We start from the raw sequence: 72,089 nt of genomic DNA on the forward strand, positions 1-72,089 counted from the left end.
AACACCAGCGAAACACCAGCTTTGGTTCACTGCAGTTTTATGGAGAAATTACTCAGCAATGGTGTTCACTTATGAATTTACACATGGTTTGTCTTAAAGTATATTAAAAACACCACATAAACAAAAGCTTGATTGCATAGGCCTGGCTATTTTGGGGAAGCAAATTTCCACAGAAATGTAAACATTCCGCAACACATTCTACAAATATCCAGGTACAAATAAACTGAACAAATTTTTCAATAATGAGCTCAGTTTTATGAAACTTGTGCATTTGTCTTTCGGTCCTTAAAGCTTTGTCTAGTTCTTAAGGTTTCATTTCCGTGCTTTTAGATAGATGGTGAGAAATATTTAAATATTGAAAATATCGAAACGTTCTATTTGTTTACCTGGATATCTATCTAAATACACTGCAGGACTTTTACTGTGGCCAGTAACTTATGAAGCATAAAACTGAGCTGAATGGACAGGGAGGACAACAGGTTTTTATTTTATTTTTTTAGCACAAACAGAATGCCATAATTTCTGGAAATCCTCCCATAAATGACAGAAATAGGCATTATAAAGAACATACACCAACAAATAGGCCTACTAATTTATTTTAAGTAAATGACTGTTACGACATGGACAAATGTAGTACAACGCTTTATCCTAAAACATAGGCAATGACTACAAGGACAAATGTAGGTACAAGAACAAAGCAGTCGACTCCTTTTTGGCACAAATGGAACCTCATAAACGGAAAGTCCCCACCATAAAAAACAAACAGAAAAACAAACATGTGTGTTGCACATAGGCCTACTTTAAGGCCCAGATGATTCACATTTCAGTAGGCTACTACGTGTATTTGCTCAGCAATTATCCCTTTAATTTATCCCTAGAATTTTACTACAATACTACATTTAAATAATCTAAAATCACATATCAATCCAGATATGGTTATTTATCCTGCTGTCCCATGTCCCTGTAAAGGATCTCTTATAAAGGAGCACCACATTCCAGAATGCAGGAAGTTCCTCTTTCAGTTTCCTCTGGTCTTGGTGGCATGTCAAGGTCACAAGTATGCTATTTCATCACCTAATGTTTAAACTTTTTCCAGCCTTATTTCCTGAGAGTGAAACAATCCTATTATCATACGCTTGTGACAAAGTCACTGCCAGACCTTGTGACATTAACATGGCATACATTACACACTTAAAGGGGACCTATAATGCAAAATTCTCTTTTATATTGTTTTTGAACATATTTAGTTTCCGCAGTGTGTGTTCACAGCCACCTTATTTTGGTAAAAATCCATCCACTCTGTTTTATTTTTATTTTCTCCATAAATCTAAAACAGAGTCTCAAAAAAGAACAGTTGTTCTCCAATGTGATGTCACAATGTAACAAGCCCCGCCCACGACTGGTGACAGATTCTGCCCTATTAGCTTAGCTCCTCCCCTGAGTGAGCTGTCCACAGTCCGTCATGTTTATTTCTTCGCCAGAGACTTAACAGCAGCATTCAAGTAAGAAATGTATTCTTATTATAGCTACTAAAGTTATTCAATCAAGGGCAGTGAGTGATTTTCTGTTTTTCTTTTGTTTCCTATTACTACATTTCAGCAGTTCATTTGCATTTAAAGAAACATGCACAAAAACAAAAAATTTATGTATAACAAACGCAGTCATGGCGCAGCAAAAGTGAAATTGATGTGGAAAGCAGAGATGGAGGATCAGCTTGTTGATAATTCCAACAACAAAATCATTCCAAACACTATCATCGCATTTTTTTCCTGCATATCGTTCGGCATGCTTATTCTGAAGTCTCGCGAGATTTTGCGAGATTTCCTGTGTTCACAGTCGAGACTCTGGTTGAAAATCTGTTCGTGTGTTGTGTGCTGTCTTTGTCACATCATGGCACACCACACATTATAGGAGCAAAACGGTTAAATCTAGGATTTTTTGTCCTCATGTTTGTGGTCTATCACATTTTGAAAATCTTATAAGATGTAAAAAATCATTTGGTGTGTACCCAGCATTACACTCAAAAATGGGCATTTACAACATGGTATGATAAATGATCTGTGGGATATTTTGAGCTGAAACTTCACAGACACATTCTGGGGACACCTGAGCCTTATATTACATCTTGTAAAAAGGGGCATAATAGGTCCTCTTTAAACATTTTGATATACGTTATTTAGAATATTTTTTTAAAGTTGTCTGGCAAATATTTACAGTATGTCAGATGTAGATGATGATTTTGACATTAATCAAAATTTTGACATTAATCACTCTCCAGCTCAGATGTAAAGTAACATGAGTCTTCCATTTTCCCATAGTACATCTCTCGGTTGGGGTCTGTTCCTGTGGTTCTTCTGTCCGTCAATGGAGTGCTAGAACATGCCAGCACACTGGGAGAACTTCGACATGTGTGGAGGACGACGACACGCTCACTGTGTTTGTTCTCAGTGTGGAGTTTTGGATCTGCCGATATTTCTACTTTTTCATCATCACAGAAGCCAGCCAAGGGAGCTCTTATTGGTTTCTGTGGACTGTAACAGGAAAATACATGTTTTTGAGTTTTATGCAGTTTAAAGTTGTATATAGTTGGTGCTATTTAAAAAAAGTGTTACACATCAAAAAATAAATTGTATTTTTGACGTACACTCAAATGAGATGTTCTTCTATAAAAAAAAATAGGATAGCTACATGGTGCGGGTCACACCCTCAATGTATTTCGCCATGTTGAAATGTTACGTCATTCACAAGGGTTGAATGATTTGAAGGAGAAAAATCCTGTTTTGACGGACAGGTAAGGGAATTAATTATTGTGTAGACCGCTCTCTAAAACTTATATACGAGTAATTTACATAACTGACAAGCATGTTGAACCACATTGATGGCAGCACATGGTCTAAAACCATTGTGGTATAATTAGAGGCTTTTGAGTTGTAAAGTTGTACCCTTGTCTCTTTAAGATATTATGATCACAGAGCATAATTACATTCCCTGGAAGAGGTAAGATTGTCTAAGATTCAATTACCCAGCCGCTTAACCCAGTTACAGAGTGAGTGAATTTAGGCTAAATAAGTCTTGACGGGCCCTCAGAAAACACAAACACAGACTCTAGTGTGATGACAGAAAGAGAAGGAAGAGTTCATTGAGTTGACTGGATGAATGAGGGTTGTGGAGAGATAATTTACAATACAGTAACCTTTCGCTCTAAAGTCACCATGAAATCAAAATTGACATTTATTTATTTTATTTTTTACAGGATGTTGCAATGTTTAATATAAATGATTTATCCATGCACATCATTATTTAAAAAAAAATGCACATGTCCTCAATCTATAATCGAAAACATTAACCTCCCCTCTCCATCGAAACGATATTTTCAGAGGGTGGGACTAAATATATTCCACAAATGATATTCAGATTTGCATCCATTTAGACTTAGTTAACAATGCCCAGCTTCAAATGTTCCAGTCAATTCTTGAGGACAAAATCAAGTCCTTTCCTCATACCTTACGAGCTTTATAGAGGCATTATTGCCAATAAATATTTTGTCTTTTCTAGAAGATAAATTGACTAGAGAATCACAGAAAATAGACTTGTTTTCTTGAATTAAGTTTAAGATTCCCAATTAAAAATGCATACTTTAAAATACATAATTTGCCAGTGTAGTGAAACTTATTTTTTTTTTATTGTTATAATATACTAATTATAATCTAAGTATGTATAGAATCTTATTTCAAGATATATTCCCTGAAAAGTCTTAAAGGGATAGACACCCAACAATTAAAATTCCAAACCCATAAGACTTTCATTCATTTTTGAAACACAAATGAAGATATTATTGATGAAATCAGAGATTTCGGTCCCTCCATTGACAGCTGCACAACTACCACTTTGACGCTTCAGAAAGTTTATAAAGAGATCATAAAACTAATATGAATTGAGCGGTTTAGTTAATTTTTTTTAAGAGACACAATCGCTTTATATGATGAACAACAGATTCAATTAAGGTTTTTATTCACATATAAACATTGATCGTAACACGAGAATGAACCTCACTGGTTCTTGCGGAAGCTCAAACGTGCTGCGTAACGAGAGAATAAACCTCATTGGTTCTGGCTTAAACTATTTACAAACAAGACACGTACCAAATTGAAGACGAAAACTGAATCTAGGGAGACTATATACACAGACAAATGAGGAGACTGAGTGACAACAGCTGCACACAGTGAGTGATGATGTCTGTGATGAGGATGACAGGGAACAGGTGAAACCGATTAACAATGAAACACATAGTGTACAAACACAGAAGGCAAAACAAAGTCCAAGACAGGTGTAATGTGACAGACAGGAGGGTGAGTGATTAATGACAGAATTGAACTTTTTGGGTAAACCATCCCTTTAATATCCTATGCAATTTATCTAAAATATTTGTTTGTGTTGTCTGTAAAGAGATCTTACTCTAACCTTTTTTCATCAGAGCTTTCAGCACTCAAGTCCAGTTTTTCAGCCCCACAGAGCTCTTCCTTCTCTGCCAGTATAACAGTCACCTGTTGGACATCGGAAACACTCTAATGTAACGCACTCTGTCAAATTATATGCACATTATAATCAAAGTAAATGCTAAGAACATAAAATCCATATATTACCAAACATTGGGAACAGCCAACTTTCCTTACCCTGGGGTAACACTGACACACCGACCAGACCGTCCCCATGCCCACCATTATCACTCCCATAGCACAGAATGTGGCGAACACCTGTGGTTCCTCTACGGAAATCATGAACATACCCAATGCCACAAACGCCATCCCAAGAACAATAAGCCCATAGCGATATGGCTTGTTCTCTGCCATAGAAGAAGCGTAGAGTTCCAGCAGTGGCTAACTAAGTTAACAGAAGAAAGTACCGGTGAGAGTGTGGAGCTTTATGATTGTGTTCCCATAGAGGTGAAGGACAGACTGAGAGGACAGGAGTGACTGACGGGACGCAGGGCAAGTGGAGAACCAAGATACAGATCATTGAACCTGTAATGGGTCTTAGTCAGGTGACCTTCCCCCAGGTAAAGGTTGCATTGACATAAGCAATCTTACTACATTCCTTTCCAGAATATTAACGAAATATGGTAGAAGTCATATTAACGCTAGAAGATATAAGTACATACAAAAACATTTAGTTTGATAATATTATTGGTTACCAAATACAAATCAACAATAGAGTTTTTGTGTCATATGGTGTATTGGTATATATATATGCACATGTCATAGCCAGGAAATACACAAAGACAATTATATGTAACTGACAAAACATCACAGAAAATTTTAGACTTATGCAGCATTATGTGATAATAGTAATAATAAAACACACACAAAACAGATAATAGTTTCTGGTAGGCCTGTTAAAGTGACAGTGAATGTGACATTCAGGAAAGAGAGAGAGCACATTTCTTCAATCCTATACAACATAAAGTAAGCCCACCAAAAATAAGATTATATACATTGGGAAATTTCTAAAAACATGTTCTGGTCATTAAGAAAAATCAAGGCACAATTCAAAATTTGGTTCAGCTTATTGATAAAGAGGTACTCAACTTAGCATATTTTACAATCTAGACTGATTTTATATTTGGGGTCCCAAAGTCCTTAGTAATACACACCACCATTCAAAAGTTTGTGATGAGTAATTTTTTTTTTTTTAAGAAAGTAACTAATTTATTCAACAAGGGTGCATTAAACTGATCAAAATACTAAAGACATTAACATTTACTTTATTCATTAAATAATCGTGAAAAAAAAAATGTATCACGGTTTCCAGAATAATATTAAGTAGGTACTTTCATAGTGCGTTTTCAGCTGTTTTCAGCATTGATAATAATGATAAATGTTTCTTGAGCAGCAAATCAGCATATTAGAATGATTTCTGAAGGATCATGTGACACTGAATACTGGAGTAATGAAGCTGAAAATTCAGCTTTCCCATCACTGAAATAGGTTACATTTTAAAATATATTCAAGTAGAAAATGGTTATTTTAAAATAAATGCAGCATTGGTGAGCATTAAAAAACATTTAAAAATCGTACAAACCCAAAACTGGAATGGTAGTGTATGTGTAATATTAAATAATACAATTATTTTTAAATTGATCTCATATGTCCCCTTCAAATTATTTCAAGTTCATTCCCTTTAAGTTAACCCTATTCAAAAACCCATTAGAGACTGATATTATTGACAATCTTCTCCCTTTTTTACCATAAAGTAGGAATGAACATTTCATTACTTTGACTGATATTCTAGTAATACAGTTTCTGTTTTTGACCCCAGTAAAAACACAATGTAGAGAAATACAAAGTCAAATTAGAAAATCATCAACCTTCAATGGCAAGTAGTTAGTAGGAACTATTTAGTAGGTTAGTAAGTAGTAGTAATAACTTCTGTAATGGCCTCGAGGTCCCTCAGACCCCAAACTGAACATGAGAATGAAATAAACTTTATAACTTTTATACTGTGATTTACTGTCAGTTAATTTAAGTACATTTTCTATTTCTATCTTCCATTTTGGTATCCACATACATAGCTATGAAAAAGTAAAAGAAAAGAAAGAAATAATAGGGATGCACAAAATCTGAAGTCATTATTACCAGTTATCAGCCATAAAAAAGATTATCATCGGCCATTGTTACTGTAAGATAAGAAAGATTGTTTTCTCCCCGTTTTAAAAGCAGTGTTCCACTGTTTATGACATTTTGTGTCAGTGAGGACTTTGGTTTTAGGACTTTTGCCATATCAGTGCATCCCTCAGAAATAGGAAACTAGCATGTTCAGTCAAGCTACATGTAACAAATAGCAATAATATAAGTCCATAGCATTAGTACAAAATTGAGAAACTGAAGTGTCTTGTTACTCAAGGCACTTCATAATCAGAATAGATTAGAGATAGAAATAGAGCTGCACGATATATCTGTTATCTGTAGATATTACTTATGTTATCTTATTTATCAACCAATATTATGTATTCACTTGTGAACTTGTTTCCCTTTTCGATTTAGATTACTTTTGCTGTCTGCATCGAACAATATCTTAAAGCGATAGAGGTATAAAAAAATAACCCTTTAAGTGCATCATCTCTAGTCGAGTGCATGCAGAGCTGTGTCTTCATGCATAAAAAATAAGTAACATTACTTTTTGCCATTCAAATGAAAACGTATCCTTCTTCCATACTGCACTGTTTTGATGCCTTCATGCGGTTGTAGAGTTTAAAAGTATTTAGCTCTTAGTGAGGTTGTTTTTTTTTTTTTTTTTTCGGTTTTGATTTCTGTAGTTATAGTTGGTTCAAAGCTGTAGTGGTCTTCATAACAGTCTCATAGGATGGCGGCGGCTCCATTTGCCAGGGAGGGGGTGTTGCAGGTTGGATCTGTGGACTGGCGACTGAGGTGGGAGGCACTTGGACTGTAATGGACTGATCCTCTGCCGTAGCCCTCCGGATCCGATCCAGCCTCCTGGGGAAAGGGAAGAACAGAATACCTGTATCACATTATAGTTGGAGTATATAGCTTAATTAATATACTGCAAAGGCCCCGATGTACTCACAGCGAAGTTCTTTTTTATTCTTTGCTAAAAAAAGAAGGGGTTAAGTTTTAAATACCTTTGTAGTGGCGTTTAGATAAATATGTGCTAGACACTTTCCTCTCAATACCATAATAAACGCAACAAAAAATTACAGCGGTAAGAAAACTGTAGTTAAAAGTCCCCCGTAGTCAATAATTGTATCCCTTAAAAATCACCAAAATGACATATTTAAACGTTTTTTCCTTGAAAAAAATAAAAATCTTCATGCCTTAAAATAGCTTGAATGTAACTCTACACCCTTGCCTCATTTAGTATATGCGGTTCTTTTAATATTGAAATTAGTCCCGCCTCCACTCACTCACACCAGCTCAGAGATCCACTCGTTGACGATCACTCCTTGACCTGATTGGTTAAAAACAGGAAAAAGCAGCGATTTCAAACTGCGTTTTTGAGACCGTAAGTAGAAAATACTCAGCAGTGGTGTTGACTTGTGTATTTGTTCCTGGTTTATCTTAAAGCATATTTAAAAACACATATGTAGACATATAAACAACATTAAAAGCTTGATTTTAATCACAGGGGTGTAACGAATAGACTAAATCCAAAATGCTCTAGGCATCATAAAACCTGCCCCCTCACCCCTGTTGTTATCGGCCCTCAAACCAGTTCTCTTCAAAGGCTGTTATCACCTCTGTTCTCCTGAACGATCTCAGCAAGAGACTGTTTCTGCAATCCTCAAAAGATAGCACAGCAGACCAGACGACACTAGCCATTTGGTTAAAGACTATAGAGATAAACTTCCAATACACAAGGACACTTACTCCATTCTTACCCACAAACTTTCCCAAATGATTATAGTATTTCTCCTGTGTTTTATGCATGTCCCTATGTTTTATTATGATTCTTTAGTTATGTTAGAGTAACTTCAAATGTTGATATCCAAAGATGATGTATCACTGCTTTAATGTCTTCAAATCCCCTTTCTTGGTATCAAAAGAATCCTCTTTTGATTTTATAAGCAATGGTATACAACATGTTATGATAAATTACACAAAAGTATGGTAAAATTTCATAATGCAAAGACTGCACAAATTCTCCATGCCACCATGAACATGCAAATAAGGACTTTCTCCAGGTCATCTTAGATTGGTCACCTCAACAAATGGGTGTGAACTGAGAGGACCTTTAAGAGTATCTGATTAGTTCAGATCTTTGCTCTCTTTGAGACAACAACCTCCTGTCTTCTTCCGGCAACTTCATCTTCAAGTTAACTTCTTTGGATTCAACATGGGACCAAGTTAATTTCTTTGGATTCAACGTGGACCACCCCAAGAACCCAAACGAACGCTTCAGCGCACTCCTGGCGAAATCATCAAGAATCTCAAGAATCTCCTGCATCTGGACTTTTTCAGCAACCAAAGCCAATGCAAGTACCCGTTCGCAGCCTTTAGATGCGTTTCTAAGTTATTGTGCCCCTTCAAGGTGACCCTGATTCTCTGATGTTTCTCGTAGGTTGTGGTTAACTGATTGTAATCTTGCCATTCTCTTTTCTTCTGTCATTCTCTTTCTTCACTTTTCTTTACTGTCTTGATTCTGTATACAATCTTTGCTTAGTTTAGTTGTGTGTGTAGCCTACCCTAGTTTCATTTATTAAACCATTATATCGACGCTTTATTGTCTCTGTGTTTGCCACATATCGAAGTCACTTGAACATCTTGATCTAGCGATACCTATATTACCCTGCTAGTACTTTATTTACTTTAGCTGGAAAAGGTTATTCTTTCTTGGCCAGGAAGAAAATACATTTCCTAGAATTAATAATTGATTATGCTTTCTGTTCATTGGATGAACTGATTTAATTGTACTATTAATTCTGCTACAGTCAATTCTAAAAATAATTAAAATATTTATGATTAGGCCTATTTATAATCCGTTAAAATGAATTATAAATCTATATTTTGAGCTAATTTGGTACAGGGGGACTTTAAGAAAGCATCTGATACTTTATACAATTGATTGCTTTAAAGTAGGGCTGCATGATTAAAACGATTTGGCTTAGTGCGATTATGAAATCGCAAAGGCTGCGATTTATTTTTATATTTTTTATGCGCAGCTTGTCATTGATGTACGGCTCTGTAAACGCTGCTCCACCTGAAAGCATTGTGAGTTTGAGTCGCTTATAACGTGCATTTGAAAAAGCAAAGCTCAAACACCTTTCCAAACATGAGAAGCATTTATGAACCTCTTGTCCAACAAAACACAACATTTAATCAGAGGTGGAAAGAGTACTGAAAATTTGTACTCAAGTACAAGTACCGTTACATTGCTGAAATAATACTCAATTACAAGTAAAAGTACTGGTGTCAAAAAAATACTTAAGTAAAAGTACAAATTACTCTTCTCAAAAACTACTCGGAGTACTAGTTACTTTTTAGCTGGCGATAGTTAATGTAGGCCTATTACCAATAAATATTCAATCAAATCATAGATTTATGTAGAAAATAGCTACTTTTAACACGTTTTTATCTTGTTGTCGAAGGACATTAATTAGTGGTCACGATACTGGAATTTCTAACTTCAATATGACACCTTGAAATATGTCAGTATTCAGTAGGCCTAGCCTATAATTTTTAATACCATCGGGAAAACTACCACATAGGGGAGAGTGGGGTAAAATGAGCCAGTGGGTAAGTTGACCCACCCCCTGTTTCTAGGCAACTATGCACATTTGGTGTCATGGGACCATACATTTTGAAGGACTCCATCATTTATATATTGCTGTGAAGAGGAGAAGCACATGGGACAAGAGGAAAGTTGTCTTTTCCACAAAAACACCTTTTTTGCTTGTTAAAGTAAATTTTCTGCATTTCAGGTATATTAGCCATTGTGTCAAAGCAAATCAGATCTAGGTCTAAAGTTGTGCATGGTACATGTTGGTGATTTGTCAACATTTAAAACCATGTGAATCATTAAGCTAAAGGTTATCCTGAATTGCTAAGCTACGCCGTTTTTACCAAAATGGTGGCTATGGGGCAAAGTGAGCCAGATGATGTGGGGTAAATTGAACCAGTGATTCAACCTTTTTGAAATGGAGAAAATCGACTGAAATGTGTTTAAATAAAATGTCTTTTTATAAGCAACATATTAAACTGCAATTAACATTTATATGCCCTAATATTTCATAAAAACAATACAGTCGGCCGAAATATGAAAGACAATATTTTGTTGACTAGTTTTGGATAAATTATAAAGTCTTTTAAAATAGACTACTGCCACATCAAATATGCTTTTGTTTAGCAATTTCTGGTCATATATATATATATATCTATATATATATATATATATATATATATATATATATACGCACAGTATTTTTTATTTATTTTTTTGTCAAAAATAAAGTCATCAACTAAGATTACTTTTAAGGTTACTATAGTATTTGTTCCAATGTAGGCTATATTCAAATAAATGAATACATATAGTAAAATGTAGGCCTATAATTTATTTTTTACAAAGAAAGAGTACACTTGAAATATTGTTGAAATTGTAATTGTTGTTGTAATTGTAATCTTTTTAATAAAATAGCAAAACATATATTTACAAAGAAGATGTAAGCTAAATCTTAAAAGGTCAATATAAGCCTTCTTTTTAAATTATTTGTATTGTGCTTTATATTAGTAACACATTTGGGGAGAAGATTTTGTTGTTTTAATAACAACGCATAAACATTATTCTCTCAAAAATACAAACATGTACATACATGTTGCTCACATAATAAGATAGCCCTGTTTTGTGCTAAATAGTGCATTTACACCTTTGCCATTAATATGTGTATAAGCAACTGAAAAAAGCACAAATGTCAGGGCCCCAAAAACACCTCAGACCCCAGAGGGTTAACATTGTTTAGAAAGGTAAGTGTGTTATTAAATTTTTATTTTAAAGAGGCAAGTTTTTTTATTATTATGCTTGCATAAAAAGTGAAAGATAGGATGGTCAATTTACCCCCAGATGGCTCAATTTACCCACTGACTGGGATCAACTTACCCCTGACCTGGGGTAAGTTGAGCCGCATGAACACTTTTTTTTCTGAGGTCATATTTTCAAGGCTCTTTGTCATAGGTGCATTTTTTAATTTTCAGTTTATAGGCAACATCCCAAATTAACAGTGGATGTCTTCATTGTACCTCTGTCTCAATTTCCCTTGCCTTGAGATCCACATAAGTAAAAACTGGCTCATCTTACCCCACTCTCCCCTACTAAATATTTGAATATCTACATTTTTGTCCATCCATTTTGTCAAGGCAATCATTATTTTCAAGCATCGAAAAGCACAACACTCATTGTAACAGTAATCTATTTGAATTGAAAAATTTAATTCAAGTCTTCTGAAGAGACACGTCCACTTGGTGAGATTTTAATTTAGGCTTTTGTTTACATATTTAAACATTGATCAATAACCATTACAATAATCTAACTTGAATATTTACTCACTCAGTGTATTTGTCTTTACAATAGGGTAACGTTAACTGTTGCAATAGCTCACACACAGCACAAGGAAGCTTGAATTTAATTCTGAATTTAATTTTGAATTCAAGCTGAATTTAATTTGCAAAAAAGACTAGATTTTACATAACTTTTGACAACGTTTAATTCAAGAGCATGGAGAGATTGGAGCTGGACGTCATTTGAGTCTGCAGTGAGAACCACTTGGAGAGATTCGCGAATCGCGATTGCACATGATATGACACTAGAGCGCACACTCAATATCCGAGTCCAGTTCATTCGTATATTTGAGAGCTCGCGTCCAGTTTTCTGCGATTACATGAATGTGCCCTTGCGTTATAATATTGCACTCGTGACATTTGCCATTAAAATATGCCATAGAAACTTGCAGGTATAAATAAAATTATGCGTAATAGGCCTACCTGCAATCCCACGCTGAGAGGAGGCGGGAGAGTCAAACTCGCTGTCGTTGAGATGAGAGAATGAGAACGCGCTGCTGGTATCGTATCAGTGTATAGGCCAAAATGAGTATTGACAGATATTTCAGTATTCATATGTATCAAAATATAGATATTTTGACAATACTACTATGTAGATTGTTGTTTCTCCAAACTTTCAGTCCAGCCATTAATCACTCTGAGCTCCTCGCCTCCTTCACTATGATCAGCTCTTCAAAACCTGCTGCGACTGCGGCGGCTTTAATTCAGTCCAAATATCAGGGGTTTTATTGGTCCGTTTACGATCGAATATTTTTATTGGCCAATTCAAATTGTACTCAGTAACGAAATGTGATTTTACAAGTAGCGAAGTAGATTAGGGGAGAGTGGGGTGATTTGTGCCAGGGGGGGAAGTAGTTCTAGTTCCACCCTTGTTTCTGGAAAACCATAGAAGAAATTGGTCATGTGACCACATAATTTTGAAAAGCAATCACTTTTACTCGTCCTCCAAAGAAGAGAGACACATGGCATGAGAGTTAAGCATATTTTAGTGCAAAAAACTGTTTTTTCCCTTTCAAAGTAGAATTTCTATGATTAATTTTTTTTTATTGTAGTGTAAACAATTATAGACAAGTTTGAAAACATTTCACACGTTTTAGTGCTTTAGTAGGCTACACAATGAGTCTATACAGTTAGCATGATGTTAGCTCTTAACTGCTGGATCATGCCAGTTTTTCAAACTTGTGGGTCCGGGGTGATTTGTGCCAAAGGGCCTGGGTTAAGTTGTGCCAGATCCAGACCACCTAGACCTACATACTCACAGGGGATAATCTTGAGAAGTGAGGAGATGGGCATGCCTCATCATTGTTTTACTTGGGCCTGCCTGTTATTTGTTTAATTTAGCTAACACTAATTTCAGTTTTGAGTTTGCACTATGTTATTAAAGAGAAGTTTTATTCCGTTTTTAAGTGGCCTATGTCACAATAGGATGTTTAGAAATTAGCCTAGTCACTTTATTCTTATGTTACATAATTGACAGACAGCGCTATGTCAACAGGCATCTATTGTCAAAGCCTTTTTGCCTGAAATGATTCACAAATATAATATATTGTGTTGCTATGGTGCTCTAAATGGTTGCTAGGGCGTAGCATGATAGCTTCACAATGTTCCTGAGAGACTTATTGGTCGTCTGAGTAAAATGAGCCCGCCCCCTTGTCTCTATGACACTGTGATGCAGAGTTATGTTCAATACAAAATCCCTATGCAATTGACCATTGTAGGAAAAAAAAAAACGCATGCTATGGTATTCCAGGGTGACAATATCTAAATAAACCTTAAATTAGTAATTTTGTATTGAATTTATCTTGCTTTCATATAGCAGTATGGTTCATAACATTAAAATGTTGTTTTACTTCAGAAATCACTGGCACAATTTACCCCCAATGTATTCCCACAAAGGCACAACTTCCCCCGCACCAGGGGACCACTTTTTTTCCAAGAGCTATATTTCTGAAACAATTTATTTCAGATCCAAAGTTATTGTTCTCAGGGATGCACCACATCCTGAAATATATGGACATCCTTAAGTTGAAGGCATTACTGCCATGGCCTCACTTTAAAGTCACTGAGTAAAAACTGGCACAACTCACCCCACTCTCCCCTACTTGGTTTAATATGTACTTGAGTACAAGTAAAATTACAGATTTAAAAATATACTCAAAAAAGTACAAGTACCCAAAAAAACTACTTAATTACAGTAACGTGAGTAGTTGTAATTAGTTACTTCCACCTCTGCATTTAATAACATGTTTTTCACTACCAACTCAATTCATAACGACAGTTGAATATTTGACAACATCCTTCTGTGAGATGATGTGGCTTCTTACACAGAATAAGGCACACAACATATTTCATAGTATTTTATACAGTGATAAAGGCTAAGTCGATTAGCATTGAAGTGTAAATATACTTTATCATCATGAAAATACCCGAGGAGGCTTGAAGAACTCAGATATATTGTCACAGTCGTGTGTTTATTAGTCATGTCTAATCAATCAAAGCGTTTCAATCTTCTGTTTATTCAGCTACAGATAGTAAGAAGCCCATAGGGATTTCCTAGAATAATGTGCGTTATCTACTTCTGCGGGGCATATTTGGAGTTTCTGCATGAGAGCGCCCTCTGGCTTTCACTGACAAGCTTTGCATAAAATAATTGCCAAATCGCGTGCGGTTTAACTTCGATTAATCGTGCAGCCCTACTTTAAGGCAAGCAGCTTTACAGTATTAAGTTTGAAAAACAGTGTCATTGCACTTTTAATTAGAATTACAACTAAGTTCTACTATAAAGCACCTTTCCAGTGTGTTCATGTTTTTACTCGCGTCTGACCTTGAAGGACTGAACAGAAGAAATGACTCGGAGATGATTTCCACATCAAAGAAGGCGGAGCCTCGGAGCCACACCTTCTCTATGTAATCACCGCAGAAAATTCGCTTTGGCAAGTGGTTTCGAATTCCAAACGAAGTTCATTTTGACCTGATTTTTGTTTGTAATGACGTCACAACAGTTCGTTCTTCGATTTAACTTAAAGGGTTAGTTCACCCAAAAAGGAAAATTCTGTGAGTAATTACTCACCCTCATGTTGTTCCAACCCCGTAAGACTTTTGTTCATCTTTGGAACACAAATTAAGATATTTTTGATGAAATCTGAGAGCTGTCTGACTCCTTCACAGGCTACTAGGCAATTTCGGAAAAGTTAGTAAAAACATTGTTAAAATAGTCCAAGTGACTACAGTGGCTCAACTTTAAGTTTATCAAGCGACTAGAATACTTTTTGTGCGCAAAAATAACGACTTTATTCAACTATTCATTTTCTTCCATGTGGGCCTCTAACGTAAATTCACAAGCTCCATGACGCATGCGCGAGAACTGAGAAGATGACGCAGATGGGTCTTGATGAAGTGTTTAAAATGGTTCTAAAGTGTGCATTTCCTGGATGCCCGAATCGTGAGAAACCAACGAGAAAACGTAAATGTGCCTTACCAATGCCAAAAAAATGAATGGCTTACCTTTCACACTTTCCCATCAAATGATTGTGAGTGTCATCATCTCAGTTCTCACGCATGCGTCATGGTGCTCTCGTGAACTCACGTCAGAGGCCCACACAGAAGAAAATGAATGAATAAAGTTGTTATTTTTGTTTGTTTTTTTGCGCACAAAAAGTATTCTCGTTGCTTGATAAATTTAAGGTTGAGCCACTGTAGTCACTTGGACTATTTTAACAATGTTTTTATTAACTTTTCTGGACCGGCAGAATGAAACTGCCTAGCAGCCTATGAAGGAGTCAGACAGCGCTCAGATTTTATCAAAAATATCTTAATTTGTGTTCCGAAGATGAACAAAAGTCTTACAGGGTTGGAACAACATGAGGGTGAGTAATTACTTACAGAATTTTCTTTTTTGGGTGAACTAGCCTAACCCTTTAAAGGAGAACTCCGGTCAATTTTAACATTGAGCTCATTTTTTTATACATTGGAGTGCTGTCAATACAGAGAACAACGACAAAAATCGGTGTTGCCTACACCGAGTTATTCTATTTTTAAAATTTGCACCCTGTTGACTTCAATGGGGCAAGTACTAAACCTGCTTTTAGCCTCTTAACATCCTTGATGTGTCATTACAAGTGCACAGAAAATGTGAGTGATTCCAGAGTGAACACGAGTGAATCTGACTGCAGTAGACGTGAAAGATATGTATAAAAATTATGTTATTTAAGCCAGCGCAAATACCTGTGTTTACATCCTGTTTTCGGTTGAAGTCCAAAGTAGTCGATTGTCGAGTTCACGCGCGTGATCATAGGTAACTAAACCCATAGATATCACATAAAGGCTAGATGTCTCGTCCGCGCTGCTGGCCAATGGAGCTCGACATCCGCACACGGCGGCCATCTTACGACAGGGTGCTCGCTCACTCATAACATGGTGCATGTACTTTTAAATAACCATAACTTGCTCAATTTTCAACCGATTTTCAAACGGTTTGGTTTGTTATAAACGTCAGAGATGTAGCTATTATACTGCATACATATGAATAATTATGTTCAAAATGTTTAAGCATTCAGAATTATAGCCACGTTAATAACGTTTGTAAGAAACCAAACCGTTTGTAAATCCGTCCAGATTTCAGCGAGATAAGAGGATTTGTGTGCGTGCTGCTCACTCACCTTAATTCACAGAGCCCTGTCCTAAGATGGCCGCCGGTGATGCCGGAAGTGACTCCGCCTTAAGACATCTAGCCTTTATATGATATCTATGACTAAACCTATGCGCGTGAACTCGGCAATCGACTACTTTGGGCTTCAACCGAAAAACAGGATGTAAACAGGTATTTGCGCTGGCTTAAATAACATCATTTTTATACATATCTTTCACATCTACTGCAGTCAGATTCACTCGTGTTCACTCTGAAGGAATCACTCACATTTTCTGTGCACTTGTAATGACACATCAAGGATGTTAAGAGGCTAAAAGCAGGTTTAGTACTTGCCCCATTGAAGTCAACAGGGTGCAAATTTTAAAAATAGAATAACTCGGTGTAGGCAACACCGATTTTTGTCGTTGTTCTCTGTATTGACAGCACTCCAAATGTACAAAAAAATTAGCTCAATGTTAAAATTGACCGGAGTTCTCCTTTAAGTTACATCGGGGCTTTAATTAGCAAATAATCTGGACATTTATGTTAAAGCATTATGGAAAGAACATTCATTTCAGAAGGAAACCAAATAATCTGAAATCACCTAGTTTGTGCTTGCAATTCTTTTTTTTTCTTTTTTTTTTTTAAGTGAATCCAACTTTTAAGTTTAAACCAAAGACTGAGTGTTTACCATCATTATCTTAAAACTACTGTACTTCAGATGCCAAAAAGGGGGAGACCCCAAGGCACTTATTTGATGGCTTCAGCATGTTGCAAGAAACAAAAATCTCTTCCTCTCGAGCCCTCCCTCCTACTTGTTTCTGGGCTAGTGTACAATGTTGACTGCTTTCTGTTAACATCTGTAGTCCTGATCATGCGGTCAGAATGAACCGCTCTGCTCCCTTTGATTCTCCTATCTTCCACAGCATGATTCTCCAAACAAAAAAAAAACATAAATAGATTTAAATATAAACTGAGATCATAATTAAGTACCAGCAACTTACTAGTTTGTAAATGGCAATGGGTCCTTTCTTTCTCTTGTTCTCTCTCTCTCTTGTTCTCTCTCTCTCTCTTTCCCTCAGACATGGAACACTGAAAGAATTTGGCGGCTAGCAGCTGTTCAGTCTTCACTTGGTCTGTAAACATTACCTTGCCTTAACATTTTCTCTCAGTTTCTCCATTAATTACATTGTGATTGCATTTTGTTAAGCGTTGAAAAAGGTTTCTTGACAAAAGGGAGTCAGTTTAAACACTTAAACTAATTACTGTTATTCACAACGATATTACATAGAAAACACTGTTGTGCTAATGGGAACCACAGAATGACACCCAAAGAAATTTTAATTAAAGCTTAAGTATGCAATTTCTGCATTACTAGAGTCACCAAACAAATTGCATAAATGCTCAACAAACAATGAGGAATGTTTTTTTTTTTTTTTTTACAAGTATGATAAAGGCATGTTGGATATATGGTTCCTCGCTCTTGCTATAAGAGGAAAATGTAAACCTTGCCTACATCCTGCAATGAAAATAAATGTAAGACATGAGTTAGTTTATGGACAGGATGCAGACCCATCATTTCTACCATCTAACTGTGCCAGACTGTTTCACTGTTTTCACTGCTGACCTACTTCTATAATCAGAACATTTGTTACTTCTGCTTAACTTTGGCTTTCAAACTAAGAGTGGGCCGAGAAGAGACAGAGGACCGTCTTAGTTTGAATATTTTTTTATCAACTGAAAGCCAGAGAAATTCTGAGTGTATACAAAAACCCCAATCAGATTATTATTTTTCAGCATTCTTGTGTTTCACAACTTCCCAATATATGTTTTATGCCAAACGTCACATGACCAAACAGGAAAACATGTCTCAGTGCATCCGTTTGTTGGAGAAAGTGTTAACGGCAGTACGAACTGGCACGGATATCTATGGACCTTTCTAAGGTAATCAACTAACCTAGCTAGTTCTTTTTATTGTTGCCGTTTTATTCTATTTAAATATGTAAATGTTAGTGAGAAGACAAAAAAATAAAAAAGATTTTTTAGATATCAATCTGCATTTTCGATGGATCGGTTATGCTCATCTTTGCTCGCTCCTTTGAATGTATCTTGAGTAAAACGTCTCTATATTTAACAAAGAACATAAAAAAGACCTGAACCGGAAGCGATGCATCCTGTTTTACAGGATATGGAAGTTTGTTGCACATAACCCCTGTGATGGATTTTTAATGAATAATAGAGTCTTTTAAACTAACCATGATTCCAACAATAATAACACATAAACTTTACTTCCCCTTTTAAGGCTAACATCCTAACACTTTGAAACACGTTGTACTAAAACGTTCTGCTTTTTGTCTATTTGCGTAATGGCAAATTATCTAGTGCTGACCATAACAATATCAAAAATATACTGTCTCTCTTGTCTCATGACATATTGAGTAATCAACAGAACTCTTAACCCTTTACTTGTGTTTTGTTATGCTCTGAGATATTTTTACTTAGGCCACTAACAGAGAGGCTTGCTTCACCAATGGATATTAATAGAAGGTGACATGTTAAAGTCATGAGTTAGGCACGATGTACTATTTTATGTGGCTGAGATTCTCTGAGAATTGCTCGAGAACTGTGATTAAAGCATTTAAAGGACATTTGCTGAAGTTTGTCTGTCATTTATGCTGCGTGGCAAGTCAGTTAGAAGACCCAGATAAACTAAACGTTGTAGACGTTAGAGGACGTCGATTGTAGGCGAGACCCAGATAGACTAAACGTCGACTGAAGACGTTCGGGGACGTCGATTGTAGATGTTAGGTCAGGTGAGAAAATAGAGAAAAATCTACCACACCCCCATTATTGCAAAAAAACAAAATCTGAACACTTTAGCAAGCACTCTAATGATGTCATTTCCTGTTATGTTTTTTTTTTTTTTTTGCATGTTGCGAAAAATTTACTAAAAATTAATTAGCATATATATATAAGTCTTCATTATGACATAAGGACAGCTGTACCACCCTGACATTGTTGATTTTTTGCTTTCGAAAAATATCCAAATTTGAATTGTAATTCAGGTATTAAAAACATGCTCATCACAGCAGTCAAGTCATTGTACATATGCATTTTTTAATGTTTTTAATAAATTGAAAGATACAACAAAAAATGAGTGCTATGAAATTGATCCTTGTGGGTTCCAGAATCTCTCAAAACCTCTGATTATTTATGTTCTGATTTTGGTATTTTCCATTTATAAAACATAAGACTGGACTACACTTCAACATTTGCACATATTTTTGTGCCAATTTCCAGTCTGCACGAGGCAATGCTAGCTGTCAAAAGTCAGAGGTAGTAGGCAGACATTAAAATCTGTTCCGATTTTAAAGGTCATGTAGTGTATTCCAGCCTTGAGCCTCTCTGTTTATATTGTATCTATTCACAGAGCTCCGGAAACTTGATTTGACAATTACATACTCCATGACACTCATCTAGTTTGTATACATATGCCACAGCTTTGGCTAAACCCTTGTTTCTCTTTAATTTCACTCATCAATTAGCCTCATAACGATATCCTATTTGTGTGTGATATTGGTGTAAAATTTGCGTCTTACCTCTGCACCGCAATGGCTTGATGGTGGGTGTAACGGGTGCCCGTTCGCGGGTGTAGAAGGAAGTGACCTGCTACACCTGGCACAGCTACATCATGACTGGATTTGATAACCATGCAGAAGGCACGGATGAGGATCAAGAGGCCGAGACACACTATGGCCACGCCAATGAGAACACTGTAAAACTGCATGGTAATAAAGAGCACTATGCCTGTAATCACAACCAAGATCCCCAATGAAACTTGCCATCTGTGCTGGAAGGACATGCTGCTCCTTCTGGCTATGCCATCACTAGTACACTCATTGTCTTCTGCCCTTGTGACACAGTGCATGTGTGTATGAGAGTTTTAGTATTAGCTTCAAGTCGTGTTGCACAAAAAGTACAGCACAAAAGTCAGTCCAGCCCTGGTGTCAGTTCATATCCTTGAAAATCCAAGAAAGAGATTGCAGACCATCCTACACAGAGCAGAAAAAAAGAGTGAACATTACACTACATGCATCACAGATAGAAACTATGTAACCTACATTGAATTAATTGTATTTTTATAGACAGTACAATGTAAAAAAAAAAAAAAAATGTTTTCTGTTTCCTGTTTTTTTTTTTTTTCAGCTAACCAACAATGTGCTTCATGTGGTAACATCTGCTGTTCAGAAGTCAAAAATATATTTTCAAATGACAGAATAAAATTTACTTCATTAGTAAGACTACAAAAAAAATTCCCTGTAAGGGTTAAAGTAAAAAAAAAACGATCCTTTTTAGTTGCATTTTACAACTTCTATCAAATGAACACATGATCAACCATATCTTATCCAAACAAGAGGTAAATATAATTGAAATGTCATTACAATTATTAATATTGTGACTATTTTCTTTCTTTCTTTTTTTTCAGTCTAATGTGTAACAAAAAAATCAGAACTACTGAGTTTTTCCTGTTTTATCGTCGTCATTAAAATATACAGCCTACCTTGTCGTGTTGACGCAGTCCGGCGTGCGTTTGTTTTGACCGTGAAGTTGAAAATCAGTGGATGAGTGTAAGGTTTCTTCTAATGAACTGTCTTCAACATCTGTCTGCACGTCCTGAGTCTGACTCCTGAATAAGCGTCCAGCTCTGCTTGTCATTATACTCAACGAGGATAATCATTTCCACCGAGCTCTTCACTTTACCACGGAAATCGCGACTCAGCCAGTCATTTCCTTAAAGAATGCTTAATGGAAAATCTAATTCTTCCCACAGTCATCGCTGTCGGTAGATATGCCATCTGTTTGAGTCTCTGCGGTCATTTAAACGTGAAAAGGAAGTGGCAGAGTTTATGGGCGGAGGTTGATGCCACTAGGAGCGTTGTCCGATTCGTGAATCGTTCTTTTAATTTGAATCTTTTTAATGATTTGGGTGAGCCGGGTCAATAAACCGGTTCATGAACGGATAAGAGAGAGAGATCCGAAATCGCCCCCTTACTCAATCACGTTAGTCCACTAATAATGTTCACTTGAAGGAGTGAATGAAAACGGATGAGCGAATTTGGACAGCCGTTGAGCTAGACACTGTAGACACTCTGTAGCTCTAGACACTCGCAGTGCAACGTGGGATAGAATGAGTGAGTGCACTCAGTTACATCCACTGTTTCGGACACCACTGCAGATGTCTGTCCCTTCAATTAATGCCCTATTCGGGGGTATATGGGGGCGATTTTGGATTCAGCCAAGAACTCAAAGAAATCTGATTAGGTTTGTATTGGCAGAATTAGGCTATAAAATCGAATTATTTATGTTGTCTGAATTTTACTCACACAGTTTAAATGGGTATTTATACAGTATATGAAATAAGGTGTTCATTCGAAAAGGTTTTGTCAGGCAACACTCCACGCCATGACGTACAAGAATCGCTGAATCTATATAGAACCGTTTTTAAATGAACTGTTCGAAAGAACCGAGTCGCGGAGTGAGTCTGACTTCCCATCACTTGTCAATAAGGAAATTATCCAGTCCTGGCTGGGCGTGGAAGAGCCGGGTCTCTCGTGTGACTCACGTTCAGAGATTTCTCATACAGCTTTATTAAAAACACACACACACACACACACACACACACACACACACATACACACACACACAGGGGGAAAAAACCTCAATAAAACAGCTGAATTCCGTCATTACATGCTGATTTATAGTAACTTGCTATTAGATCATGTTTTTTTTTTTTTTTTTTTTTTTTTTTATATGTATCTGTTTGAGTGAAATTAACATTTTGCAGCATTCTCTTCATTTTTTCCAGCGCTGTTTAGAGAGGGACACACCTTTGGTCAGATCAGATAAAACTATATGACAAAGAACCGGCAACACCCCTCTCAAAAATAGCTTCAGCATAGACATATGTATAAAATGTAAAGCTTTAAAGTTTGGCATTGTCACATACACTCATTCTCAGTTTCATTATCATGGACTTTTAGTTTGTTTCCCTGCGTTTCCTGTTTCCTTTTGTTCTATTTTCCCGCCACTTGTTTGTCTCCTTGGTTACCGTCATTATGAGTTCTGTTTCAATTTTGGATGGAGGGACAGTTTTTATGTTTCAGAGTGGCAGAGACCTGGAGTGACATCTGCTATCTTGCCACCTGCTACAACGTCTGTCTATTGGAGGGATTTTGGTGTGGTCTGGACGAAGATCTCTGCTTCGTCATGCCCCGCGGCGATCTCTGCTGGACCCTAGAAGCTTAGATCAACTTCGCACTGTGGACGAATGGATCCGTGCTCACATTGGGCGAAGCGCAGGATAACAGCAGTCTCGTCCAGCCACACCTCACAGATGTCCTGCAGCCAGAGCCCAGCCCACCACCACCCTCAACCAAGGAGATTTCGTTTGAGGCCCCCGCAGATGGAGAGCTTCAGCCTGCCGCGATGTGTAAGCCAGACCCCTTTAAAGATAGGACAGCGCCGACCATTGCCCCGGAGCCGGAGCCCCAGAGTGAGACCAGGGGTGTGAGCCAGCAACATCTGTAGCAGAAGGAATTTTGGTGGAATTGGACACTGTGGATCGGCTGATAAACTGGGACACTGAGATACTGCCTCCCACCCTGAATCATTTGTCTGTTCTTCATCATCGTGATTTCAAGACCGCAATGAATGGACTGTGAAATATCTGTATGTTCGTCATCACTGTTTCATTTACCTTATTGATCCAATCCAGCTTCCCTCTTTCACCCTCACCTCAGAGCTCAGCCAGTCCTCCAGCTCCACCTCTGCTGGATGCCTGCCGCCCTTCGCCTTCCCCGGGAATGCCTCAGGTTGAGCAACCACCATTAGCGCCTGAGGCTCCGCCTCCGGCCTCTGATCCCTTCGCTCCACCTCGACCCGTTGGCTTCGCCTTGGCTCCTCCCACCCTCGGCTCCACCAGAGACCCTCGACCTTGCGGCCCCACCGGGTTCCCTCGTCAATACATCAATCCTTTTTCCAAAACGTGTTTGTCTTAGTGTTTATATATTTTTGATCTGTCAGGATGGTTTTTGTGGTAAATTACATGTACAATTGTGTACTTGCCCATGCATGTCTTGTCATATCTTTAAATAGAGAAAAGTTGATCCAGCTTCTTTGATGCATAGTTTTTGTATTGTATTGTATCAAGTATTGGCATGGATTACTTGTCACAACAAGTGAGAAAGGTTGACATGGAGAATGATAAATCTCAAACCTCTGGGGAATCACCCATTTAAAAAAAAACCAGGAGTGTCTGCTGGCAAAACAAGAACATGACAGAGCTCGTGATAAAAAAAGAATCAACAATGGCTTGCTTTTTCGGACATGGCAAGAACTGAGGGATTTGAAATGTTGTAAAAGCAACAGGGAGATGGTGTTTTTATAACTCAACAGGTGAGAAAGGTATTTTATTGAACAGATAAATTGTCATATGTATCTCTCTAACATAGTTCATTGTATAGCATTATCTATGTGAAGGGTCATTTTATTATGGCATTCTTCAGCTAGTCAGCTTGAGATCCTTTCCACACGTTTACACCTCTTGGCCTGGTAATAAATGATTTATGAGCAGAAGGATAACCATATTCATCTGCAGAGCCGAAGCGTATTGTATATTTATCCGTTTAAATTTTACACTGTACATACAAAGATGGTAAGATCAACAAGAACATTACCTGTTATGTAAAATAATCTGCACTGCATGACAATATGCAAAAGTTTGTAATCATATACTGTTTAATTTTCAATCATACCACATCTGAAAAAGAAACTGGGTCTAGTTTGTCCTTTAAAAAAAAAAAAAAGTACAGCATTTCTAAAAAAAAAGTCTTGCATGCACACAAAACTGATGTAAACAGCCTTCTGTAGATTTTTCATTGCAGTTCAAAGGAAACGCACAGTAAAAATGCATAAGGTAGAGAATACCCAGAAGTGCCTTTGTTAAAAGATGAAAATCATTATAATGGGTGAGTCAGAGGAAGTAGTGGCCGTGAATGTCATGTTTTATAGTGTTCCAAACAATATTAACAGAGCATTAGTTCATCATTAAACTCAGTAATGCTGTGTGGTTTTCTCGGCAGAGATCTGCTGCCATTATCAGGCACCACAATGTGTGCCTTATGCATAAACCATCACTCTGGCCAGATCTCTAAAGTGATCTGATCATCTGACCATGCGATTTTTGAGTCTGTGAAAATTGCGTGCTTATACAGGCTATACCATGAAAATATTCTATTGACTAAACACAATAATTTGCCTGGAGAGTCTAAAAAATGAATAAATATACAAACAAAACATTTTCTCTTTTCAAAAAAAATCATCCACATCACTGCCAGAAAGCAATTCGGATGCCAAGTGCACTGGCTAGTTAAAAGGAAGTACTCTATATACTTTTAAATTTTGAATATTTTGAATTGTGTATAAGTGTGATGTTTTGTGAATATTACTATTGAATGGATTTATGGCTATGAACTTGTTTTATTATTTATGTGAATGTGTGTGTGTATATATATATATATATATATATATATATATATATATATATATATATGTGTGTGTGTGTATATATATATATATATATCGTTTTTATGTTCAAATGTTTTTTATATAATTTTTTTCAAACAAAACGGAGTCTAGCTCGACCCTCCCTCCTCCTCATCCCGTCCCCTCCCCCTCCGTTCCGTGCTTCCTAAAACAGTCATGAACAAGTCGAAGGCTTCTCTGATGTAAATTCGTTCCTTCTCCTTTTCCCTATTCTTTGCTATTTGTTCATCGGAACGTCATCTCTTTGGTTGTGTGTCGGCCATATCAAAATTCAAGAGAATATAATTCTAACGTTAGTCGTTGTCGTTGTCTAGGACATCTCTCCTCTAGCTAACTTCCCTCTTCATGCCTCTCTCTCCTCCACTCTCCACAACCCCCTTCATGTGCATGCACACTAACCCCCCAACCCCCACTCCCAAATCATTCTTGTCGGTTATTGGCTGGAACACTGTTTGTTATGTTTCGTGGTCCAGGCTGGGCCAGTTTTTTGAGCCTGGGCTGTCTACAGAGACCATGTTTTTTTACAGTGTGTTCAGGGGAATGGCAGCTAGCGGATAGTGAGGAGATGTTTGCAAAAAAAAAATTCAGCCTAAAAAACATGTGACATCGCCTAGAGCACCTTTAACACAAACTATATATATATATATATATATATATATATATATATATATATATATATATATATATATATATATATATATATATATATATATATATATATTAGTGCTGTCAAATCGATTAATCGCATCTAACAAAAGTTTTTGTTTATATATGTGCGTATATATGATTATATTTATACATAAATTATATATATATATGTGTGTGTGTGTGTGTGTGTATATATATATATATATATATATACACACACACACAAGCACACTCACACACAGACACATATTCATATATAAAATACACATAGATGCGGTTAATCGCAATTAATCTATTTGACAGCACTAATACAGTATATATATATATATATATATATATATATATATGTATACACACGAATATGATGATATACTGTATAGCACTTTATGTTGCCATCTTGTGGTTCACAGACTGTGGCAGACTGAATAAGCATCCATATGTAGAAGCTATTTTTTTAAGTATAAGTTGTGCTTCAAACATTCAGGCATTAGGATATTTTCTAAAATGTGAGTGATCAGTTATTGAAAGAGTGGGAGACAGAAGGCCTACCTAAAATTAAAGCCACATCACTTGTAAAATGCATTACATTATGTTTAATGAGAGATAAACCACATATTTCCAATAGCTTACGTATAGATTTTATATTTATAATGCATTTAATTTGAGAAAAGGCTGTTAGGTTCAGATGAAAACCATCTCAAGAGGCCCAAAACACCCCCTCTGTGAGCTGTGGATTGTTAATGCCTGTTTCATAGCTTCATCAACACTTGTTTGTGAATATTTTAGGGTGGGTAATCAGCTCCTCAGTTGGGGTCTCAAGGGATGAACAGATGTCACACTTCGAAACTGATCTCCCGTGAGCGTCCAAACAGAGGTTCAGTGAGCAGCTGTGTGTCTGAGTAGCTGCGCCTCAGGTGTGTGGAGCTCCTAGTGGTCTTGATGGCCACCTCATAAGGCGGAGGAGGTTCCATGTCCCAGTGGGGAGGCCGACCTCGACTGGTAGGGCTGAAGCAGGCTGGCTCCATGGGGGGATAGTCCAAATCATCACCATATACACATCGCCTTTGCACAGTCCTTCAAAATACAATCGCACATTATTATTAATACGTTCATACTGCAATATATATATATATATATATATATATATATATATATATATATATATATATATATATATTACTCTGGACCTGGATAACTGGGACCTAAATGAAAGGTTTTATACAGTTTATCAACACTAGAGGGCCTTTCAGTATCAGATAACAGCGCAGAGGAGCAGCAGCATTCTAAGACTTCTCATCTAAGTGATTTTTAATGACATCTGAGGGTGGGGGAGAGGGGGGATAGAAAGAGATATGGCTCAAATCTGGATGGATAAGGGTTATGGGTGGAAAAGTAAAAGTATCTGCATGTTTTGTGTTAAAAGGTTTGTTAGAGGAAGTATGAGAGATTAGCTTTCTGGGTGTTGGAATAAGAACAATAATACAACACACACACACCCACAGCCTATAAGAATTAGGATATTATTCACGAAATGTGTAACAATGTAGTTTCTTTCAATTTGCAATTTTATACGAGTAACACTTTATTTTAAAGTGTCCTTGTTACAGAGGTTACATGTATTTACTAATAGCAATAACTATGAATAAGGCATAATTACATGCAACTAAACCAAACCCTAATCCTACCCTAACCCTACACTACATATAGTTAATTAATATTATTCAGTACTTAAATGTATAATTACACTGTAACAACAAGGGCACATTAAAAAAGTGTAACCTTTATAATTTACTTTGTAACACAAAAAAGCTGCATTAAAATGGACAAGAGTTTATGTGAGAGCACAATTACGGATACTTAATAATACAAAACGTTTTTTTTGTGTGTTTTTTTAGTGTTTTTTTTTTTTTTTTTTTACGAAGTGTTAGGCTACTGAGAAAATCTGTCTTCTTTTTTTTTTTGACTGAGAGTTTGGGGGTTCCTGAAACTGCAAAGGTTGATAATAAGTTAACGCACTTTTCGATGGAACCTTCTATATGAATCATAAATTGCTCAGACTGATTTTATCTTCTGCGTTGATTTCATTTTATCAAACATAAGTTTATGATCATTTATGATGCGTTTCTCCACACTTACCCGTGCAGAAAGACGGACTGGGATTCGGGGATGTGGTTTCCGGCCGGTGGGGTGAACATGACTTGACTGTAGTCGTGGCTGTACTCTTCATTATAAGGCACCGGGGTTCTCTTGCCGTTCATAGCCCAGAAAAGTCCTAAAATGAGCATCACCGCCCCGAGCACCACACAGCACATGCTGAACGCCTGCAGTCGACTTTGATTAGAAGTTAGAAAAGCGGTGGAGCCACCGGTGACTATTAAAAATACTCCAATAAAAATAGCGCCATGATGTAGTGAAGGCATAATGTAAGTTCATATCATTGATCTATCTGGAATGGTCCGCGCGCATCTTAAGCTTCAGGGTGATATCGAGACTCCAGGGTGAACCGTTCTGCATTGGTTCAATTCTAAAGGAAATAGTTTCATATTACCCGCTGTCTTGATTTAATCACTTGTAGCTAAACTAAAAAGGACATAAAATGCATTATAGAAATGTAACATCGCCTGCACTCGATGGAGTTGCCGTTCACGCGCATCAGGTTTAGTCCATGCTGTCAAATGAGCGCAGCTGCTTTGCTGTCAAACTCCTCTGTCATTATAAGAGCATCATTAGAGTTCATGCCCCACCCAAGAGCCGTCTGTAGGCCAGATGCTTATTGGCATGAATGTCAAATTATGATTCCCCAACAAGAAGTCATGTAGATCCGAGCTATTTGTTGTAGGCTACGTGGCGACCTTAAACATTTTTTGAAATAGATTTGTCTCGTATATAAACAGGTTTAAATGAAAATTCAGTTGATAAATAGGCTACATTCGTTGTAGTCTATATCAATGTGAATCGTTCGTTTGCCGGTTAACCCTTCATGAGATGCTCAATCATGACGTCAGTTTATAGGTCCACTAATTATTTAGAAATAAATTGCTCTGAAATATCATGAGCTTTTAGATTGTTCTTATAGGGTTTGTGTGTATATGTATACTAGGCTATATACAGTACTGTATACAGTACTATATGCAGTACTACATACAGTATACAGTATATGTGTGTGTGTGTGTGTGTGTGTGTGTGTGTGTGTGTGTGTGTGCTATATACAGTATACACACTGTATACTGTATATAGTACTATATACAGTATATACATATACATATATATAGGATACATACCCCCCCCCCACACACACACACACATATATATATATATATATATATATATATATATATATATATATATATATATATATATATATATATATATATATATATATATATATATATGATAATATATTGATATTGATAATAATCATAAATGTTTCTTGAGCATCAAATCATCCTATTAGAATGATTTCTGAAGGATCATGTGACACTGAAGACTGGAGTAATGATGCTGAAAACTCAGCTTTGATCACAGGAATAAATTACACTTTACTGTATATTCACATAGAAAACAGCTGTTTTAAATTGGAATAATATTTCACAATATTACTGTTTTTGTTTGTATTTTTAATCAAATAAATGCAGCCTTGGTGAGATACTTCTTTTAAAAACATTAAAAATCTTACTATATATATATATATATATATATATATATATATATATATATATATATATATATATATATATATATTATAAATGCTATAGGCTATACAGTATACACACACATAGCCTATATAGCCTACCTATGTAAACAGTAATATTGTGAAATATTATTAAAAATTAAAAATTATGGTTTTCTATTTTCATATACTTTCAAATATAATTAATTTCTGTGATGCAAAGCTGAATTTTCAGCATCATTACTCCAGTCTTCGGTGTCACACGATCAGAAATCATTCTAATATGATGATAATAATATTTCACAATATAACTTTTTTTTTTTTATCAAATAAATGCAGGCGTGATGAGCAGAAGAATCTTCTTTCAAACACATTAAAAGTAGGCTAATGTTTCCTGTATATTAGCTAGTGGTTCCTTTTTGTTTATATTTTGCGAAACATAAATGTTCTAGGAACGTGTCTTTTAGGTTTTATTTTTTTACAATAATTAAAAAAATGTTCTCAGAACGTTCAAGTAGCCTAATGTTAATGTTAACCATGGACCTTATTTTACTTATAAGTTAGAAATCGCTAAAAACCACCTTGCTGTGCTAAACCTGGAAAAGAATTCGATAATAGCACATTTGAACCACATTTAAAATGTTATCATTAAAAAATATCAGGAGATAAGCTCAGCATGTCAGACATGTGCCTGTAACTGTACTCTGGTCACCTCATTTCTCATTGCTGCATGATAATGAATGAACTCATCGCACCGAGTCAATGGTGTGACGGCGATTCTTTTTTGTGATTGGCTGAAGAGACGATACGAAACCACTGGCATCATCTGATTTGACGCTCTACTGACCAATCACCGCATGCTGGGGGCGGTGCTCAGACCACCTGGAAAATACATGCAAAATATAAAGACAAATCGTAAGCATGCAAGTAGTGAGAAAGGTCGCATAACGAATACAAGTCGAATGAAATGACAGTTTATTAGACCGCGTTAATGCATGTGTTTTTATGTTCGTCCGTTGTAAATACAAATAAAAACATTTACCAAAGGAAAGTCAAGATACAAGCTCCATGCTCTCTTAAACTCCTTTGAAATTAGGCGACTCGTGATTTAAAAAGCTGTCGGAATGGATCCGTTGTTATATTTGGGTGGGTTTGTTGTTTTGTTTTTATTATGGATTAAAGTAAAGGGCTTGGAGTACGTGATAATACACCAGAGATGGATCTTTGTTTGTCTCTTTCTCCTCCCCTTATCCGTCATCTTTGATGTGTACTATTACCTGCGCGCGTGGATCATCTTCAAGATGTGCTCAGCGCCCAAACAGCACGACCAGCGAGTCAGAGACATCCAGAGACAGGTAACGCCAAAACCTCAGCTTATTCATAGAGCCTGGGATTTTTATACTGTACTTTCATGTAGTATTTCATATATTATACTTCAATACTGCACTTAAGAAAATCAGGATCTGATTGCATTTTTCTGTTCAATATTTATTCAGTAGGCTAGCCTACATCAGTGAGATTGATCATGCATTCTGCATTAAAATTCGAAATTCATGTAAAGCCTAATACTAATGAATATGCATGAAAAACATGAAATGTGCCTTATCTATTAAGCGGGTGCCTCTTTAAGGAATTCTGATTAAAAAATAAAAATAAGTAATAATAAAAAGTAGCAAGGATCGTCCCCACATACAGGTCGCGGTTGTAATGGGGTGACACAGGGCGTGGCCAAAAGGTAGTGACACGCCCCCTACTATTCGACATAACAATAACAGCTTTGGTGCACCTGTCATGGCAACTAAAAAAACACTTTAAAATCGTTTCTGGTCATTGAAATAAAGCTAAAATAAAATATAAATATTATAAGAAAAATTTGAACGGAAATAAAGTACATACGTTTCTAAAACTGAAATAAAAATAAAAATAAATGAATGCTACATAGAAATATTAAACAACAAAAAAATAACTAGCACATACAATTACCAACACTGAAACTTAATAATAAAAAAAGTAAGCTAAATAGTAATAAAAACTATAATATTATATAAATAATACTAAAATAACACTGAGGTGCACAAATATGAATATGTCAAACTGATAAAAAATAGACTAATTACTCAGTAAATGACATTACTTTTGGTCACGACCGAATCAAATTGAACTTGAAATTACTTGAAACATAGTAGTATGTGAAATATATACAAGATAGTGTAGCTGTTTTTCTGTGGTTATTGCTGAATAAATGTAAAAAAAATAAATAATAATAATAAAAAAATGTATGAATTAAATATTAAGAATGCATAACCTTGATGAGACTTTGATGCAATTTGATTTTAATAAAATGTGATGATTTCAATGTTTCAGGTGCGGGAATGGAAAAAAGACGGGGGAAAGAAGAAATATATGTGCACAGGTCGTCCAGGATGGTTGACTGTGTCCCTCAGGGTGGGAAAATACAAGAAGACGCACAAGAACATCATGATTAACATGATGGACATCCTGGAGGTGGACACAAAACGGCAGGTAGCTGTTGCCAGACATGCTTTTTTTAAACAACAAAATTGTTTAGATATCTTCTCCTCATTAAAAGTTTGGAAAGAAAATGCTTTCAGTGGTCAGTAAAAATGTCTGTAGATAAGAATTTCAAAAATTATTTGCATCATACACTGTAAAAAGTGAACAGTTGGATCAACTTAAAAAAATTACTTCAATTGGTAACACCTAAAGAAATTAAGTTTTCTCAACTTAAATTCTCACGTTTTATCAACTTAATTTCACTAGGTCAATTATACAAGATTAAAATAGCTTTAGAGATATCTATTACCATTAATTCATTTATACGCTAACAGTGTTTTCCATATTACAAACTTTGAGAAATCATTACAAACTGTTCATATTTGTTGAGCCAATGAAACTTATTAAAGTTAATGTAAAGAGAGGTAATGTACCAAATCAAACAACAAATCAAGCGTTTACCAATTTTCCAGGTGGTGCGTGTTGAACCTTTAGCTAACATGGGTCAGGTGACCGCTCTGCTCAACGCTATTGGCTGGACACTGCCTGTGTTGCCGGAACTTGATGACCTCACAGTTGGTAGGTTATGAGAGAGAATCTATAATCAAACAAATGTTTAAAGTGCCCTTTTATCATGTTTTTTGGGGGATATTGTCTTTCATGTAGTGTGATATAGCTGTTTGTGAATATAAAAGGTCAGCAAAATTTAAAAGATCAAAGTGCATGATAGATTTCCCAAGAACCAATTTTATAACTGCCTGAAACGAGTCGTCAGCAATTCCAGCCTTACTTCCTGCACGAACCTACGTAGGTTTGCATAATTTGCATAATGTCAGTGTATGTTCTCCATTGGCTGCCTGCGAACAACGTCAACTTTGACCCTCAAACACCGTAGTTGTAGCTGAGTGTTGTCGACATGTCAAGAATACGCTTTTGTCAGCGTTATGAAAACAAATCCACTTTGCATGCACTTCAAAAGGAAAAGGACAGCATCGTTACTGTTCGTATCACGGTGTAAACAAGTGCCTCCGAAGCTGAAATTCAGCTAGTAAATTTGCAGGGAAAAGTATGTACCCTTGCACATGACTATCTGGATAAATTCAATAATACATGCACAAAAAGGGTTCACATACTTTTCCCAGCATCCGTGTGTTAAGCCTAGTTGTTTGTTACTAAGCCTCAGATTACAGCAAAGTCTTATTTATGTGGCGTCTAGATGCATTTGAGCATTTTCTATTCAGCACACAGTAACACTTCTCTCCATTTAGATGAAGATTGTAAATCATCTCTGACCTGAATAATCTCTCCCTCTCTTTCCGCATGCTCCGCAAGGGATTTGTTTAATGTCTCTGAGCACTTGCAGATATTCGCTTTCTTTAAATGGAGCATAACGTCCTCTCCTGATCAATATTATATGCCATGTATGGTGCATCAGAGGCTGCTCCTAATTAGGTTTCAATGAGGCAGATTAGATTCGGGGCGGATACGGGTCCTATTGCTGAAAGTGTTTATAGATCCCAGAAAGGAGCGCTCATTGGCGGAGAATTGTTTTATACTCTCTCTCCTTCAAATTCATTTGTAATTCTGTAGAGACACCGTGCTTAGTAATACTACATGGGAAAGGTGTGTTGTGTTTGTGAAGTGTTGGACGATAGGAGATATTTCTGGCCACATGTATTGATTCCTATATCTATTTTGAAACCATAAGCACCGTATCAAAGCAATAGTTTTATACAATACCATTTCTAAAAGCAGTTTAGAGCTGTGCATCTGCAATCAAAGGTCAGTTATTTGGACTTTTGATCATTTCTTTTTAGCTCCCAGTTGGCACTTTTCCAAATTTGAAATATATATATATATATATATATATATATATATATATATATATATATATATATATATATATATATATATATATATATATATATATATATATATATATATATATATATATATATATACACTGGAAATTTCCAAATATATTATCAGTGTATTTTTCAAGTATGTGAAAGTGACTCTCATGATTCAGGTGGGCTGGTAATGGGAACAGGCATTGAGTCTTCATCTCACATCTACGGCCTGTTCCAGCACATTTGTGTGGCCTTTGAGCTGGTGTTGGCTGATGGTAGTCTGGTCCGCTGCACTGAGGTGAGTCCATTGTTACAGAGTATATAAAATGCACACACATAGATAGGTTAAAAATCTTTATTAAAACAAAATTCTTGCTCACAGAAAGAAAACTCTGACCTGTTCTATGCCGTTCCTTGGTCCTGCGGGACTCTGGGGTTCCTGGTTGCGGCGGAGATCCGGATAATTCCAGCTCGAAAATGGGTGAAGCTTTGTTACGAACCTGTACGAGGCTTGGATGCTATTTGCAAGAAGTTTGCAGAGGAATCAGCCAATAAGGAGAACCAGTTTGTGGAGGGACTGCAGTACTCTCGGGACGAGGCCGTGATAATGACGGGCACCATGACAGATTATGCAGAGCCTGACAAGGTGATAATGAAAATTCTGTAATCTGATTGTTTTTTCTTAGACTTTTTTTATGGCCCACTTATTGAAGCTTGTTTCTGCCATGGATAAAAAAAATAAGGTAATTGAGACTGTTTATCTTTTTTTTCTTGCAATTACAAGTTTATATTTCACAATTCTGAGAAAAAAAAAAAAAAAGTCAGAATTGCTTGTTAAACACAATTGTGAGGGAAAAGTCAGAATTACATGTTAAACTCACAATTGTGATAAAAAGTCTGAATTCTGTTAAACTCGAAATATTGAAAAAAAGTCAGAATAACAAAAAGTCAAAATTGCGTAAAACTTGCAATTGTGATAAAAAAAAGTCTGAATTCTTTGTAAAACTTGCAATTGTGAGGAACAAAATCTAAATTGCATGTTAAACTCGCAATATTGAGAAGGTCTGAATTCTGTGTCAAAGTCAAAATTCTGAGAAAATAAGTCAGAATTGAGTTTTTAACTCGCAATATTGAAAAGAAAAGTCAGAAATGTGTGTTAAATTTGCAATTGTGAGGAAAAAAAGTCAGAATTGAGTGTTAAACTCCAAAGTCCATGTTAAATTTGAAATTTTTGATATTCTGAGAAAAAAAATCTGAATTCTGTTGAACTTGCAGTTGAAAAGCAAGTTAGATTTGAGTTTTAAACTCGCAATTCTGAGAAAAAAGGCAGAATTGAGTGTTAAACTCGCAATTTTGAGAAAAAAAGTCAGATTTGAGTTTTAAACTCGCAATTCTGAGAAAAAAGGCAGAATTGAGTTTTAAACAAAATTCTGAGAAAAAAGGTCAGAATTGAGTGTTAAACCCACAATTCTGAGAAAAAAAAGGGAGAATTGAGTGTTGAACTCACAATTCTGAGAAAAAAAATCTGAATTGTGTGATAAAAATTTGCAATTACTTTTTCAATTTTTTTTTTATTCCGTGGTGGAAACAAGCATCCATACCCACTCGCCTGTTCACATATTGGCAACGGCCCACTTTCTCAATGACACTCGTGTGATTATTATGAAAACATTTCAAATTAAACCCCATTGCATTATCATTCAGATTCTTTTTCTCTCTGTCTTTCCCTTTGTCTGTTAGACAAACTGTATAGGTTACTATTTCAAGCCGTGGTTCTTTCGGCATGTGGAGGGTTTCCTCAAGCAGAACCGTGTAGCAGTGGAGTACATTCCTCTCCGGCACTACTACCACAGACACACCCGCAGCATTTTCTGGGAACTACAAGTAAATTACTCAACAAAATCACCCAATAGAGACAGAGCGCAACGCGTCATAATCTGAAGGCCACGCCCACCGGGGGGGGAAAACAGTCCAACGGTCTCCATTGACTTTGCATTGTGAGAGGCTGCCTCCTTGTCATTTCTTGCTTCTAACAAAAGACAGAATAATGCCTAAAAGCTGCCATGTGACAAGGTGTACAGCAAACAAGCTAAGAAACCCAGAAATAAGTTTTCATAAGCTGTCGACCCCAAAAAATGAGTGTTTGAGGACATAAAAGTGGATACAGGCTGGAACGAATGGGTAAATTGTGGGATCCTGACACTCAATATGCACTAAAAATACACCACGTGTGCAGTAAGTTAAACATTTGGTCACTGATGACTCAAATATCCAAATGTCAGTTTTATATATTATATTTCTGTAAGATAAACTATCCTGTGTTGCCGATTACGGTCTCCTCCAGCGGGCGTACGTTAGTTCTCAGAGTAATGAGACACGTGACGCTCTGTCTCAACTGTCTGTATCCACTTTTATGTCCTAAACACTCGTTTTTTGGGGTCGAGAGCTAATAAAAACGTATTTCTGGGTTTTTTAGCTTGTTTGCTGTACACCTTGTCACACATCAGCTTTTAGGCATTTTTCTGTCTTTTGTTAGAAGCAAGAAATGACAAGGAGGCAGCCTCTCGCAATGCAAAGTCAATGGAGACGTTTTGATTGTTTTCCCCCCGGGTGTGGGCGTGGTCTCTATTATATGCCTTTTTTCATATTTGTTTTTCAAGAAATAATAACAATAACTGTCATCATCTTGCTTTGCATGTGGGATATGATTAATATCAGACTCTCATTGAGACAGTCATAGTTTTAACTTTCAATTCGGCTTTTGGTTTGTGGTGTACTGTACACTTCAAATGCATCAAGAGTTTGAAACACTTGCTTCCTCCTCTATGGGTTGCATTAGCGTGAGCATTTTTCATTTGTCCCATAATGCATAGTTAAAGAGACAACTGTTATTCTTCTCTTCCATCTTAATAAAGCGACGTCTCTCGCTCTCTCTCTCTCTTAACCCTTCTGTCTCACTCTCAAACATTCTCACACACAGTTTTGATGCATTACTGTATATCCACTGAAGCCTTCCATTAGCTACAGGAAGCATGCATTGTCTGTTGATTGGCAGCACTAGTCTAACATTACTCAATAAATTATGCAGCAAAAGCTCAGGTCAGGAGTGTGCTTTGACTTTCAAACATGAATTTTGTGATCATAAAGAATGCTGTAATACATGTACACATATTCTTGCATTTGCTAACAGCACGTCCTGTAATATTCCTGTTAACACTCATCGGTCAGCCCATTTCTTATATGTCTTATTCTATATCTTGTTCCCCTTTACTTTTTCATCTATCAACCATGTAAACTTTGGTTTGCTTTTCCATCACATTTCCTTCCACCATTTCCTTGTTGTCTGTTTTTCAGGACATCATTCCGTTTGGGAATAACCCTTTGTTCAGGTATGTGTTCGGCTGGATGGTTCCTCCTAAGATCTCTCTGCTGAAGCTCACGCAGGGAGAGACCATCCGCAAACTGTACGAGCAGCACCATGTGGTGCAGGACATGCTGGTCCCCATGAAACACATCAAGACCTCCATCCTACGCTTCCACAAGGACATACACGTGAGACACACAAACATGTGGTGACAAATTGTTGGCTAGTATTAATTCTGTACTTTTTTGTCTGTTATTTTTCATGTTAAACATGCTAAAGTTTTAAAACAGAATTCTTAATTTATTGAAAAAGCAGGCATCAAAGTATATTTGTTTATATGAAAGTCTGTTCCGGTAATGCTCACCACAGACTTTATTTTGCTCAAAAATCGAAAGCTGCTATTCTGAAAACACATTAGAAATTCTCACGGGAACCCATGACTCAAAAAGCTAATTCTCTTCCAGACTACAAACTGAACAGCTGTAAAGCAGCCAAATCAGAACAATGTAAAAAGGGCCAATACACTCACACACATACTGTATATATTACATTTTAACATTTCTGTTTTCCATTTTAAAAGTGTAATTTATGCATGATAAATTGAATGTTCAGCATCATTACTCCAGTGTCACATAATACTTGTATTAATGTTGAAAGCAGTTTTTGCTGCTTATTTATGTGAAAACTTATTTCGGGATGAATAGAAAGTTTACAGCATTTATTTAAAATATAAATCTTTGTAACATTATCAATGAAATTGAAAACCTTAAAACTCACCTTTGATCACCAAAATTACATATTTAAAAGTTTTTTTTTTTTTCATATTTAAAATTCTTCATGCCTTAAAATAGCTTGAATGTAACTCTAAACCCTTGCCTCATGTAGTATATGCAGTTCTATGAATATGCAAATTAGCCCCGCCTCCACTCACTCACACCAGCTCGTTGGCGATCACACGTTGACCTGATTGGTACGCGATTTCAAACCACGTTTTTGAGACTTTGGTTTTGGTTTGGAAATGACAAGGAGGTCTTTGGTTCACTGCAGTTTTAAGGAGAAAATAATCATACTATTTGTATGCAAATTTTTGGATATCACATAAAGAGACTGGATGGAAATGCCAAGATGCGCATAAATTCAAAAATGTGCATAAAAAAAGTATGCGCTCACTTGAGGCGGATATTTTTTATTTTTTATCCAGTAAGAAAACGTGCATAAAGTATGATGGAATCACATTTACCAAATAAATTCCTCGATGCGCATCAAAATTGTGACTTTGCACAATGTGACGGCATAACTGGACCAACCAGCAGACAGATCTAGTTGCATAGCATCTGAAATGTTGTTTTAGTCATTCTCTGAAATGGCTTAGGCAATTATTCCAAATAACTTTGACAACAGACTCAACGCTACGCGATATTCCAATCCTGCGCATAAGTTAAATTCACAACTTTGGATGGAAACACTGCTAATGAAAACCGGAGTAATGATTCTGAAAAATTCAGCTTTGATCACAAGAAAACATTACATTTTAAAATATATTCAAAAAGAAAAGTTAATTTAAATCCCATTAATATTTCACAGTATCACTGTTTTGATGAATTTTTGTTCAAATACGGTAAATGCAGCCTTGGTGAGCATAAGAGACTTCTTTCAAAAACATAATAAAAAAACTTGACTGATTCCACGTTTCGAATGATAGTGTATATGCAATGTACTACATTTAGTGCATTTTCTCATGGTGATGTGTGTTGTAGGTGTATCCTCTGTGGCTGTGTCCCTTCATGCTGCCCAATCAGCCGGGAATGGTGCATCCTAAAGGAAATGAAGATGAACTGTATGTTGATATCGGAGCGTATGGGGAGCCCCAAGTCAAACACTTTGAAGCCAAATCATCCACGCGCCAGCTGGAGAAGTTTGTTAGAGAGGTTCATGGGTCAGTTATCACTTTTCACCTTTCCATTAGTTGGCAAAGACTGGCCTAAATTTCAATAACCATGTTTTGAAATTCTGTAAAATTGTAAGTGATAAAAGTCTTTAAAACATTATTGTCACAGAAATACCCGGGTATTTTATAACACAGCACTTCCATATCTAGATTCCAGATGCTGTATGCTGATGTATACATGGAACGACAGGAATTCTGGGAGATGTTCGATGGAACACTGTATCATAAACTCAGAGAGCAGCTCAACTGTAAAGATGCATTTCCTGAAGTATTTGACAAAATCTGCAAGTCTGCAAGACACTGAATCAAAGCAAACCTGAAAGGTGTGACCAGCAAAACAGCCAAATAAACTGTACAACGCTTTTGCTGAAGAACATGAGCACATTGGGGCAGATACACTTAAAGGGCAAATACTCTTATTTCTTGAAGGAACACCAGCTAAGTTTCAAATTTCAACTCCTATGTCTGTATTTGAGACAAAAAATAAAGGCCCTTATTATTATTATTTTTTTTAAAGTTTAACATGATAAGATTCACTTAAACAATATATGGTGCTTAACAGATCAGTAATTTATGTACATTCAAATGTCAATAAATATAAATTATAAATGAAACTATTTTAGAAAACGTTGACTAATGATCTGTTAAGCATCATTTCACAAACATTTATTATAAGAGCTACTATTGAAGCTATATAGGACTAGAATATATATATATATATATGTATATATATATATATATATATAACGTTTTCTAAAATAGTTTCATTTATATGTATATATCATTTTTTTATTTATAGACAAGCTCGAAATTGCTACTAGAAAATTTTTCAGAATTGTGAGTGAAAAAAATTCCGCAATAACATTTTTTTATTTCATGCTGGAAATGAGCTTCCATAATTACCAATGATTATTAAAACAAATGAAATTTAAGAACAAATTCTTTATTTTCCTACATTGTTAATGTTTCCTACCTCACACTAGATGTCTTAACAATATCTAACATACTGATTTATTTTAGAGGTGTGTTGAAAAGGATATTTTATATACTAAAAACATTAAAGCACTTAATATACGCCTGGCACCGTTTGTGAATGTGTTTAGCATTTGTTTTCGACCCATAATGTACCACTTTTTAATATGAAAAATATATGTGTGCGTATGAAATTTAGTCAGTTATTCAGTTACATAGGTTAGTATTTTGTCTAAAAACATAAGCCATTTTTTTTTATCTAAATATCATATGTGTGGCCTTCTGAATTTGTTTTTGCCCTTTTATACTGTTCACACAGTATATATTCTGTATTTGTATTTTCAGTGTGCTGGATGTCACATACTTAGCAGTCTTAAAATATCCATTAAAATGAATAATTTAAACCATACAGACTGTCCTGCTGTTGATGTCATTGAATTTTGCTTTGATCAATATAAATGTTCAGTATCTAATAATGGAGCTTCCGCAGAGTTTTTTTCTGGTGCTGATGGCAGTGGTTAATGTGTATGGGCTGGGTTGAAGTGGATTTATGCCTGAGGAATATATATATCATATAAAAACTATCATCCATCTGGCCCAAATGAACATTAACTGCTCCCAGTCTCTCCCTGTAACATGATGCTGGAACTTTATGATAATACCTTGTTGAGCAGTCACCTCCATATCATATTAATTAAATATCTTTGCTTCAAAAGAACATTTTTCTTTTTTTGGCAACATTATAATATCCCTCAAAAACTAAACCATCTTACAAATCTTCACTAATATCTATAATCAGTCATTAAAATGCACATAAATGATGGAAAACGCATAAGGAAACACTTCTCCCATGTCTCCCTCTAGTGACTGAATTATACCTTCAAGTCTTTTCTTTAATGGTCCCACATGCCTATAAAACTGCCAGGTGAAATGTTGCCAGATTAGGGTAAGAGAAAAGGTTCAGTCACAACATTGACAATCCATCCATCCATCTATTTCTCTATTAATTTCTCTCTCTCTCTCTCTTAATCTGACCACAAATGTTTGAATATTGTTTTCACAAAAAAAGTTAAGCAGCAAAAACAATTGTTTTCAACATTGATAATAAGAATAGTAAATGTTTCAAAGAATCAAAGAATGATTTCTGAAGGATCATGTGACACTGACGACTGGAGTAATGATGCTGAAAATTCAGCTTTGCATCACAAGAATAAATTACATTTTAAAATATATTCAAATAGAAAACAATTCTTTTAAACTGTAATAATATGTCACAATATTAGTTTTTACTGTATAAATAAATGCAGCCTTGGTGATAAGATACTTTTTCCAAAAACATAAAAAATATATATGTTTCCAAACTTTTATGCGCTAAGCTTGTTGGAATTCAGTTAAGATACACTCACCTAAAGGATTATTAGGAACACCTACTAATACTGTGTTTGACCCCCTTTCGCCTTCAGAACTGCCTTAATTCTATGTGGCATTGATTCAACAAGGTGCTGAAAGGATTCTTTAGAAATGTTGGCCCATATTGATAGGATAGCATCTTGCAGTTTATAGAGATTTGTGGGATGCACATCCAGGGCACGAAGCTCCCGTTCCACCACATCCCAAAGATGCTCTATTGGGTTGAGATCTGGTGACTGTGGGGGCCATTTTAGTACAGTGAACTCATTGTCATGTTCAAGAAACCAATTTGAAATGATTCGAGCTTTGTGACATGGTGCATTATCCTGCTGAAAGTAGCCATCAAGAGGATGGGTACATGGTGGTCATAAAGGGATGGACATGGTCAGAAACAATGCTCAGGTAGGCCGTGGCATTTAAACGACGCCCAATTGGCACTAAGGGGCCTAAAGTGTGCCAAGAAAACATCCCCCACACCATTACACCACCACCACCAGCCTGCACAGTGGTAACAAGGCATGATGGATCCATGTTCTCATTCTGTTTACGCCAAATTCTGACTCTACCATCTGAATGTCTCAACAGAAATCCAGACTCATCAGACCAGGCAACATTTTTCCAGTCTTCAACTGTACAATTTTGGTGATCTCGTGCAAATTGTAGCCTCTTTTTCCTATTTGTAGTGGAGATGAGTGGTACCCGGTGGGGTCTTCTGCTGTTGTAGCCCATCCACCTCAAGGTTGTGCGTGTTGTGGCTTCACAAATGCTTTGCTGCATACATCGGTTGTAACGAGTGGTTATTTCAGTCAAAGTTGCTCTTTTATCAGCTTGAATCAGTCGGCCCATTCTCCTCTGACCTCTAGCATCAACAAGGTATTTTCGCCCAGAGGACTGCCGCATACTGGATGTTTTTCCCTTTTCACACCATTCTTTGTAAACCCTAGAAATGGTTGTGCGTGAAAATCCCAGTAACTGAGCAGATTGTGAAATACTCAGACCGGCCCGTCTGGCACCAACAACCATGCCACGCTCAAAATAGCTTAAATCACCTTTCATTCCCATTCTGACATTCAGTTTGGAGTTCAGGAGATTGTCTTGACCAGGACCACACCCCTAAATGCATTGAAGCAACTGCCATGTGATTGGTTGATTAGATAATTGCATTAATGAGAAATTGAACAGGTGTTCCTAATAATCCTTTAGGTGAGTGTATGTACATTTTTCAAGTCTGGCCCAAGGTTTCTTTTATACATTCACAAATCCACTCACAAATGTTCATGAAGTCCCTGGTGTTTCTGGTTTTGTTCTCCTTTAGTTGCACATGGTAATTGCTCTGAACAATTGTTAATCAAAGCAGTGGGACAAACAGTAAAGAAAGCGCCCAAGAGAGTTACCCTGCCCTTTGCTCATTCACACTCATTAAATACACACCAATGACATGTTGAGCACTAATGAATCCACCAGTTTGAACATGCCCTGTGAAGAGAAGTGAGTGGGAGTGGAGTGAATCCTCTGATTTTTAGCTATAATTAAAGTCTTTATCAGTCATCTGGTCCTTTGTTGAGGTGAATAGACCCAAAATTCTCAACTGCTGACATATCAAACATGTTGTCCAAATATTTTTCAAAAAGTAATTTGTTTTACTTATTTAAATAACAATAAGAATTTTAAACGTAGGCTACATTTATAGCCAAATGTTTGTGTGTGCTTAACCATTTTTTCAGAACAAATACCCAGAAGTGAGCTAAATATGACTAAACATACATATATATTTTCTATATATCCCATATAGACAGCAAAATGTGTGTATGTACATGTGCAAAACACCTTTTCCTTAATCAAGAATTACCGTAATCAAAAAGCATCCACATAAAGCACGCCCACCAGTATACAAACCACGCCCAACAATAACAAAAACCACGCCCAACCGCATACGCAACACGCATAAACCCCGCCCACTGGTCTGACTGCCACAGAGTTACTACAGCTGCAGACCGGTTCCTCCTTCACCGTACATTTATGGTGCTCTACCAACCGGCCAACGACGATTTACATAGTGACTGGTGATCGTCCGGTAAGTAGATCGACATCATGGTGAAAGCATGTAGCTGTAATGATATCCAGCCTGGCATAACCCTACAGGTGTAGCTTTCACATGACGCAACAAAAAGTACGTGCTGCGAGAGCTTTTCTGTCTTGTGCTGTACGTCAGTGCCAGTGTAAAATATCAATGGATTTGATCTGTTGGAAATAGTCGCGGTGCTTAATCGGAAGCTTTGGAAGTTGTTTGACACCGTGGCTGTGTCTCAACAGCTTAGTGAGTCGCCTACATAGACAGCACTTTCGGGGCATTGATTATAGACGCGTGCAGATGTCTATGCGAGCAGTCTCGGAACCAACCGACAATGCAGTCTAGGTAGGCAGTTTAGCAGCTTTTGAGACACAGCCTACATTCTGGACATGGCGTTTGTGAATCGGCCTTTGCACAATAAAAGAGCACAAGTAGTGCAGTGCAGTCACGCAGACGATTCTTAAAGGGACAGTCCACCCAAAAATTAACATTTGTCAATTATTTGCCCTCATGTCCTACTTTGTATGACTGTTGTGGAACACAAAACATGTTCGGCAGATTCAGTCACCCTTCACTTTCTTGGCATATTTTTCCATTCAATAGAAGTGAATGATTACTGGGGTTGTCATTCTGGGTTAGGAGAAACAACATGGTGTGGGTGACAAAGTTTTCATTTTAGGGGTGAACAATCCCTTTAATTTGTTTGTCAGTACCTGGTATGATTCATATTAGATGGCAGATCTTATTTTAAGAAGGTTTGTTCCATTATGTTATGCCTTGTTACTCATGTGGGTGAAAGGTGAGTGCCTCCACCTCTTTTGTTTATAACGCAGTATGTGTTTTAAAGTGTGCATCACATTAAGTACATGACTTAAGACTTGTACAAGACATTAACTCTTACATAAACTTGATGTATGAATGATTTTTCCGTCACAGTGACAGTGAGTGAGGGAGGTGAAAGACGATAGTTTGCCCGTGACAATGACTACAGACAGAGAGCCTCCTGTCACTGCTAAACTCCTTCACCTTGTGTTTCTCTCCACCTTCTGGGGAATGCAGATATGGGTCACCTTCATATCAGGTAGGTGTGGTCACTGCCCCCCCCCCCCAATTTATTAATGAAATAAAAGGCCACTTAGGTATAGTTGAAGAGAGTACCCTTTTATTGCATTTAAGTGCATTTAAACATTTTTATTTAATTGTAAATAACATGCAGTCAAGTGTCTGAAAAAAATTACATTCAGTTCACACTTAAGTATATTCTTTTAATGTGTAATAAGTACTCCTTTTTAAAAAAAAGTATGCTAAATGTACTTCCTTTTTCACAAGGGTAGTTTTATACATTTATTCAAATGTATTCAAATCTAAACAAGGCTTACAATATGCACAGTCCTTAAGGTTGTCTTTGTTTTGCTCAGGCTTTGTGATGGACAACCATCTAAACCGACACACGTTTGGCTTCATCCAGAGCAGGCTCTTCCCGTTTTACCTGCATATCGGCTCTGCCTGCGCTTTCTTCAACCTCACCATCTTCGCCATGTACCATCCCAGCAACATGTTGGATGACAAAGAGGCCTTCCAGGTACTGTATTCACAACAAAATGTTCCCAGATATGTGAAAAGATGTTCCTGAAATAGTTCATCCAAAAATGACGAATGGCCCTTAAATCTGTACGACTTCCTTTCCTCTTTGGAACATAAAAAGAAGATATTTAATGGCGACTGCAGCGGTCAAGCCAAAAGGACACAAGATCACCATAAAAGACTTGAGCATGATGTCTTCTGAAGTCATGTTAAAATTCTGAGTTGGAGACACAGCACATTATTCGTTGATAATCTTAATGAGCTGAGAACCGCTGTAATTGAATCCTTGAGTCAGTGAATTGAACTGAATCAGTCAGATTCATTAACACATCATTGGTTTTATGAACTGACCGCTGATTTATCGACTAAAATCAGAGTCCAAAGAATTAATTGAATCGAGCATCTCATGAATTCGCGAATGTTAAGATTTAAATTGTGACGGAGCCATAAAAGTCGACTCTCATTCAGTACTTTTATGATGCTTTTGCTTCCTTTTTGAATCTCCGGTTGCATGAAAAAGAGCGGCCAGCACATTCTTCAAAATATGTTCCTTTTTGTTAAATGGAAAATAGGAAGTCATACATGTTTGGATTGACATGAGGATGAATAAAAATGTATTTTAAGGTGAACTAACCTTTGTGTAAGATGACAGACTCTCTCTTGATTCTACTAGCTTTCTGGTTTCTCCCCAGATCTTCATTTATTTTGTGTGTGTGACTGTGGCGGCAGTGAACGCCCAGTGGTTTGGTCAGATGACCTCGGAAATCATGGCGGACATGCACCTGATTGAGCAGGCCTGTGGATTGGGTCAGGACATCGGACTCTCGTCCAATCGGGAAGCCTACGCCAAGCTCTGCGAGACGGACCCCAAGTATAAAAAGCTGAGCGGTCGGCTGTGGCTGTACCACCTGCTGTCCTCTCTTTGTAACCTCTGCTGTATCGTGTGTAACGGATACAGCCTATATTACCTGGCAGAAAACCTCACCACCCTCTGATGACCTTCCTGCCTTATAGTGGAGTTATACTCCCACAGTGCAATGCAAAACCTTCGGTTAGTGTCTGTGTGACTCCTGCTGCTCTCAGGTACTGGATTACTTCCTGACAAATCTGCTCATTCTTGTGATGGATTGTCTTTTTTTAATCTTTGTTGTGCTAGTTTTAGCATTGAATATTTGTTGTAAATGTTAAAAGTAATGGCTGTGGATATTTCAATTAAAAAAATGTTACACTGCACGCTTGAGGAATGAGGGAAAAGAAAACGACACACTAAGCTTAAATGAACAAAAATGGGAAGTGGAAATATGTTTTCTAAACGGTTTCCTTTTTTTATATTCTAGAAGTTGTTATGGTTTTCTGAGCAACCTCAATCTATCACAAAAAATATATATTTTATCAAATTATTTGGTTTCTCTGTTTCAACAGCCAGCCTCACCCTTTTCTCCTGGACTAGGTGTGAATGTATCAACATGTTTGCGCACAATCTTTCAGTGCACTTCTACATTTTAACAAGGATGAATATGCTAATTATGCTCTCATCTTAATGTTGAATTAGAGCTTAAATAAAATGCACCCAGCACCAGTTGTACCACAGTATATAAAATATGCACTACTTGTTAAACGTTTGGGGTCAGTAAGTTTAAGTTTATTTAAAAAAAAAATTATAATAATAATTCAGCAAGGAGGCACTTGATCAAAAGTTACAGCAAAGACATAAAAATGCTACAAATGATTTCTATTTAAGAAAAAAATGCTGTTCTTTTGAATTTTTCACTCATTAAAGAATCCTGAAAAAATGTATCACAGTTCCCACAAAAATATTAAGCAGCACAACTGTTTTCAACATCACTAATAATAATAAATGTTTCTTGAGTAGCAAATTAGAAGCATATTAGAATATTTTTGAAGGATCATGTGACACTGAAGACTGGAGTAATGATGCTGAAAGTTCAGTTTTGTCATCACAGGAATAAATTACATTTTAATATGTATTAAAAGCTATTTTAATACTATTTCGCAATATTACTGTTTTTCTGTATTTTTGATCAAAGTAATGCAGTCTTGGTGAGCAAAAGAGACTTCATTTATATGCATTCAAAATATTACTGCCCCCAAACTTTTTCCAGACTATGTCAGTTTGGTTCATGAAGTATGTTCAACATTGTGGCATTGTTTAATTTATATTTGCTGTTAAGAGACATTTAAAGATGTAGATGCTCTCTATGTGAAACCATCAAATTGACCTTTGTCATGACAGGTTTAACAGAAACCAGTTTATCTCCTGTTTGACTGCTTTTGCACTCAGTGCCTTTTGCGGGTGTTAAGCAACAGCAAACCGGACTACCTGGGTGTATCTTCTTGACAGTGTTCTTAAGAGGCATTTTTTTGTGAAACACGTGACGTGACTCACTAATGTGTTAGTCAAAATTGTGTGTATTCAGATAATAAGCAGCACCATTATTATAATGGCTACACCTTGCTATGGAATGTAGATTCTGCGTTCAGTCGCTTTACACCTCTGCTGTCTGTCCACCATATTCGTATCAGTTACTGTACAGTGCCTTGCATAGTCATACTATAGCGATATCTTCCATTTTCAATACTGTAGGCTATGGCAGTTCCCAGTAAGATGCTGGTGAGGCTTTGAGTTTGTCCCTGTAATTAGGGATTGACTATATTTTATCAATGCAAATGAACCGGCAGCTATAACAGTGAACCTGTTAATGATTATATTTAGTGTGTTTAAATTTTAAGAAGGCTTAAAATATCATCTAGTATATCATGGTCAATGGAATCAAATACAGAATAACTTTGTGCTTATATTGTGTCATTGAAGTTCCATGGATTTTTAGCTGAAGTTTCGTTATTGTCTGGCTATGTAGATGAAGTAGTAGATTAAGAATATTGTTGCATACCCGCCAACTAAAAGGTAACATTCTCAGAATTTTAAGGTTCTCTCAAAGTTAGGAACAAATATTCTTAAGGGCTCCTTCACAGAACGCGTTTTTAGCTTTGGAAAAGTAGTAGAATGGACCCGGGGGAAAAACGCATATTCTCGGGAAGCGTTTTTTTTTTTTAAGTTGAACTGATTTTAACTTGAGCGCCGCGTTTTTGTTACGCCGTGTGCGTGACCTTCAGTCTAGCGCGCGTTTACATAGAAAAACAATGGAAAAGTAGCGCATTTGAATGGAAAAACGCGTTGTGTGTGAACGGCCCCTTACACTAACATTAATAACATTCTTTCAAAGTGTCTTGACTTTAATAATGTTCCCAAAACGTTAGAACAAAAACATTATTTATAGAACATTTTTATCTGTTTAGTTGGACTTTGTTTGTTAGGCTACTACTCGTTTTAGTTTTGTTTGCAAAATGAACAAATGGAATGTACCCTTAATGTTCACATAACCGAGAAAAAAGCATTTTTACAAAACTGGACAATTTGAACGTTCAGAGAACATTCAGAAATAACGTTTTTATAGCTTAATGGGAATGTTAGCATGTTAGCAAAACATTCTTAGAACATATTTTTGGGTCTGTCTGAATAAAAGGTAATTTCATTTTATATTGCATCCCTTTATGTAAAGCTGAAGTGTGTCTTTTTGGCGTCAAACTGCAAAGTTAAAATGTCAAAACATACTGTTTGTTTCATTTGTAATTTGTGCAGAAATCACGTCACCTAATGAAGATGAATGTCTGAATCTGTGATGAATGTAAAGCTGTTGCGGTTACATTGTGTACTGTATGGAAATGGGGTGAATGTTTTTTTTTTTTTTTTTTTTTTCAAATAAATTAATACAATTGTGTTTAGATTCTTATGCTTTTTGTTCTCAATCTCAACAGGCCAAAACTGTAGTCTAAATGTAAAATGTCAAGGAGAGCCTGTAGGCTACTTGGAGTTAAATATTTTACTGAACATTTTGTAAATATAGGTTCAGATGCTGATTGGTTTCATGTGACTGAAATATTTATGACCATAAGCAGGGCAGTAATGCAGATGAATACAAAAACACATTAACAGATTAATCAAAAACATAGGCCTAGATGTTGGATTTGATATATCAGGGGCCTATACCATGAAGCTGGTTTAAGTGGCTAACCAGGTATGTTTCAGTTTAGTTTGCACCAGCCCTGGGTTTTAGGCACCATGAAAGTGGTTTGGCTTTTAGCAGTGTTCACTTGCGCTCCCTGGTTAACCTGGTCAGGGGTGGGTTATGTTCCAGTTCCAGTTCTGAACTTGGACCAATCAGCTGTGAGCAAAGTGACACATGTCTGATGCGATAAAGTCACTCCACCTGTTTTTACTCCAAATTAAAGGTACTTACATAGCAACAAAAAAAAATAAAGACAAAACTGTCTGGTTTTTAGTAGCTCAATGCTTAGATGAATCACATGTCACAAGTTATTATTTGTAGCTCAAGGCTATTTATTACATTATGACATCATTCACAATCACACACCCCTGCACATCATCATTACTCTCATCACTGCCACTATATAAGAACTCACCTCACCCCAGCTCTTTGTCCGACCTCGTTTGTTGTATGTGGAGTTGATCTCCCCCTTTGGACTCCTCTACATGCTCCTCATCCCTGCAACTTTGTTGTTTAATAAAATCACTATTCACCATCCATCTCCCTCTCCTGTGTCTGCTTAACCATAACACTTCTGAGCTGGTGTCAGGTTATATGGGAATGTGCTATCTGTATGATTACTTATGTTTGCAGCTTAACACACAACACATTTCTTTATTATTCACACCACAACAGTAAATAAGTGTTTAACTGTCACCCCCCTTTTTGAGAATAGACATGAAAATGCACTATCCAAACTTAAATGATTGTAATTCAAGAATGCTTTGGAATATAGACCTATGTTTGGTCTTGCCTTAAAGAAGACACTTAGCAGATTGCTGAAGTGAACTATGAAAAAGTATGAAAAAACTAAAACTTATCTAAGTTTAAATTGACTGTAATTCAAATGTACTGTACTTAATTTCTTATTTTATATAAAATATATAATTTACTAAATATTTTTCACTCTAAAATTATTATAAAATCAAAGACATATATCTAATCATAAAGTTGAAGCTCCAATGAAAATTTGTTTAGGGACTGAAACAAAAACAGCCACAGTTTTCTTGATGCATTCTCCTGTAACAAATGGACTATACTTCCACAATACTTCTGCATTCTATATTACATCTCGGGAGTTTCCGGTTCAGCATTTAACTCACGTACATACATGAGAACGTAGATTATCACTATGTTTGAAACAATTAATCATGTTTTCTGCGTTAACATGAATTATATTGAACCTGCTGAAATGCTCCTATAAGTATATTTTCTTTCCAACTGTGCATTCTGAATAATAAATAGGCTAAATATAAACCAACTAACCTGCAGCAGTCCACTGCACTGATTAACAGTGTGTTTTTCTTTTACTGATCATATTTCATACCTGTTGAGTTTACATTTTTAAATGAATTTGACTAATAAAAAGGATTACTTGTGTGCGCTGATGCTTTTATTCCATTTTTATTCCAGTTTTATTCCATGCTTTTAAAATAGTTGAATGAATGAATGAATGAATGAATGCGCGGTACATGCCTATAACGATTTTAAATAGGCTAGGCTATTTAATTCATTTTAAACAGTAACGCACACAGCATAGAGGAGAATGACAGTCAACTACTTTGAATACTAAGCAAGCATTTTGGGCATAAACATGTACAGTAAAAAGATTGACAATGAAAAATAACACAATATAAATTAATATAGGCTATTTAATTAAAATGAATAAATGTTCGTACTGATGTTATTCATCAGGTCTCACACACTTCACACCTGTGGTGAAATAGCTTATCTTTAACAGCATTGTTTAAAAATGAATGTCGAAAATTCTCTATTAAATTTTGTAAAGATCTTTCAAAATTAAAGGGATTACAATATGAATCTTTATTAAAAGAAATGACCTGTATTAATTGTCTCTCCAAATGATACAGAGAAAGAAAGTCTATACTTGTTAAGAGAACAACTAATTTCATATGGAAAAGGCTAAAGGGCATATGTTAGGTCTAGGGCCAAATGCCGGGGGAGAAAAAAAACTGCATACTTTTTCAATTTGGAAAAAAACTTTTTCTGTTTATTTGTAGTCACAAGACATGTTTACATCACATTTAGAAAGAATGATCATTTCTACAAATATGTTACCAAAAATACGACCTGATGAGCTAGCACTCTCTCCCAATAGGCTACAGTTATATTTTCAGTCAGAGAAACAGAGGAAGCTCTCGAAAAAACGGAGCTGCTTTATTTCATGACATATGTGGAGCTAAATATGGATATCAAACAGTCCGGTATAAAGAGACGTTAGAGATGGGTGGTATGAAGTGAACAAAAATCCATATCACGGTATTTTTCAAAATTATACCGGTTTCACGGTAGCCTATATGACGGTATTTTATTTTTTCAAGCATGGGTGTTACCCACTGATCTATATAATGACATTCTATATAGATCAGTGGTGTTACCATATTTTCTGCTGATTGAGAGAGGAAATACTGCAGTATGACTTAGAATGCCCTATTTTTCTGTCATGAGTGAATATTGTAGAAAATTCCTCACTAGTGTAAATACAGGTTTGCACAAAATTATGCTATTTACAAAGAGGTGCCAGCAGGAGGCGCTGTAGGAGAACATAAACAGTGGTTTCCCCGAGCGGTAACGCTGTACCATAGACTGTAAAAAAATAGGGCTGTACACAAAGCAGCGCGTTGCTTATAAACGCTGCTTTTTCAGGAAAGATAAAGAAAGATTAAATTTAAAGAACATCGAAAAATTGTCTAAAGACAGTCAGATAGAATTAGTATGATATGATTAATTTAAAGTCGGCATGAAACGGAAGTTGCCATCGTCTTTGTACTTTTCAACAAGCGGGAAGGAAGTCGACCGGAAGTTGAAGCCGGCCGCGTGCCATCTTGTAGCAGAACTTCACCTGCTGTTAGAATCCCATTGACTCCCATTCATTTTGGCATCACTTTGACGGGGAATAACTTTACATCTGAGCGTTTGAAGACTCCATTTGTCCATTTTTTATTTCTAAAGAAACACGACAATGTATAAAATGCTCCATTACCTTGTAGCTTATGTTATGGCCCCGTAGAAGCAGTTTTTGTAAAAGTAGGCTAACGATTGCGTTTTTAGGAAGTCCTAAAAATTCGCTAAAAATGGGCTTCACTTGTCTCAATTGAGTTCCAATGAGATGGCTCTGTCCACTTCTTGTCTATGCTTTTCAAACAAGAAAAAAAAGTATGGTGGGACCATAGACTGTAAAAAATAGGGTGGGACTTGATTTTGTCCATGGGGAATTGATTGGATGGTTGTGGTTTGCTATTGGTCAGTCTCATGTGAATGACAGGTTGTCCCACCCTCAAGCCAGTAAACACATCATCAGAGAATGTTGCTCCAAGCGGGAGGGGAAGTCATTTTGATTAAGGATTATGAGGGCACATAAAAAAATAAAATAAAATAATAATATATATATATATATATATATATATATATATATATATATATATATATATATATTATGATGCGCACAGAAAAATTATTTATAATAAATCTGCAATATTCCATAAGAATTAAAAATGGCTAACTTCGATTTCATGGTGACTTTAACAAAAATAAAAACATAATGATGAAGGTCCACCCCTAACCCTAACTGTGTAGTGTACAAAATTGTACGAATTAGCCACAAATTAGCCAAAATGTCAAATAGTTATGAAATGCCAGTCATTTATATTAGATTCTCGATCCATCCCTGTATATAGCACTGGTAGGCTATATGGAGATGGATATCACAATACAAGCAAACTTAAGTTAATAATAACTGCTCGGGCACTAAATTAATTCATTTTCTGCCATTAAAGTGGATAGCAAAGTCTCACACTGGACCCAGTGTTAATTCTGAAGCCAGGATAGAGGGGTTGAGCAAATGCAGTCCGAATTTTGTGGATGAGATTCATTGAGTCTGTGATGCTGTAAAATGCCAAAATCCCTGCCGAGAAATCGACATAAACGCCAACCCTGTGAGCCCACTGCATTTTGGGAACCTTAGTTTCCTTTCCACAGTGCCAGAATGTGTTGTTATCCTCAGAGCACACCAGACTCCACGACTGGGCGTTGTATCCAAATGCACACTGGGTACTCTTTCCTTTCCTGCTAATATCCTCATAGGACACTGCGATGTGCACAGGACCCTTCCCGCTCCACTCGGCCTCGAAGTAACAACGGCCGGTCACGCTCTCTCTGCACAGAACCTGGCTATAGTTATCAAACCTCTCTGGGTGGTCAGGAACGGACAGAGATGTTTTGATGAACGTCACCTCTCCACTCTCTGAGCAAACGCTGAGGTTTCTGTGAGCGGTGTTCAGGTCTAGAGTCAGGGGACCCGAATCTGAAATCCAGAGACGCAAGATATGAATTAACTTGACAGTTTCTCTGTCGTCGATTGTACTGATTTCTTGTTGCATGTGTGTGTGGGTGTGACTGTGTTACTTACATTCCAAGAACTCCTCCCTGACTTTGGGTTCAGGGGTAGGAATAAATTTCAGGTTTGACACTAATAAGGCAAAATATAATCAGTGCAAGCATTTTTAACATTCACACTTATTATACTTCAACTAATTTCAGTTTCTTTTATTATTTATAGTATATGGAATACTTGCATGTATTTACTGAATCCGGTATGAACTAGATACTCGCAATTATTCTATAGTAAATAGTATGTGAAACATACTTTATAAACATTTCAAACAATACAGTATTGTCGTCAACCTTGTCAACTATTGTCAACCTCTTCAATGACAATCACATGACAATCTCATTTAGGATTCAGCTTTCAACTCACTTGTTCTTTTTCATTTTAAATCAATAATTTTTCCATTTAATTTGTAATAAAAAAAACACATTATTATTTCATGTTAATTGTTTTAAACAATAGTATGCAACATTGTGCCTGTTGTGTTAAAGGTGCAGTAAGCAATTTCTGAGAAGCACTGTTGATATTTGAAATCAACCCAAACAAACACACTCACTTTATTGCTCCGCCCCTAAAATGCACAAACACGTAATGCAAGAGTGGATGTCTCTTTATCATAGCTAAAATGAGCAAAATAATGCTTTGCCAAAAATAAACCGAAAATGATGAACAAATGACAAGGAAGAACAAAAAATTAACACAGTACACAAAAGTATATACAAGCAAGAGTTGGTTGTTGGTCTCCATCAGCAGCAGCAGCTGCAGACAAGCAATGACCCTCAAAACTATCCTGTTAGCTAACATTACAACAACAGCATATCTTGGCTCAGTGAAACTGCAAAACCAATGTTATTCATGTATGAACCAGAAACAACATAACCTCTGCATTCTGTTTTCAGGCCTTACCGCATAGGTCTCCAGCGCTGGAAAACTTTTCTTATATTAAAGGGATAGTTCACCCAAAAATGAAAATTAGCCCATGATTTACTCACCCTGAGGCCAGGACTATATGACATTCTTCTATCAGACGAATACAATCAGAGTTATATTAAAAAATGTCCTGGCTCTTCCAAGCTTTATAATGAGAGTGAATGGGTATATTTTTTTGGGAGTCCATCAAAACACATCCATCCATGATAAAAGTGCTCTACGCGTCTCTGGGAGGGGGTTAATAAAGACCTTCTGAAGTGAAACGATACGTTCATGTAACTTTATCGACTAAAATAACTAGCTTCCGGCAGACGGCCGTATGCATCGATTTACGGCAAAATACTAAACCATGAACTTGATACACAACGTAATGACGAACGCGGCTGCCCAGCCCTGTTTGTTTTAACCGTAATAGGCATCAAAGCTTACACTACTCTTTTTTTTTTTGTATAGCGCTTTTCACAATACAGATTGTATCAAAGCAGCTTCACAGTATTAAATCAAAATAACACAACAAGGTTTGTTTCTAGTGGAAAAAACGTCCACGTTTGGTAAGGCTGATCAATAGTATTATTGATTGATTAAATTAAATTATATATCCCCAACTGAGCAAGCCAAAGGCAACAGTGGCAAGGAACCGAAAAACTCCATCAAGTGACCTAATGGAGAAAAAAAAAAAAAACCTTGGGAGAACCCAGGCTCAGTCGGGGGCCAGTTCTCTGGCGTTTATGAACTAGAGGCCGGATTTAACTGTAAGATTAAAAATATTATATGAATGCCTGGCTGAAGAGACACGTCTTTAATCTAGTTTTAAACTGGGAGAGCGAGTCTGAGCAACGAACAGTATCAGGAAGGCTATTCCAGAGTTTTGGAGCTAAATGTGAAAATGCTCTCCCTCCTTTGGTGGATCTGGATATCCTAGGTATGACCAAAAGCCTTGAATTTAGTGATCTTAAAGAGCGCAATGGATTATAGGGCGATAGAAGGTCTGTTAAATAGACTGGAGCTAAGCCGTTTAGGGCTTTATAAGTCAGTAGCAATACCTTGTAATTAATACGGAACTTTATAGGTAACCAATGTAGTGATAATTATATCGAAACGAAACTTATCAATTCACAAAATTAACGGAATGCATAGCGGATATAAAAAATTGGATGACTTGTAATTTCCTACTTCTAAATTCTGAAAAAACAGAGTTTCTAATTATTGGACAAAAAACTTCCTCACGTAATAATCTAGAATACTGTCTAACACTCGATGGCTGCTCTGTTAAGTCTTCGTTGTCGGTTAGGAACCTGGGTGTGCTCTTTGATACCAATCTTTCATTTGAAAGTCACGTGTCTAGTATCTGTAAAACTGCATTTTTCCATCTTAAAAATATATCTAAATAACGTCATATGCTCTCATTGACAAATGCGGAACAATTGGTTCATGCGTTCATGACCTCAAGGCTAGATTATTGTAATGCTCTGCTGGGTGGTTGCCCTGCACGCTTAATAAACAAACTACAGCTGGTTCAAAACGCAGCAGCTCGAGTTCTTACCAGAACCAGGAAGTATGACCATATTAGCCCAGTTCTGTCAAAACTGCATTGGCTCCCTATTAAAAATTGCATCAATTTTAAAATATTGCTGATTACTTACAAAGCACTGAATGGTTTAGCTCCACAGTACTTGAGCGAGCTCTTAACGCATTATAGTCCTTCACGTCTATTACGATCTCAAAATTCCGGCCAGTTGATAATACCTAGAATATCAAAATCGACTGCTGGCGGTAGATCCTTTTCCTTTTTAGCACCAAAACTCTGGAACAGTCTTCCTACCATTGTCCGGGAAGCAGACACACTCTGTCAGTTTAAAGCCAGATTAAAGACACATCTCTTTGACCTAGCATTCACATAATACATTATAGACTTCTATAATTTAATGTTAGGCTTCATATAGTAGGTCAGCCGGAACCGGGAACACTTCCCAAAAATCCTGATGTACTCGTTACATCATGAGAAGAATGGCATCTACGCTAATTTCAGTGTCTGTGTTTATCCCGAGGTTTTCCTGCAGCCTGCCGGATCCAGGCCGTATCCAGATCTGACGAAGGACCTTCGCCTGGACCGATGACAACGCAGTGCTGAAGTGCCAACTAGTCTCTCCCTATGGAGGATCCCTCTACCACTATACAGATAAGGCGTTGTCGGGAAAATTCGTCTCGCGGTCCTACCCCAAAGCAACAAATAAAATATAATTCCTTATCAAAATTTATAAGGAAAGACAAGTATTTTGTTTAGGCTTGGCTTGTAGGGAATTCCAAACCTGCGTATATTCAAATGCACATAACTATAGAACCCATTCTAAATGCGCATGTGAACGCCATCAGCGTTTCTCACAGGTTCGCGTTTAAAGTCTGTGTAGAGAGAATGGTGTCGTCTTAACGGCCCCTAATTTAATAACAAATGATCATTGCGACAGAAGCAAATCAATTAAAACTAACTTTAGATGGAAATAACTTAACTCTGCTATAAAGCCAAAACAATCTCTGTTACCTTAAATTATACACTTGTCTCTGTAAAGCTGCTTTGAAACAATCTACATTGTTAAAAGCGCTATATAAATGAAGATGACTTGACTTGACTTGACTTGACTTGATAATAAAATCGGTGTTATATGATCATATTTTCTTGATCTAGTAAGAACTCTAGCGGCTGCATTTTAGACTAACTGTCGCTTGTTTATTGAGGATACAGGACAACCAGCTAATAAAGCATTACAGTAATCTAGTCTCGAGGTCATGAACGCATTAACTAACTTTTCTGCATCAGAAACTGATAGCATATTATGTAGCTTAGCAATGTTTCTAAGGTGGAAAAAGGCTGTTTTTGTAACATATGAAATATGATTTTCAAAAGACAGGTTGCAGTCTAGTATAACACCCAGGTCTTTTACTGTAGAGGATAAAGTAACAGGACATCCTACCATGTTAAAGTTGTATTGTGAGAGATTTTGTGGGCGTTTTTATGAACCGATAAGTAGTACCTCTGTCTTGTCTGGATTTAATAAAAGAAAATTACGCTCATCCAATCTTTTATATCTTTAACACACTCATCAGCATAAGAATGGAAACTAATTCCATGTTTCCTTATAATATTTCCAAGTGGCATCATATATATTGAGAATAATAGAGGGCCCAACACAGATCCCTGCGGCACTCCATAGTTTACTGAAGTTCTGATCGATTTTTCTCCATTTAAATAGACAAAATGGTAGCGGTCAGATAGGTATGATTTGAACCAGCTTAATGCTTGTCCTTGAACACCAGCATAATTCTGTAGTCGATCTAAGAGTATTGTGTGATCTATAGTATCGAACGCAACACTAAGAACAAGTAAAACTAGTATTGAGATACAGCCTTGGTTAGAAGCTAAAAGTAAATCATTTGTGATTTTAACGAGCGCAGTTTCAGTGCTATGGTGCGGCCTGAATCCAGACTGAAACTTTTCATAGATGTCATTTTCTTGCAAGAAAGAGCCCAGTTGAGCGGACACCACTTTTTCTAATATTTTAGACATAAATGGAAGATTTGAAATGGGTCTATAATTTGCTAGATTATGTGGGTCAAATTGTGGTTTCTTAATGAGTGGTTTTATAACTGCCAGTTTAAATGTTCTTGGAACATAACCTAAAGATAAAGATGAGTTAATAATATTGAGGAGAGGCTCTTCCACTATAGGTAACACTTGTTTCAGTAGTTTAGTTGGTATAGGATCTAATAAACATGTTGTTGTTTTAGATGAAGTGATAAGTTTATTTAACTCTTTTTGTTCTATAGTTGTAAAGCACTGTAATTGTTCTTGCGGCTGAATTATAAGGTGCGATTGAAGATTGAACGTTTACAATTGTGGTTCTGATGCTTTCTATTTTCTCAGTGAAGAAGTTCATGAAATCATTACTACTAAACTGTAAGGGGATATTTTGTTCAGGTGACGTCTGTTTATTTGTTAGTCTAGCCACGGTGTTAAATAAAAACCTTGGATTGTTTTGGTTGTTTTCTATTAGTTTGCGGAGGTGCTGAGCCATGGCCGCTTTTAGGGCCTTTTTATAACGTGACATACTGTCTTTCCACGCGATTCTAAAGACCTCTAAATTAGTTTCCATTTACGCTCTGAATTACGGGTTTCTCTCTTTAGAACATGCGTAGTATTGTTGTAGTATTGTTGTACCATGGTGCTTTACTTTTCTCTCTGACCTTTTTTAATCTAATGGGTGCAACAATATCCAATGTTCTAGAGAGAATGGTGCTCATAGTGCTAGTTAGTTCCTCTAGTTCATCTGTTTGTTTGGGTTCAGGCAGCAGCTGAGACAGATCAGATAAGCAATTTGAGAAATTATCTATGGTGGATGGAAGGATTGTTCTGCCTGGACGATAACGTGGCGGTGCATGACATATTACAGCAGTACGTAATATGCAAGTTACCATGTAATGGTCAGTGACATCATCACTTTGTGGAATGATATCTATATCGGCTGGATCGGTTCCATATGATATAATTAAATCGAGTGAATGATTAAGACGATGAGTTGGTCCAGTGACGATTTGCTTGACCCCAAAGGAGTTTAATAAATCTGTAAACGCAGCCCCTAACACATCATTTGAATTATCTACGTGTATGTTAAAATCTCCAACAATTAATGCTTTATCGACGTTGACCAATAGATCTGAGAGAAAATCTGCAAACTCTTTTAGGAAATCAGTGTAAGGCCCTGGCGGTCTATATACGGTAGCCAAGGCCAGAGATAATAAGGATTTTTTTCTTACATCTGAGAGCGTAACATTTAGTACAAGTACTTCAAACGAATTAAACTTGTCACCTGTTTTCTGAGTAACATTAAGAATATCTCTGTAGATTGTTGCAACACCGCTGCCACGACCAATCAGACGGGGCTCATGCTTATAACAGTATCCTGGTGGAGTAGACTCATTTAGACGGAAATAATCATTTGGTTTAAGCCAGGTTTCAGTAAGGCAAAGTACATCGATGCTATTATCTGTGACTATTTCATTTACAATAACTGCCTTAGGTGTGAGTGATCTAATGTTTAGAAGACCTAGCTTTAGAAATTGTTTTTGTTCACTAATAGCGAGATTTTCTGTTTTAATAACAATTAGATTTTTCTAGATCCTGCAGTAGATTTATTATTTGATCTCACTAAACGAGGAATAGACACAGTTTCTATGCAATGTTCTACACTAGTATTTATATCAATTAAATTGGTGCAGCAGTGACTGTGATTTGGACTTTTGGTTACTAGTCAAACGGTGTTTAACATCTTGGAGATGTTATCCGACAGAAGATCCACTCCGATTCTACTTGGGTGTAAGCCATCAGCGCGGAAGCGCCTAGGTCGCTCCCAAAACAGATTCCAATTATTTACAAAGAGCAGTTTCTGCTCATTGCACCATGACATTAACCATTCATTTAGCGCGAATAATCTACTAAACTTTTCATGCCCTTGTCGGTCCGTTGGAAGCGGTCCAGACACAATGATCGTTGTTTCAGGCGATGTGCTGCGTACCATCTCGATCAGGCTCCTGAAGTCTTTCTTCAGAACCTCCGTCTGCCGCAGCCTGATATCGTTCACTCCCGCGTGCAGCACGACAGCTCCGACGCGCTCGTCACCGTTCAAGATCTCGGGTACCTGCGCAGCGATATCGAAAACACGAGCACCAGGAAAGCAGTGACTGTGCACCTTACTTTTAGCGTGGACGTGCCGGACGATGGAATCGCCGATGATCACAGCATCGCGTTTCGTTTCGTGAAGAGGGGAGAAGCGGTTCTGGGTGGAGATCTCGAAAACCGGGAGGGGCGGAGAGATTCTTGCTCTGGTCCTGGCTCGCGTCTTCCGCTGTGGAACCACCCAGGCTTTGTGGTGGTGTGTCGGAGCCGGAGTGAACGAAACCATGGCTGATCATGACCTGGGCGCTCGGGACCAATGCTGAGAAACGCAGGGAGTAGACGAGGTCGGGGTCAGCGGGTTACTAACGTTAATCACTGATTTGTGTGCATCAGCGCGTGATGTTTCAAGAGCTAAACGCCGGTCTATCAGCTCGGCTTGTCTCTCTAAAAGGTCACGGATCTGCTTCTCTACAGCTTCCAGCTCAGACTGCACCGCGTACAGCTCGAATGTGTCCTCACCTGCACCAAAAGGTAGACAACATACATCTGATATATTCGCCATTTTAACAGATGGACAGTAAGTTAGCAACGACGCTACCAGTGATGCTATCAATATTAATACTAATTTATGACTGAAGTCTTGGATATAATCTGTCTTTTTAGTGGTACGGGTGTAATGTAGATGCACGATAGGCGAGAAAATGTTCGTTTGTAAGTGAGTGTAAAGAAGACGCGCTCAGCCGTGACCCACAGGTGAAAACCGGTGTTGGGTCACAACATACTCCTACATCCTACGTCATACACTTACATTGTGAAGTGTTACTCTTCTGCCGTACTTGCGTAGGCCGTCTGCCGGAAGCTAGTTATTTTCATCTGATCATAACCCTTCTTTTTCCAGTGATATTCCTCTGACATTTTCTCTTTTGTAATGTCTCTCAGCCATCTCTTTTTCTACAGTCTTTCTTCAAAACTCCCTCTTTCTCACTCTCTCTCTCTCTCTCTCTCCTCCCCCGTCATGAGTGGACACGCCCCCTACTGCTGATTGGCTATTGTGTTGTACTGCTCAGTTTGATCCACTTTCAACAGCGTTTCTCAGAAATTGCTTACTGCACCATCCAAGTATTCTATGCAGATATACTGCAGGAACAGTAAGAATAGTATAGTTAGCATGCTATTCCAAACATAATCATTTGACGACTCACCTTTTTTTGATAATTTCTCCAATTTTTTCTGGCATAGATCTTTAATGTCCTCACTCAGAACTGTGAGTTTTCTTGACACCATATCGAAACAGAAGTCTGGATTGGTTAGAACTGCAGGAGAGGTCATCAACTCTGGCAGACTACACAATGTTTCATAGCTCTAAGGAATAGATTTAAATAAACTCTAAGATCGAAATCACAGATGACAAGTACCCAAGTGATACCCAAAAGCACTGATGTTACCTTGAGGAACTGAGTTTTATCATCAAGGTGTGCAATCGTGTCGTATTCAGCATCTCTCCTCTTGAACTCTGAGATCTCCTGCTCTAGTTTCTCCATAAATCCATGTGCCTCGTCTAATTCCGTCTGCTCCTTCGCTTTGATCATCTCCGTCGTCTCAAAACACAGAGCTTCAATGGACTGAATCAGCTCGGTGAAGATCTTCTCCGTATCCTCCACCGCTGCCTGGGCAGAGCTCTTTTTGACAACATACAGAACCAGAGAAGTGATGAGTCCAAGAGTGCAAAACCTTTCTGCCCATAATGGGTCTCTTACTTATAAGTTGATTACCCACACCATCCCGCTTCTCCATCAGGACTTTCCACGTCCTCCTGGCAGGAATGAACTCACCCTGAGGGACAGTACGGCCTGACTCAGATCCTGCAGCTCTGTCTCACGCTCCTTTATGACCTGCTGGAATCTCCTCTGTGACTGCTTAAGCTCTTGCTGCAGACCAGAGATGATACACATTACACACATAAAGAAACATTCATATAGCCTGGAAATCCAGACCTAAATCTGAAAGATGAATGGTCCGGCATCGACTAATGAAACGCATTTGAAAATCTCACTGCATGCAACTGGATAACACTACGACCAATCACAACAAGCCCCATACGCTTAGCTACCAGCGGACCTAACTTAACCGGTAGATTAGACTCTTGCCGTATACGGTCGGCAAAACAGCAAAAACGGCCTTCTTGCAAAGGAAAGATTCAAGCGCCGTCTTCAAACAACTGGTGTTAATCCATAGCCATCTTGCAATGTTTACTAATGACTTTGACGTCACAGCGCTGTCGTCATCTGTTTAACTCGCCTCTGGCCCGCCTATACCAGATAACCCGATGTGATTGGTGCAGCTCGGATACAAGGGCATCGACACCAGAATAACTCGCTGAGCAAATTCAACTTGTGCTCTCGCGAGAACTCTGGATTTCCAGGGTAACATTCATACACTCTTAGATAAAAAAAGTTCAGTGGGGTTCTATTTTAAATTTTAAAATGACTTAATTTTAATTAAACATTTATTCCACAAAGTTTATTAAGAGGTTATTTTTTTTTTCATAGTGATAAAGTATGTTTTAAATAAATTAAAATAAAATTAATCAATTAAATAGAATAAATCCATAAAATTATGTTATGATTGGATCCCCTAAAAGGGTATATATATATAAAGCAACTGACAGAACCCTTTAGGTTTATATATAGAACCTTTTCTTAAGAGTCTACAATAACTTATTTTTGGAACACACCTCTTCTGTGATGAACATGTTTTTAATTTCTGATTAAAATTAATGTTGATATATATTGAGGCATAATATCACAAATCAAAAGATGTCCTTTTATTATATGGAAAAAGCCTAAATATAAGGATGGAACTCTTGCATTTTTTTATTATTATTTATTAGGGTGGAAAAAGCAGTGAAGCAGTTTTGTCATATATATATATAAATGAATAATTAATCATATTCATAAAAATATATATATATATGTGTGTGTGTGTGTGTGTGTGTGTGTGTGTGTGTGTGTGTGTGTGTGTGTGTGTGTGTGTGTGTGTGTGTGTGTGTGTGTGTGTGTGTGTGTGTGTGTGTGTGTGTGTGTGTGATTTCTGAAGGATTATGTGGCACTGACGACTGGAGTAATGGCTGCTGAAAATTCAGATTTGCCATCACCAGAAAAAGATACAATTTACAATATATTTATTTGAATCATTTTCAACTTATTTTTCAAAAAATGTTTTACTAAGTATACTTGAGTTATCCTTCTTTAAGCTAAATACTTGGTTTTATTTTATGTTATCAAACACAATTATATTAATGCATTTGAGGATTAGAGTTGAAATATTGTTGAGGGTCAATGTACTGTATATTCACTGATCTTGATCAGCTTACTACTGACTTATTCATGAACATAAATAGAAAAGTTGATCCTCTTATGATAAGTTATTACACAGTATTAGCATCACATTTAAAGTCAGATGAGAAGTCAGACACACCTCACAGAACATGACGAGGTCCTGCTTTTCTTTTGCAATTTCTTCATCATTCTGAACTCCAGGTATAGTGTTGGAACGGATTCCAGTATGTCTCAGTCTCTCAACAACTTCAGCAAACAGAGTGTTTTTGTTGAGTGCGGGTCTCGGGGAGAAAGTTTGCCTGCACTGTGGACAGCTGCACAACTTCCTCTGGTTCTTCTGCTCCCAGAAGATCTTAATGCACTCCATGCAGTAGTTGTGTCCACAAGGAATGGTTACGGGGTCTCGCAGGAGTTCCATACAGATGGGACAGCTGAACTGCTCCTGGTTGACAAAAATACCAGCCTCTTCTTCTGCCATAGTTAAAGTAAAAGACACAGACTGTCCACAGCAGCTTTGTGTGTGGAGACAGTATGGCGTTTGCTTCAAGTGCCTCCCACTAGTAGTGACTGTATGGGGTTGTAATGGGAGGAGTTCATTGTGTAATGTGTGTCACTGTGTGGTCATGTTTCAGAGGAGTCACAGGCTTTATTAAGTCACTATTAGATCATTGTTGTTGTTGTTGTTTTGAAAAGAATATTTCCATCTTTACTTCAAAAAGCACTGATACACAGCTTTAAGCACACAAGCAAAGCTTCTGGAAAGATGATCCAGGGATCATGGTGGTTCCAATGCATGTCTGTTCATGTCCACTGATGAATGAGTGCACAGTGACTATGTCTCACAAGATGTTTTCTGGTTTATGTTTGCACTATTTAAAGGAAAAAATAAGGGTGTGGATATATGATAAGTATGCACAGGGTGTGTCTGTCTATCTATCTATCTATCTATCTATCTATCTATCTATCTATCTATCTATCTATCTATCTATCTATCTATCTATCTATCTATCTATCTATCTATCTATCTATCTATCTATCTATCTATCTATCTATCTATCTATCTATCTATCTATCTATCTATCTATCTATCTATCTATCTATCTATCTATCTATCTATCTATCTATCTATCTATCTATCTGTCAAAAGGCATTCCTTTTTTAATCAGCTTTAAGGGGTTGGAAAAAATGTTCAAACCATTTTGAATGCCGAGAAAACTAGCAATTTGGGAATTATAAGGAATAAATAATATATATGGATAACAGATTGGCACTGTGGGCAACTGGGCATTAAACACATCTTTTAAATTCACTTTAACACACCGGGCTATCGATTACAGTTTTTCTCAGTCGTTTTGGTGCATTTCTCATAACACTATTTACATTTGCACAACAGTTAATGCAGTTCTCAAAACAATTAGTACAAACTGCAAAACCTAGTTGATAACCTGCAAAAGCGTGTCACTTGCTCAAAATGGATAGCCCATTCCTCAAAAGCAAGTATTTATGTCAATGAATGTGTCAGTGTCATCAAAATGAAAAGTCCTGACACCATCGTTTATGAACAAGATAGTCAAATGGCTTAGTCATGTTTTCATTATGACAGTTTACTCTATAAATGTTTTCCAATGATGAAAGTCAGATCTTGGTGACACTACCTGAAAATGCTCAATACAGCACTAAATACTATTTGCACAGCCATTTGAAAAAATTACAGTAAAGTTACACATTACTGTATTTATGAGGTAACTGAGTACAAGACACTGAATATATGTACGTTTCACATTTTTACTGCATATGCTCTTTGCAATTCTAATTTTTTCACAGCATTGTGCAAAAGAAAAAATACACCATTATTTACAACAAACATAAACTCCCTTTGGGTAGAGCTGTGCACAACTGTACACAATATTGCAGTAGGCCTATATACTGTATTGGAACTGAACATACAACATACATAGGACTGTAATCATTCATGCACATCCAGACGTTCCTCTCTGTCTGGTCACATAATTTCATCTACATCCCAGCGAATATCATCTCTTGCTCAATTGCAAATTGTTCAATTTAGGAGACTTTTTCAGGATTTTTTTTTTTTTATGACAGATTTTGACAACTAGTTCAACATTTTTGTATGTAATGACTCAAGCAATGAAATGAGGACTATTAGTTTTATATGGAATGACTATTCAGCATTCACAAGTATAGTTAATTTTGACTGACATGACTTGAGCAAATGATAATGTTATCAAAGAGCAGAGATTTGTATGAAAGCAACTGATGCATGTCCAAAAGCCTTTGCAATTTGTTAGAAGGAATGAGAAACTGCTACTATGATGTGCACAAATGACTAAATGTTGTGGAGGTTGAACAAACTGTTGTGCAAATGTAAATAGTGATGTGAGAAATGCACCAAAGCGACTGAGAAAAACTGTAATTCAAGCTTCTTTGTGACTGACAGTAATATTACTCCACACTAGAGGCCGCTCTCGTCGTCACAACAACCCATCGTCGTCACTACCGGTGAGTTCTTCTCAAATAAATTAGATTAAAATGGGCGGGGTGTAGCGGCCCAGACGTTTTCTATTATTGGTCAAGTACAGTGTGTATAAATAATCATTTTCATATTTTAAATCACCACTTTGTAATATCAATATATTGGCTATTAGTTTCTCAGTGTGATTATTCAGGTGCAAATTATTGTCCAAACCGATGCTGAAGCAGCGCATAGACGCGTGGTAACAGTTACTTTTCTCCGCGTTGGCACGATCGGACCAATAACAGTCGAATGTGATTACTGTGGTAAGGAATTTCTAAAATAATTTTATAGAAATAACTGTTTCGTATTTTTCTGTTTGTTTGTCAGGTAAAAATCATTGAAATTATCTCGTTTCAATTTTTATATTTCATAGTGTACATGTATCGTTAATAACCAAATAAATGTTCACGGAATTGAATGTGACTCAATGGGCGACTGAGCTTTCTGAGCCACCAAACACCCCTTGGTGGTGATATGATGTGAAAGCTAATAATAATATTTGCCGTCGCGTGGTTCATGTTGTGCGTACAGTTCTGTCTAAGCCGATGGCAGCGCACCGACTCCTTTGGCTCATTACAGAAACTGAGTGGATGTAACAAATACAAATTTTATATTCTGCTGAACTCTGTGTGACAGAAGGCAGCGCTACATACGCAGGTAAGCCTTTCCCTTCACTCTGTTAGACGAGAGCTGTGTGTTTATGTGGCAAAGCATCAGCATTTATTGCACAGTACTGCTGCTTTGTTGATGTTTGACCCATCAAGTGTTTGTCAAGCTACAAATGAGTTAAACCGTCTTATACTTGAACTATTTTGCACTTAAACTTGCAAAAGCACCTCTGCAGAGCTGTGGTCACTTTTATAAGGTCCTTCAAGGTCCACATATGTTTATTAAAGTTTGACCTATTGCACCACCAGAGTTCTGTTCTCTTTTCATATTTCTGTCATCCTGCAATAACTGAAAAAAAAGGCTTTGGTCAATTTTAATTGACACAAAAAGTGATAATTTTGGCAATTTATGTAGTTTATTAGATAAATGGAAATTATGGCATACTCATAATTATGACATACTAGGCTAAGTCATAATTATGAGATTAAAAAGTCAAAATTGTTTTCTGTCACTTATGACTCAGCATGTCATAATTTAGACTGTCATAATCTTTTAATTAGTATGTCATAATTATGACTTAGAATGTCATAATTTCGACTTTTTAGTGCTGTCAAATCGATTAATATATATACATATATATATATACACACACACACACACATTATTTATTTACAAACTTTTATGTTAGATGTGATTAATCGATTTGACAGCACTACATTTTTATTCTCATAATTATGATATATATATATATATATTTTTTTTTATGTGGCAAAAATGGGCTTTTATAGCCATGCATCTCGTGCACGAGGTGATAACTGTAACTTCTTAAAAAATGAATAAGCTTGTGTTGTGTTATTAAGGAAGTCTGCATGTTAAAGCAGTATCATACCGGATATTCAAAAATATTCTCAGGTACTTTATTATTGATTATAACTTATAGATTATAGAACTTATACATTATTTTTATTAACTATAATTGATTATTTACACATTGTCAAGAACATTAACAGGATGCCTAACAGGATGAACCTTAACATTTTGTATATAAAGAATTTCATTCAGACTTGAAATTTAAGCTTGCATTGATTTGGGTGTCAATTTTTGAAGTCATCAAAATTTTAAAAGTTCTTTTTTAAAATTTTAAGTTTGGGTGTAATTAAAAATCAAATGCTTACAGTTGTTTGATGTTGTTTCACATCAATAATACTTCACCTAAAAAGGATGATGTCATAACAAAAATAAAGTGATAGAAAGTTAAATTCACTATAAAAGAAAACAAACTAAAATGATTTCTATTGTTTTCTTTATTATTGTTTTCAATATGAGTTTTCCATTTTTATCCAATAGAAATCATTTTATGCTCAGTTGTTTTATTTATGGTCTTTTAATGTAATTAATTGAATTCATAAAACTTAAACTTTTTAATCAAACTTTTAGAATGTAAACAAATGAAAATTTAACAAGAGGATATTGCATATTCATGGTTGCTGCACAACGGAGGGTTTTTAATATACATGCATACATACACACACATGTGTGTATTTCGGTCATAATTTCTTTTAACCAAACCTTTTATTTTGGGTCGTACAGAGAGGCCTTAATAAAAATAAAAAAATCACTTTGTGAGAATATGAATGGAAGAAGGATATAAATCCAGAATTCCCCAACCTGTAAAACTAGTTTTAGGACATGCCCTCCTTTTCTAGTAAGCGAACAGCTACTTACAGAAAGAGGAAGTGCAATCTCATTCTCTTGTTTTGTGTCTACTGGTGAGTACATTGCATTTTGGGTTATTTTATAGGTATACTTTTTGATTTTCTAGCTGTGCAGCGTGACATTTAACCCTCAATGATTGTGCGGCAGTTGGCCTGTAGGGGTTTGACCTCTCACCTGTGTGCGGCAGTCAGACTGAACTGGAGATCTCCAAAGATGTCCAGACCAAGCTCAAGTAGGACTCTAGCACTTTGAGGAGATTGCTGAAAAGATTTTGTTTGGGGATGTTGTGTTAATGGCTGTGAACTAAATGATTTGCAATTTGTATTTATTTGCAGATTTAGCTAAATTTCGTAAGGAGTTTAATAAAGCAAAGCACATTGCTATCATTACGGGGGCTGGAGTGAGTGCAGAGAGTGGCGTACCAACCTTTAGAGGACAGGGGGGCTACTGGAGGAAATGGCAGGCACAGGTAACACACACACACACACACACACACACACACACACACACACACACACACACACACACACACACACACACACACACACACACACACACACACACACACACACACACACACACATTGGGTACCCATGTTTTATGGGGACTCTCCATAGACATAATGATTTTATACTGTAAAAAACTGTACATTCTATCGCCCTACACTAACCCTACCCCTAAACCTACCTGTCACTGAAAATGTTCTGCAAAAAATCCCTTAGTATATTTTATAAGCTGTTTTCCTCATGGGGATCCTTGAGGACAAAGATTTTGGATATATGCAATGAGTATCTGTAGACAATATAGAAAAAAAGAAGGTTAAAATAGTTCCTCTATTAGCAAGCTGTTTTAGCAGATATTAACAAAATATGACTTATACCAAGTTTTGTTTTTTTTTTTTTTTTTTTTTGCTGAGGGACACTGTTGATATTATAAAGGCAGCTATATATATATATATATATATATATATAATGTATATATATATATATATACAGTGCTATGCATAAGTGAATACACCCATGCTAAAGTTGACTAAAAAGAGGAATAAAAAATCATATTTTGGAAATTGAACTTAATGCCTTAAAGGGGTCATATAATGCCATTTTTGTACAATCTAATATGATTCTTTAGGGTCTAAATTAAAAGTTTGTAATATACTTTAATTAAAAATTCTCATTAGTATTGTAAGAAAACACTCGTTTTACCTGGTCAAAAACAGCTCTGTTTTCAGCACGCCGTTTCAGTGCATGTGTCTTTAAATGATAATGAGCTTTGCTCACCCCGCCCCTCTGTTCTGTGCGTACACCGTTTCTAACACAATAACCACGCGTTGTTCATTATAAACGTGGGATTATAAATTATATTGAGAACGTCGTACATAGAAAACATGCCGTAATGGACCCTGAGTGTAAACCTTAGATGCATTCATCGTGAAGCCTGCAGCAAGGTTTGCAAATTTCGCAAAGATTAATATAAATACTAATATAAAGGTTAATAAAACATTACACTCACATCTTCTGGAGGTTCAGCAGTAACACGTTGGTACCGATCCGTTTTTTCTCGTTTGTAAAGCTGTCTGGTGTGAAATGATTCGCGCAAACATGAAAGCATGGACGATCGTGGGGAATCCCCGTGAGGGAATCCCCGCGTCAATCCTTTGGGCATATCGCTTTAAAAACAAAACTCAGCCACTGCATCTTCAACGGCTTGGATTTAGGAACATCCAAATGACTGCTGTGTTCCTTATTACATCTAAGAACTGAACACCACAATCGCGTAGACGCCATTCTGCTCCAGCATTTCAACAATGGCGGACTACTATGACGACAGCTGTCACAGCTTGCTCAGGGCGGGTCTTGTGTTGAAACACGGCTGTCAATCACAATAGCGGGAGGGGCGTACGATCTTATGACGTCACAATATCGAACGGCTTGATTTCAGAGAGGGTCAAACATATAAGGAGATTAAAACAAAACCACTGGATGGATTTTTATCATGATATGATGGTTGTGTACAGGCACTGCCAACAGACATTTCAGTACAATCAACTTGTAAAAGTGCATGTACCATTATATGACCCCTTTAATTAAAAAAATTAGGAAAAATCCAACCTTTAAGGACACCAATTTTCTTTGTGAATGAATAATGTATCGTAAATAAATAAATGTTCTTCCTTAAAATACATGGTGCATAAGTGAGTACACCCCTATGTTAAATTCCCATAGAGGCAGGCAGATTTTTATTTTTAAGTATTTAAAAAAAAAATTTTTAGGATACTATGCATCCTGATAAAGTTCCCTTGGCCTTTGGAATTAAAATAGCCCCACATCATCACATAGCCTTCACCATACCTAGAGATTGGCATGGTTTTATTTCAGTTAGCCTAATAGCTAGTTTGATTTGCATTGAGAGATGATCTTATGGAAAGTACCCCATGCCAATCTCTAGGTATGGTGAAGGCTATGTGATGATGTGGGGCTATTTTAATTCCAAAGGCCAAGGGAACTTTATCAGGATGCATAGTATCCTAATTTTTTTTTTTTTTTAAATAATTAAAAATAAAAATCTGCCTGCCTCTATGGGAATTTAACATAGGGGTGTACTCACTTATGCACCATGTATTTTAAGGAAGAACATTTATTTATTTACGACACATTATTCATTCACAAAGAAAATTGGTGTCCTTAAAGGTTGGATTTTTCCTAATTTTTTAAATTAAGGCATTACGTTCAATTTCCAAAAGATGATTTTTTATTCCTCTTTTTAGTCAACTTTAGCATGGGTGTCTAAACTTATGCATTGCACTGTATATATATATATATTTTTTTTAATGTAAAAATTCCATTTATACTGTGAGAGTGATATATTAAATGTAATAATATTTAAATGTAATAACTAAATAAAAAAAAGTTTCCATAATTAAATAATAATCATTAAATAAAAATCATTATACTAAAACAAATTATTAAAATATCATCTGCAAAATATATTTTTTAAATATTTAAAAAGATTTAGAAAAAAGTTATTACATTTAGTAAATGTAAAAAATATTTTTATGTATAATTGTATACATATTTCATAAACATAAGAGCACACTAACTTTGAAGGTCCTAAAAAGACATTTTCCAATAAATATTATTAATAATAATCTGTATATGTGCCTGAGGCTTGAGTAACAGTGTGAGTACAAGGAGTAACCAAGCTCTGTTTCACAACTTAAATAAGCCTAAATGCACTTCTCAATGAAGGGATTGGTTGAATCTCACAGAATCTGTGTGAGACTTTAAAAAGCAGTGGAAAAGTTGCAGTAGTATGGTACCCGTGTATATTCAACTGCATGTCTTTTCTTCAATTTATGTTTCAGTATTATATACAAATGGGCCTGTAAAAGATAGTTTACATGTTGCATTGTAAATAATGACTGTAAACTTTG

At 36.6% G+C, this 72,089-nt stretch overlaps 7 protein-coding genes across 11 annotated transcripts in view; 3 read left to right on the plus strand and 4 right to left on the minus strand.

Moving 5' to 3' along the window:
* Positions 1-2,263: 2,263 nt before the first annotated feature.
* On the minus strand, positions 2,264-4,850 carry bsnd (barttin CLCNK type accessory subunit beta; the record flags this gene model as incomplete). The annotated part of the gene is made up of 3 exons (XM_081378973.1): positions 2,264-2,531; positions 4,462-4,544; positions 4,674-4,850. The coding sequence occupies 3 exons, from the start codon at positions 4,848-4,850 to the stop codon at positions 2,264-2,266; spliced, it is 528 nt and encodes a 175-aa protein (XP_081235099.1).
* Positions 4,851-5,218: 368 nt separating this feature from the next.
* LOC308698529 (uncharacterized protein) lies at positions 5,219-21,624 on the minus strand. The gene is made up of 3 exons (XM_081378651.1): positions 21,251-21,624; positions 20,289-20,741; positions 5,219-7,490 (listed from the first exon to the last, which is right to left on the minus strand). Exons 2-3 carry the CDS (start codon positions 20,615-20,617, stop codon positions 7,313-7,315), a joined length of 507 nt encoding a protein of 168 aa, XP_081234777.1. The 5' UTR covers positions 20,618-20,741; positions 21,251-21,624; the 3' UTR covers positions 5,219-7,312.
* Positions 21,625-26,520: 4,896 nt separating this feature from the next.
* On the minus strand, positions 26,521-28,454 carry LOC308698263 (uncharacterized protein). Its single transcript, XM_081378200.1, has 2 exons — positions 28,078-28,454; positions 26,521-27,015 (listed from the first exon to the last, which is right to left on the minus strand). Exons 1-2 carry the CDS (start codon positions 28,359-28,361, stop codon positions 26,775-26,777), a joined length of 525 nt encoding a protein of 174 aa, XP_081234326.1. The 5' UTR covers positions 28,362-28,454; the 3' UTR covers positions 26,521-26,774.
* A 2,032-nt stretch (positions 28,455-30,486) lies between these two features.
* Positions 30,487-39,794, plus strand: dhcr24 (24-dehydrocholesterol reductase). Its single transcript, XM_081378201.1, has 9 exons — positions 30,487-30,966; positions 31,976-32,134; positions 32,599-32,704; positions 34,155-34,273; positions 34,358-34,621; positions 35,716-35,859; positions 37,330-37,527; positions 39,097-39,275; positions 39,438-39,794. The coding sequence occupies exons 1-9, from the start codon at positions 30,736-30,738 to the stop codon at positions 39,589-39,591; spliced, it is 1,554 nt and encodes a 517-aa protein (XP_081234327.1). The 5' UTR covers positions 30,487-30,735; the 3' UTR covers positions 39,592-39,794.
* Positions 39,795-43,566: 3,772 nt separating this feature from the next.
* LOC308698531 (transmembrane protein 205) lies at positions 43,567-47,244 on the plus strand. Of its 4 annotated transcripts, none has more exons than XM_081378655.1 (4): positions 43,567-43,743; positions 44,677-44,821; positions 45,159-45,322; positions 46,017-47,244. In XM_081378655.1, exons 2-4 carry the CDS (start codon positions 44,722-44,724, stop codon positions 46,317-46,319), a joined length of 567 nt encoding a protein of 188 aa, XP_081234781.1. In that variant the 5' UTR covers positions 43,567-43,743; positions 44,677-44,721; the 3' UTR covers positions 46,320-47,244. The 4 variants fall into 4 exon arrangements, with proteins under 4 accessions (XP_081234781.1, XP_081234783.1, XP_081234782.1 ...); XM_081378657.1 differs by having other exon boundaries at positions 43,743-43,839; positions 46,017-46,972; XM_081378656.1 differs by lacking the exon at positions 43,567-43,743 and adding an exon at positions 43,936-44,539 and having other exon boundaries at positions 46,017-46,972.
* Positions 47,245-52,998: 5,754 nt separating this feature from the next.
* Positions 52,999-64,280, minus strand: ftr85 (finTRIM family, member 85). The gene is made up of 6 exons (XM_081378681.1): positions 63,935-64,280; positions 62,290-62,385; positions 61,903-62,136; positions 61,660-61,819; positions 53,881-53,940; positions 52,999-53,775 (listed from the first exon to the last, which is right to left on the minus strand). Exons 1-6 carry the CDS (start codon positions 64,271-64,273, stop codon positions 53,243-53,245), a joined length of 1,422 nt encoding a protein of 473 aa, XP_081234807.1. The 5' UTR covers positions 64,274-64,280; the 3' UTR covers positions 52,999-53,242.
* A 2,076-nt stretch (positions 64,281-66,356) lies between these two features.
* Positions 66,357-72,089, plus strand: part of sirt5 (sirtuin 5) — a 10,292-nt gene continuing 4,559 nt past the window's right edge. The window contains exons 1-4 of one of the 2 annotated variants that reach the window (XM_081378685.1): positions 66,357-66,594; positions 66,863-66,988; positions 68,763-68,888; positions 68,992-69,125. In XM_081378685.1, coding sequence (XP_081234811.1) covers positions 68,789-68,888; positions 68,992-69,125 — 234 coding nt within the window. In that variant the 5' untranslated portion in view covers positions 66,357-66,594; positions 66,863-66,988; positions 68,763-68,788. Of the gene's footprint in view, positions 66,595-66,750; positions 66,989-68,762; positions 68,889-68,991; positions 69,126-72,089 lie in introns of those variants that run through there. The other variant, XM_081378684.1, reaches the window with a different exon arrangement.

This window comes from Scardinius erythrophthalmus (assembly GCF_964197995.2).
Source record: "Scardinius erythrophthalmus genome assembly, chromosome: 11".
NCBI classification, from domain to species: domain Eukaryota; kingdom Metazoa; phylum Chordata; class Actinopteri; order Cypriniformes; family Leuciscidae; genus Scardinius; species Scardinius erythrophthalmus.

Coding starts and splice junctions, on each gene's coding strand:
- LOC308698529 (XM_081378651.1), bottom strand. CDS start 20,617: ATGCACTGTGTCACAAGGGCAGAAGACAATGAGTGTACTAGTGATGGC. Junction 7,491..20,288: donor CAAGCCATTGCGGTGCAGAG/GTAAGACGCAAA, acceptor CCCTTTCCCCAG/GAGGCTGGATCGGATCCGGA.
- LOC308698263 (XM_081378200.1), bottom strand. CDS start 28,361: ATGCCTTCACTACATCATGGCGCTATTTTTATTGGAGTATTTTTAATA. Junction 27,016..28,077: donor CAGTCCGTCTTTCTGCACGG/GTAAGTGTGGAG, acceptor TGTATTTTGAAG/GACTGTGCAAAGGCGATGTG.
- dhcr24 (XM_081378201.1), top strand. CDS start 30,736: ATGGATCCGTTGTTATATTTGGGTGGGTTTGTTGTTTTGTTTTTATTA. Junction 37,528..39,096: donor GCTTCCACAAGGACATACAC/GTGAGACACACA, acceptor TGTGTGTTGTAG/GTGTATCCTCTGTGGCTGTG. Junction 39,276..39,437: donor TTTGTTAGAGAGGTTCATGG/GTCAGTTATCAC, acceptor TTCCATATCTAG/ATTCCAGATGCTGTATGCTG.
- LOC308698531 (XM_081378655.1), top strand. CDS start 44,722: ATGACTACAGACAGAGAGCCTCCTGTCACTGCTAAACTCCTTCACCTT. Junction 44,822..45,158: donor ATGGGTCACCTTCATATCAG/GTAGGTGTGGTC, acceptor TGTTTTGCTCAG/GCTTTGTGATGGACAACCAT. Junction 45,323..46,016: donor ATGACAAAGAGGCCTTCCAG/GTACTGTATTCA, acceptor GTTTCTCCCCAG/ATCTTCATTTATTTTGTGTG.
- ftr85 (XM_081378681.1), bottom strand. CDS start 64,273: ATGGCAGAAGAAGAGGCTGGTATTTTTGTCAACCAGGAGCAGTTCAGC. Junction 62,137..62,289: donor AGGCCGTACTGTCCCTCAGG/GTGAGTTCATTC, acceptor GTTGTCAAAAAG/AGCTCTGCCCAGGCAGCGGT. Junction 53,776..53,880: donor CAGGGAGGAGTTCTTGGAAT/GTAAGTAACACA, acceptor TCTGGATTTCAG/ATTCGGGTCCCCTGACTCTA.